This window comes from Oratosquilla oratoria, chromosome 32 (genome assembly GCF_046742065.1).
Source record: "Oratosquilla oratoria isolate Oo_2021 chromosome 32, ASM4674206v1, whole genome shotgun sequence".
Lineage (NCBI taxonomy): Eukaryota > Metazoa > Arthropoda > Malacostraca > Stomatopoda > Squillidae > Oratosquilla > Oratosquilla oratoria.
The window spans coordinates 48,628,253-48,687,636 of record NC_134808.1 but is presented as its reverse complement, the minus strand read 5'-3'; the positions used below and the strand labels follow the sequence as shown (position 1 = coordinate 48,687,636).

General features: G+C 40.0%; 2 protein-coding genes across 5 annotated transcripts; one reads left to right on the top strand and one right to left on the bottom strand.

The window, feature by feature from the left end:
- Nucleotides 1-15,556: 15,556 nt before the first annotated feature.
- Nucleotides 15,557-25,073, top strand: aln (divergent protein kinase domain 1C). Its single transcript, XM_076172238.1, has 3 exons — nt 15,557-15,808; nt 17,537-17,731; nt 22,855-25,073. Exons 1-3 carry the CDS (start codon nt 15,596-15,598, stop codon nt 23,671-23,673), a joined length of 1,227 nt encoding a protein of 408 aa, XP_076028353.1. The 5' UTR covers nt 15,557-15,595; the 3' UTR covers nt 23,674-25,073.
- Nucleotides 25,074-36,264: 11,191 nt separating this feature from the next.
- On the bottom strand, nt 36,265-46,412 carry LOC143017469 (uncharacterized). Of its 4 annotated transcripts, none has more exons than XM_076172235.1 (4): nt 46,288-46,412; nt 42,913-43,026; nt 41,947-42,036; nt 36,265-38,113 (listed from the first exon to the last, which is right to left on the bottom strand). In XM_076172235.1, exon 4 carries the CDS (start codon nt 37,984-37,986, stop codon nt 36,712-36,714), a length of 1,275 nt encoding a protein of 424 aa, XP_076028350.1. In that variant the 5' UTR covers nt 37,987-38,113; nt 41,947-42,036; nt 42,913-43,026; nt 46,288-46,412; the 3' UTR covers nt 36,265-36,711. The 4 variants fall into 4 exon arrangements, with proteins under 4 accessions (XP_076028350.1, XP_076028348.1, XP_076028349.1 ...); XM_076172233.1 differs by lacking the exon at nt 46,288-46,412 and adding an exon at nt 46,159-46,249; XM_076172234.1 differs by lacking the exon at nt 46,288-46,412 and adding an exon at nt 46,128-46,230.
- Nucleotides 46,413-59,384: the final 12,972 nt, after the last annotated feature.

The following is a 59,384-nucleotide window of genomic DNA, read 5'->3' as shown; positions in this document are numbered from 1 at the left end:
CTGTGAGTGTGTGTATGTGTGTGTGTGTGTCATGGTGTGTGTGTGTGTGTATGTGTGTGTGTTGTCTGTCATAAACATTATATATATATATATATACTATAACAATATATATATATAAATTCATGTACGTGTGGTACATATTTTATATATAATTATATAATTACATATATATATATACAATATATATATATGTGTATATAACATATATATATACATTTATGTGTGGAAATGTATAGTATGTACATATTTGTGTGTGTGTTGTATTATATGTGTAGTGTGTTGTGTATATACATAGTGTGTGTGTATAACATAGTTTTGTGTTTTGTGTGTGTGTGTTATATACATTACGTGTATATAATGTATGTGTTGTGTATGTGTGGGTGGTGTATTTGTGTGTTACATTGTGTGTGTGTGTGTGAGTATCTGTGTGTGTGTGTATTTGTGTGTGTGTGTGTGTGTGTGTGTGAGTTAATGTGAGAGTGTGTGTTGTGTATGTGTGTGTGTGTTGTGTGTGTATGTGTGTGTCTGTGTGTGTGTGTGTACATAGATAAATTGATAGATAATATATATATATATAGGGGAGTATTCATTAGTATATATATAGTAACATACTTATATATATATCATACATAATTTTATATATCATATATATATATATACATATATGTAGTATATATACTATATATTTATATATATACATAATATATATATATATATACATTATACAATATATATATATACATCATAATAATAATATATACATATACATATAATATATATACTATAATATATCTATACATTATAACTTATATATACATACTAATATATATACCTAAATATTATATATACATAATATTTATAACCTAATTAAGTTTACATATATATATAATATATAATTACATATATATACATTTGATATTTACATCTGATATACATTATATATATATAACATATTTATAATGATAGTATACAAATAGTATATATACATACATATATATATTACTATGTATATATACATGTAGATATATACTATATATATACATTCTAATATTATATATACATATATTTATAATATACTTTATATTAAATAATAATATATTCATACTTTTACACTTACATATACATATACATTTACATTATACTATATATATATATACATATATATATATACATATATATATATACATATTATATACATATATATATACATTTATATATGTATACATATATATATACATATATATTATATCATATATATATACATATATATATACATAGATATATAGTAATTAACAATATATATATATGACATATATATATATACATATATCTTTTATAATATATATATATACATATATAATATACTATATCATATATTACATATTATTTACACAATATATATAACACATATATGTGATACACATATATTTACACTCTATATATAACATATATATATACATATATATATTATACATATATATATATACACATATATAGACATATATATATATATACAGTATAATACATTATACATATATATCTATATCATATATATTATATACACCATATTATTACGTATAGATATATATTAACAGTATATAACATATTTATACATACACCTATATACATGTTTTACATACATACATACAGTACATATTTACACATAGTATTACATTTTATATATTATACATAAATATATTATGACACATAGTTATACATAAAATACATATATACATATGTATGCATACATACTATATCTGGGTAGGAAGTTCTCTCCCAAGCATACTTCATTGAAATGAATGGGAAATTTATGACAAAATAGTCTTGTCGTACTTCTCTCGTTCTTAGAGAATTTTTGTCATTATAAACAGTAATCCAAATGTTTCTCCGTACCTCAAGCTGTTGGGTAAGAGACAATTTTTTGTGGATAGGAGGTAAAGGGAACACGGGCTGAGGGAAATACTTTTATTCCTGACTAGTTTCGCCTGAGTGGCTTCTTCAGAGGAAGCCACTCAGGCGAAACCAGTCAGGAATAAAAATATTTCCCTCAGCCCGTGTTCCCTTTACCTCCTATCCACATTCGTCACAAAGTATACACAGACAATTTTTTGTAAACAAAACGAGTTTTCACACCTCTGTGTGTGTGTGTATTTTTACCTAGTTGTATCATACGGGAAGGGGAGCTACGCTCGTGGGGTCCCGTCTATGTATCTCACCATGTTCCTGTGACCCAAACCCTTCCACCACTGCCGTCTTGTTCGTTCCTTGGCATTTGCAGGAACCAATACGACCATTTGGTAAATCGGAGGACGTTTACCTAATATGACGTTTCCGTGAATCATCTCTCTCTTTCTCTCTCTCTCTCTCTCACACACACACACACACACACACACACACACACACACACGACTCGATGACGCGGTTGGTAGAGTTCCTAGCCGCCACTACGGGGGTCCGGGTTCGAATCCCGCCCAGGCCTGAAATAATTCTAGTATCGCTGCGCTGCAAGTTGTTACTCCAACTCTCGTGGGCTGCGAGTTGGGTGCGTGTAAGGTCACAGCATTAGCCTACTCATAGATCGGTCATATACGAGCTCTGAGCTCTCTTCCGGAAGGGAAACAGCTGTCGATCACGAGTCCAACGCGTGATCCAAGACCATGGTGAATCTCTCTCTCTCTCACACGCACGCACACACACACACACAACACACAACATTACACACACCAAACAAGTCTCTCTCTCTTCTTGTTATCTTTCGTCCCCACAGCCTCCAATGTGACGTCACAGGGACAGGGTGTGGCAAGAACTCTTCAGCCTAAGGCCTAAGAGGAGACGGGGTCCTTAAATAAGGACCCTGGAAATGACCCTGAAAGGATAACGCCATTTTGTAGTTGTTCTTTAGTCTTGTGTGTGTTTGTGTGTGTGTGTGTGTTTGTGTGTGTGTGTGTGTGTATGCTCGCGCGCGTGTGGTTCACCATGGTCTTGGATCACGTGTTGGGCTCGTGATCGACAGCTATTTCCCTCCCGGAAGAGAGCTCAGAGCTCGTATATGACCGATGTATGGGTAGTAGTGTGACCTTACACGTAAACACACAACTCCCCGCCCACGAAAGTCGGAGTAACGACTCGCAGCGCAGCGATACTGAAATTATTTCAGCCCTGGGCGGGATTCGAACCCGGACCGCCGTAGTGGCGGCCAGGAACTCTACCAACCGCGCCACCGAGTGTTGTGTGTGCATATGTGTGTGTGTGTGTGTGTGTGTGTGTGTGTATGTGTGCGCGTACGTGTACAGGTGTACTGTAAATGCATTTATGTACACACCTACTACCACATACATTTCAAACCTTTTGGGCTATGGAATATCGATTTGTCTCCTCGCCTGAATAAAATCGCCTTGAGGGAGGAGATGTACATGTCAGCGAACAGGCTGGACGATGAATTACGTCACAGCCACTTGTAACCCTCCCCTTGCCTTTCCCTCTCTCTCTCTCTTCCAACCTCTCTATCTCTCCCTCCCTTCGCCCCCTCTCTCTCTCTTCCCCTCTCTCCCTCCCCCTCTCTCTCTCCCTTCCCCCCATCTCTCTCTTTTTGTGTGTCTGTCTCTCCCTTCCTCACCTCTCTCTCTCCGTTCCCCCACCCTCCCTCCCCCTCTCTCTCTGTGTGTCTGTCTCTCCATCTCTCTCTTTTCCTTCCCCACCTCTCTCTCTTTCTCTTGGAAACCCTCCGAACTCGGATCACGTGACCTGTTATCTCGTATATCCCACCAGTTACTTTCCTCGTTTCATATCGTTCGTTTTGCCTTTTCCTTATTGAGCGCCTTCCTCTCCAAACACTCCTATCACTATTTATTCATATACGTGCATTAACGAATGAATAAATCAATCAATGATTCCATGCATGAATGAACGAGTTGATGCATGAATGAATCAATGATACAAAATGTTTATTTACTTGTTTAACTTTGGTTTTTCCAACTTTCTCTCTAGACCTTTAAATCATCCAAATATCCAACGTGTCACAACCTTGCCAAGCCGAACAGGGACATCGCCCGTGGTGAGATGCGAAAGCTGCCTGGTCGAACGGCGGTCCTGCAGTGGGCCACCAAGACTCTCAGCAGGTAAAGATGACCTCTATTCGCTCTGGAACTCCAAGCACAGGGGTCAAAGGTGATGATCTATCACTGAGAGTTGTCTCGCTTTGATTCCCGACAGATTCTTAGGATGTCCTCTTCCTCCTCCTCCCTCTTCGTCCTCCTCCTCCCTCTTCGTCCTCCTCCTCCTCCCTCTTTGTCCTCCTCTTCCTCCTCCTCCCTCTTCGTCCTCCTCCTCCTCCCTCTTTGTCCTCCTCTTCCTCCTCCTTTCTCGTCGTCCTCCTCCCTCTTGTCCTCTCTTCCTCCCTCCACCTCTGCTTTCGTCCTCCTCCTCCCTCTTCGTCCTCCTCTTCCTCCTCCCCCCTCTTCTTCCTCCTCCTCCTCCTCCCTCTTTGTCCTCCTCCTCCTCCCTCTTTGTCCTCCTCTTCCTCCTCCTCCTCCCTCTTTGTCCTCCTCTTCCTCCTCCTCCCTCTTCGTCCTCCTCTTCCTCCTCCTCCCTCTTCGTCCTCCTCTTCCTCCTCCTCCTCCCTCTTTGTCCTCCTCTTCCTCCTCCTCCTCCTCCCTCTTCCTCCTTCTCCTCCTCCTTCCTATTCACCCTCCCCTCCCACAGATAATTCCTTTTTCCTCCTTCCGTTCGTCTTCGGTTTCGTGTCGACTTTCCTCGTACGTCTTGTACCCTTGTGACCAAACATCTCTCAATTAATCTTCTTCTCTTCCTCTTACTGCATAGCACACGCGCGCGCAAAATCTTTCTTGGCGTATATGTATTCATGTAGTATAAAGGATACTAAACCAGACCTTGGGGAGTATGAGGAGTCATAATGTGGGGGACACAGGAGGGAACAATAACACAACCCCCCAAAAAAATAAATGAATGAATAAAAAAGAAGAAAAAAAAAAAAAATAATAATAATAATAATGATAATAATAAAAAAATAATAAATAAAATGAATAAATAAAAAAATAATAAATAAAATATATCAAATAAAGAATAAATGGAATAAAATAATAAATGAATAAATAAATAAACAAATAAATCAAATAAATAAATAAAGGGCGCCTCTCTGCGTCTCTTTCCTTGTGCATGTCATCGACCTTACATGACCTTTCTGCCTCCAGCGTCGGGTCTGACCGTCTCGCCGTCGTCAATTCTCGGCTCAAACGAAACGAACCCGAAATCCACATCTGAACACAACCCCGAACAGGTGATGTTCAAATCCATGCGACAACCTCTACACTCGTTTCCAACCCCAAAAATGTTTTTTAATACAAGAAGTCCATCACGGGGGGGGGGGGGGAGCATTCGGTGTAGAAACTCCACATCACCCCCGGGGAAACTGTACCCGGGGGTATAGAGAGATAGTCTGTTTTATGTCCCCATCCCCAAACCACCTTTACCCCGGTGTATTCTGGGGTACCCAGGTTTAAATCTGGATTAACCCAGGACATATTTGCCTTAGTCCCTAGTTCAGATTTTAATTCCTCTTTTGGGTTTATTTATTTCATTTTACTTTATTTTTCATTTTATTGCGATGCTAAGCTGTGTAGAAGAACAAATAATCGTTCGAATCAACTGCATATTGAGAGATTTTGACAAACAAGATCAATGGTCTCAAAAATGGCTAATGACCGTTAACACAAGTAATTGTAGTTAAGCACATAGGATATGCATGAATACAAGTTATTTAGACAAACATGAACGAAAAATGGAGAATGAAAAAGGCTCTTGTAATTATCAACAACCTTGGAACATCTTAGTATTGTACGAATATTTCTGCCTGAAACAAAACAAACAGGATACTGGGAATAGGAACACAATCTTTTGGCTTAAAAGAAAGAAAGAAAAAAAAACAGGTATCATATACTAATTATTTAAAGCACTGATTTGCTCACAACTGGAATACTGGGTCTCTGTATTGTCCCCAAATCTCATTAAAGACATCGATAGATGGCGAGTGGTGAGCCACAAGACTCTTACCAAATGAGAAACAAAGCATACGAAGACCGCTTAATGCATTCGAACCCATTCTTTATAAACATCTTGGTACAAGTCTTTCATCTATTAAAGGGAATTCAAAACATCGAAATTTGAAATATTTTCATACTAAATACACACCGGATGAGAAACAATATTCTCAAATTGTAAGGACGTCCATCTTATTAGTAGATAGAAATAATTTTGACAACCACTTCGTCAATGAATGGAAGAGCCTCTTGGCAAGGCACCAAATGCAATAAAAACTCAAGAAAAATGTTGCATTTTTTTCTTATGCATCCAACCTCTTTCTGGACCAAATGGTCTCCTTTCGGACAAATGCTTTATCATTACAAACCATTGTAAGTGCATTTCAATGTCCAGATTTTTTCCCCATCATGGTTTATACGTGTCGCGTTATATCACCAGAATATATCTCACCTATTCACTTATACCTCCTTGCATTATCACGCGTTTCCACCTCATTATGCGAAATTGTCCAATCAGATCTTTGAGTGGAATTTTCCATTTGTTAAGAAACTGAAGCTTTATCTGATGAAATTTTGCAGAAAGCGATATAAAACTCTGAGGAGAGGCTTAGAGTCGGTGTTCGGAAAGATGGACGTCATGCGACAGAAATTGTTTTCCAAACCTAATTAAATGTAAATTTAAAAAAATACATTAATATGCCTTTCATTTTATGTAAGTAAAATTGGCTTATTTCTATAATCCGCGGAGATATTCAGATGTGAATAACATGTGTTTTCCCTGTTCCACCATGTATTGTGTTTATTATACACACACACATACACACTAACACACACACACACTAACACTAACACGAAAGGATTCCGAGTGTGTAGGAGGTATGATTTGGTGAAGAGGGGTTAGGGTCTTGTATTCGCACAGTTGCGGGTACGAATCCCGCAATTCTCTCCGATTCCCAAACAGTGATTGTAACCTACTCAACAGTCTCGGCGAGTAAGCTTCTCACCTTTTTTCTTTTAATCATTTTAATCCTTTGGGGGGGAAAATATATTTTGGGTTCTTACACTGGCAGTGGACAGGATGCAGGGATGACCCGCCATCCAGGAGGTGCCAAGATAGGAGGGAGGGAGGAGGGTGGAGGGGAGTGGAATACATGGGAAATGAAATGGGTGGGAGTGATTTCTATGCCTTTTTCTTTTTGGCTACCCTTCGTGTAAGAGGGAAAAAGCCTTTGGTATATGTATGTATGTATGTATGTATGTACATTGTCTTGCTGTGGATGTGCTGTGTCTTGTGACACTGCTTCTGACCCAGGGTAGTGGGCGAGATGCAGGGATGACCCGTCATCCAGGAGGTGCCAAGATAAGAGGGAGGGAAGAGGGTAGAGGGGAGTGGAGTATGATAGGGATGGAATGGGTGGGAGTGGTTTTTATGCTTTTTTTTCTGGCTACCTCCCTTATATGGGTAGAAAAACCTTTGGTATATGTAAGTACATTGTCTTGGGAAGATTGTTATGCTGGTGGAAAGTGCGCGTGGTCTGTTCGGGCGTCGCGTCGGAACGGCTGCCTACGTGAGTTGATCCCATGGCAACTATCTCGACCTTGCACTGCACGAGGCACTGTACCGACAGTGAAATGGTACACTGCACCTGTGATGTCCCAACTCTGTCACACGTGACGCCGCTCGCTCTCGATCTTAGCCATAATCTCTTGCGAGGTTCAGGCTGACAAACTGCTCAGGGTTTGCATGCAATGTCACTATTGTCTGTCAAAACAGAAAGTAGCTGCCTCTTGAGTCCATCACGTGCGCATTCGTCTCTCTCCTCTCTCTCTCCCCTCTCCCACAGTCCCCACTTCCCCCCTCTCTCTCCCTCTTCCCCCCCTCTCTCCCACCCCACCCCCTCCCTCCCACCCACCCTCTCTCTCCCTCTCTCCCACCCCCTCTCTCACCCTCTCTCCCACCTCCCTCTCTCCCACCTCCCTCTCTCTCTCGCTCTCTCTCTCTCTCTCTCTTTCCCGTGATGGCGGCCGCGAACGCTACCACTGCGCCGTCGTGTGTGTGTGTGTGTGTGTGTGTGTATGCGTGTGTGTGTGTGTGTCTATGCGTGTGTGTGTGTGTGTGTGTATGCGCGTGTGTGTGTGTGTGTGTGCGTACGCGCGCGCGTGTGTGTGTGTGTGCGTGTTGCGTGTGTGTGTGCATGCATGTGTGCGTGTGTGTGTGTGCATGTGTGTGTGCATGTGTGTGTGCATGCGTGCGTGTGCGCGTGCATGCGTGTGTGTGTGTATGCGTGTGTGTGTGTATGCGTGTGTGTGTGCGCATGCGTGTGTGTGTACATGTGTGTGTGTATGTATGCATGTGTGTGTGTATGCATGTGTGTATATGCGTGTGTGTGTGTGTGTGTGTATGCGTGTGTGTATTGTGTGTGTGTGTGTGTGTGTGTGTATGCGTGTGTGTGTGTGTATGCGTGTGTGTGTGTGTATGCGCGTGTGTGTATGCGTGTGTGTGTGTGTTTTCCGTGGCACTGTAATGGTTTGGTAACGGTGAACAAGATTCAAGTTAACTCGTTCCTCTACGGCGTAGAACAAGTTTGTAGTATGCCTCACACGCTGACACACACACACACACACACACACACACACACACTCGGTGGCGCAGTTGGTAGAACGATGAACTACTAGCATGGTGGTGCGCGTAGTGCTTGGTTCAAATCCTGCCCAGGGCCGAAATTAATTTCGGTACAGCTGCGCTTCGGGTCGTTACTCTGACTCTCGTGGGCGGGGAGTTGGGGGTGTGTGTGTGTGAAAGGTCATAGCATTACCCATAGATCGGACCTACGAGCTCTGAGCTCTCTTCCAGGAGGGAAATAGCTGTCGATCACGAGTCGAACACGTGATCCAAAAGACCAAGTGAATACACACACAGACACAAACACACAAAGTAGTTCCTATAAAAATAGGAAATTTACCCGTGCGAAATAAAATACAGGGATATAGAGAGAGACGGGGTAGGGGGGAGTGGGAGAGACGGGGGGGAGTGGGAGAGACGGGGGGGAGTGGGAGAGACGGGGGGGAGTGGGAGAGACAGGGGGGAGTGGGAGAGACGGGGGGAGTGGGAGAGACGGGGGGAGTGGGAGAGACGGGGGGAGTGGGAGGAGAGACGGGGGGAGTGGGAGGAGAGACGGGGGGAGTGGGAGAGACGGGAGTAGTGGGAGAGACGGGAGTTGTGGGAGAGACGGGAGTTGTGGGAGAGACGGGAGTTGTGGGAGAGACGGGAGTTGTGGGAGAGACGGGAGTTGTGGGAGAGACGGGAGTTGTGGGAGAGACGGGAGTTGTGGGAGAGACGGGAGTAGTGGGAGAGACGGGAGTAGTGGGAGAGACGGGAGTAGTGGGAGAGACGGGGGGAGTGGGAGAGACGGGGGGGAGTGGGAGAGACGGGGGGAGTGGGAGAGACGGGGGGAGTGGGAGAGACGGGGGGAGTGGGAGAGACGGGGGGGAGTGGGAGAGACTGGAGGAGTGGGGGGGAGGGGGGGGGTGGGAGAGGGGGAGGGGGAGCGGGGGAGGGGGGAGTGGGAGCGGGGGAGGGGGGAGTGGGAGAGACGGGGGGAGTGGGAGGAGAGACGGGGGGAGTGGGAGAGACGGGGGTGGTGGGAGGAGAGACGGGGTGAGAAAGCGGGTGAGACAAGTCACGGGGTATGGAGAAAACGTGAGATTCGGGAAGGTGTTGGGAGTTGGGGAAGACGGGAGAGAATAAGAATGAAGGAGACTGCAAGAGACCATAAGGCCTACACTAAGCAGTTCCATGTCCATGACCACGGAGAGTGGAGGGGGGGGGGGAGCAAACGGGAAATGTAAACCACAATCACCCACAATCCACGCTACTTCATACCCACACGCACAAGTACACATAAACGGCTCACACGCACACGCTCATACATTGACACACGCAAACATACTACAATGCGATGGCGCAGTGGTAGCGATCGCGGCCGCCACTACAGTGGTCCGAGTTCGAATCCCGCCAAGTACCGCTGCGCTGAGAGTCGTTACTCCAACTCTCGTGGGCGGGGAGTTGGGTGCGAGTGCGTGTAAGGGCACAGCATTACCCATAGATCGGTTACATATGAGCTCTCTTCTGGAGGGAAATAGCTGTCGATCACGAGACCAGCACGTGATCCAAGACCACGATGAATTATGCATGCACGCATGTACACGTACACACACACACACACACACACACACACACACCGTACCCCTATTCGCACACGCTGAAAGTTTTGTACTCTGAATAATTTGTAATAGTTTAGTTTGATTCGTAATCTGAACTGCAGTGAATCAAATGTTTTGATGCTTAGCATTATACACATTTGGACATCTAGAAATATGAACAACTAAGAAAAAAGTCTCTAGAATGATGAATGTGTTCGTCTTCCTGTTCCTTCGCCACTAGTTAGCGTAAACCGCTATCTACAAAGGTTCTAGGGAACACTGCCCTTAATACCACATCACCCTGACAAAGGTGATTCAGTAGCCTTGGTTTCAAAACGTTGTACGGTGACTACGTGCGATAGCAGGTTCAGTTTATTAAATTTTCATTTATATCAAATATGATTCTTATCTACTTGTATACTTATTTACCTATTCATCTATTCGTTCATACATTCATCTATTCATTTCGATCAAATCTGTCAAAATGCGTGACGCTACCTTCTGTTTACCAAATTTTGCCAACAGGAATCCGATATTTTGCTTTCAAATCTACTCGAGTTAATGTTAACTGGACAATGGGGGTTAGTAAAAGACGGTTGAAAAGGCAGTACATCACCATATCCTGTACGGAGTGAAGCTCCCACGGCGTTTATCTGAAAGTGTCTCTGGGCTCAAACGCAATCAATATGGCTGTGCATCGTCTTCATCGACCTTCCAATACATCAAAAGGTCTTGGTCAATTGGCTAGATAGTGAATCAACTGAGTGGTAAAATTTCACTATAGGATTTGACTAGACAATTTTTAATCTTACGTGATGCATTTTATAACGTTAAATATTTAGACTTGTTCGACTGAATGAAATGGTATTTTGCACAGTCAATATCGATTACGCATGAACCACTCGCGTGCTGCTGCGTGTGATCTGTTTCAACTGTAGCGTACTTCGCTTTTGTAAATAAAGTACAAATTGAAAGTCACTGGTGGCTCCCCCCCCAAATTTTTTTTTTATAATAATAAACAAATATAAAAGTGAAGTATGCCATTGTATTGTGTCCAAGGGTCCATACCTGTCAAGTATTACGTTCTTTTGAGAAAATCTTACGTAATTTCTATGATTTTTTAATCTTACGGCGTAAATTGAAAATCTTACGCCTTTTCTCTGCATGCGATGTGTTTTTAATGCGTTTGTTTTAAAGAAATTGAAACAAATTCCCTTACAGTTCCGTCTTGGCTGTACTGTTGTACACAATGTAAACACATGACTGTATGCACTACGATGAAAACAGTCCTATTTACAAGAAGTAAACAGTACTGTGTCATGTGTTTACATTGTACTTTCATTCTGCATGTTTTGAAACAAATAACAATTAAACGACATAAAATATGATTTTCTTATGGTTTAATTACAGTTTTACACACAATCTTATAATCTCTAACCCAAAATCTTACGGCAAGACACCACAGTAGCTTGACAGGTATGGTCCCGGGGTGTGAAGCTGAGCTTAGCTGTTTTCTGTACTTACACAAATCGGCGAGATGCTCCATAAGAAGACGCCATACCTTGACGTGAAATTTACTTACAAAGCACTTCTTCCGATGTCTTGTATTTTCCAACACACTAAACACTATCAAATAACACACTAAATGCGTCCCACACACGTGCACAATTCTATAAACACTATCAGAAGAAAATAAATAAAAAATCTTGATAAAACCGGAGCGAATGGTTCATTTCTCGACTCCGCATCTGCTTATATCCAAAGTTTTCGTTGTGGGCGGCAGTTTGATCACCATCGCCAACAAAATACTCGAACATGATTGGCTGCCAGAGTTGTCATGTAATGTCTTTCAGCGAATCACGAGTGTTTAAAGTAGAACAAGTACCACTTGTTGATTTGACCGCCAACAAAGAAAATCTATATAAGCTTGTTGAGTACAAGTGAAACGACGTAATTGTGATAACATCGATTTTGGCATCTGCTGGTTTGAAAACAGGTGATCGCGTGAAGGTAACTCTCAAGAAGGAAATAGACAATTTAACAGAATATTATGAACCTTTTCGTCAGAGTGACGACAAACAATTTATTTAAATGAAGAAAGTCACTATGCTGTCAATGAAGACATTTTGGTCAATCTCTGAAACCGTGTCCAGACGATCGGACGTGTTCGTCGGGGAGCGCGGTTGGCGGGCAAATTCTGCCGGGCCTGCCCGTGAATATTGTCTACAGTCTACACCAGTGGTTCTCAAACTATGGGTCGCTAGATCAGTTTTGATGGGTCGTAGGGACACGGAAAATCCTCGCGTTTTCAGAGTATTTCAAATACTTGACAAATTAAAATTTTCTTTTAACCGCACATTACTTATGTAATGTCTGTTCATGGATTCTGTTAATTTAGTTTTGTTGAAGAAAAGCTGTACACATAATTTCACCCCCAAAGTAAAGGGTATATATCACTGTCCATTTTGTTTCTCTTTACTGTATCCTGGGTCGCGAAGGATTGAAGTGTTCCAAATAGGGTCGCTTACGAAAACGTTTGAGAACCACTTGTCTACACGACCGAGTTGATGAATAGCTAGGCGGGTGTGCCCGACGATGCCAGTAGCGTGTGGAATGCGGTACGACAAGCATGGCGCTTAGCATTGTCCAAAAGATATTGTGCGCCATGATAATTGCTTTGTGTCTAAAGAAAAAGAAATGTGGGAGGGAAGCCTGCTGTGGGTTCATGATATTAACTTGAGTCTGGCAGGGTCGAAGCTGCCAGACGCTACCGGGCACCGCATTGGTGATTTCGCTCGACGAGCACTCAGGCAATTTGACCGTTTGTCCGTCAAATGTGCCCGTTAACGTGCATGACCGCCGATCAAGTCACATCGTCATTATGATTATTTAATTGTCCAGTAAGTGATGCATTTTCCTACGTATAATTCAATGTACAGTTAGGGAATTTTCTTGAACATATACAACATATTTTGTTAGAAACAATTTGAATTTTGAATAGTAAAAATTTCTGGTTGGGGTAAATTTTTTTGCTCGTGACTGTTCTGCGTCCACGATCTAACTCGGACTTAATTTTCATTTGCTAATCAAGGTAACCTTAACTACGTACAGTATATTTCTGAGTATTGCCAATTAAATTCTTATGACTAACTAGAATAGAAATTCTAATATATAACAAGGGTGCTGACGATTTTTTTTTTTAAAGATTATTCTAAATCTTTGAGAGTGATGAGTTTACATACCAATTTATTAATCAATTTTATATATTCATTTATTAATTTATTAATAAATTTATCTGTCCATCCATCAATTTATTTATTCATTCACCTGTTTATTTACCTAGCTATTCATATATTTATTTATTGATTATTTATCTGAATTCATTCATCAGTTAGTCCTATTTGTCTATCAACTGTACTTATTATTATTTTGTAAATGTAAGGTGATTTTAGACAACCAAATTTTAGGCTCAAGATTCTGAATAAATTTGCTTTTCAATAGTAGAAAAGAAAATAGAAAATTTGAATCGAAGAGATATTAAGTAACAGATACCTTGAAATGAGTTTGGGGACAATGACAAACGTATAAAATCCTCGTGATCTTAAAGTCGACAACGGTTTGGATGGAGTCCGCAGCCTCTTCAGTAAGATGGCGCCTACGTAGGCGTCATGAGGGCCGGGTGGGCACACGAGGACCCCGATGTCGACGTCATGATTATACATGTATATATATGTGTATATATATATATATATATATATATATATATATATATATATATATATATATATACACACTGTATGGTCCCCAGTGCAGAGCTTAATCTTTTTTTTCAACCACATTAACTTTTTACTTTTAATTCCATGTCATCACGAACGAGAGTGACAATGCGCTCGTCGGAGACATATACGGAAACTTTGCTTCGCTGCGTATCAGTTTCCGTATATGTCTCCGACGAGCGCATTGTCAGTCTCGTTCGTGATGACATGGAATATATATATATATATATATATATATATATATATATATATATATATCACTGCGCTCCGAGTCGTTACTCCAACTCTCGTGGGCGGGGAGTTGGGTGTGTGTGTGTGTGTAAGGTTACAGCATTACCCATAGATCGGACATACGACCTCTGAGCTCTTTTCCGGAAGGGAAATAGCTGTCGTTCACGAGTCCAGCACGTGATCCAAAGACCACGGTGAATACACGACATCAAACTTGCCAACAGGATCAAAGTGTACAACACAATTGTTTTGCCAGCACTGCTGTACTCCACAGAAGCCATGACCCTCTACCGAAAGGATATTAAGAAACTTACTCAAACCCAACTCAGGCATCCACGACAGCTCCAGAGCATTAAATGGAAGGACAAAGTTCCTGATGTTGATATCAACCCATTCAACTTATGTCAGCCACTTGTGGTGTACATACGAAAAACCGGATATGGTAGGCCCTGCGCCGGCCCGTACATCCGAATATCATCTGATGCGGCTTGACCGCGCGAGGACTGACGTCATGTTTTTCTGGTGTTTGATAAAATATTTTGGTGTTTTATGATTTTTTGTTTTATTGGACCAAATGACAAGAATACTGTCATCGGAGTTTAAAGCGAGCCAACGGCATCAGTGTAAAAGCGATTATCACAGTCTCTCAACTCAGGTGTGCAGGGTTATCATCAAGAGGATGTCAGACTCACGCCTTCCCACGATGGATAGAAGCTTCGCTACAAGGATGTTCTGAAGCCCCACGTGAAGACTAGCCAGGCTGACAACAAAATGTGGGAGAAAGACGCCGATGACAGGAAAAAATAGCCACGATATTTTGTATACAGGACAGCTATGGAGCAGAAACGTTGAGAATTCTACCCTAAAAAAACACTGAACATGTCACACATTACCAAGAACGACATGGTTTTAGTGTAGCCTATGCGGACGTTTTTACTTCTCAAATGCAGGGTTAATAACCCACAGAACTTATTAATGAGAGGGCAAGTCCTTCACACCGCAGTCATAATCGAATTCGATGGACTGTCAACGATGATGACAATTAGGTAAATATAAATCGACTCGAAGTGCCAAGATAAACAACTGGGTTTACGAGTATATGGAGCTGAAAGACTGATGCTATTAGAACTAACAAAATCAGACATTACAATGATGAAATCGTATGTTTCTACAAAACCACTAATCGTTATATTGTGAACATAGATTACTGTTTACTAGTTTTAACTTTCTACTAGTACTAGTACTAGCATATACAAACACTCATTATTTTTCGTGTAGACTCGAAGGTTGTTTGTTTACCTTTGGGTAGATTACTATGGCTTGAGTATTATGAACCTGTCCTTCTATTTTCCATGTTGCCTAACAAGATTCTTTGCCAACTGGAATCGAAATTGGTCAAATAGACTTCGATGCAGGATGTGGGTATATCTAACTGGAGGCGTCGTGGCTCTGTTAGCCATTGCAGCAGTGAGAGATGTGTTATTGTCCAGTAGTTTGCTTTGCTCGGATCAGGAGACTATCGATACTCACGTCAAGAAAGTGGTGAGCCACCCAAAAGGTTAAACGGTTATTACAAATCCCCCTCTTTAGCTATAACTACATGAATACATATATCAATTGTGGTGACATGTAGATGATGGGTTATTCCATGTGACGTGGGCATCCCATTAGAAGAAATACTGATTTTTTTGTAAACTTGAATTATGGTGTAATATTGTACATGATTTGTATATGATGTAAATCTTGGCCACTGTTTAATTTAGGTGGGTCATCGGTATTCAGTTGCATTCATTTACCAATTTGACAGTTTTTTAATAGTTTTGTTCATTCTCTTTCCCATCCTTATTGTTTATTTATATGAATTATGGTCCATTATGTTATATTTTCAAATTGTGTATATCCTATAATTTGAGTATTGGGAAATATTTTAATAAGATTTACAATTAGGACCTATTCATGGGAACTTCTTTCAAGTGAAATTGAAGTGGATGCTTTTTTTGCATTTGATTTTGAATATATTGATTTTGGCTTAAACCAAATCATACGATAGTGGAACCTCAATATGTATTAACTAGGCAAATTTTTACATTCTTCCTTGCATAGCATGCAGTTACTTAAGATTATTTCAGAGACACAAATTGGTGAAACTGTGTGTTTAAGGATGCTTCATGTCCCAAAGACTGCAGTATTTTTTGCAAATTCTGTATGATAATGTGTTAAGTGTTAATTAATTGTCCTCTATTCCAGTGCTTCTACTGTAGCATTCATATAAGAATATTCACATATTGTCATAGGCATCTTTTTTAGAAGTGCACACATATCCAATATTAATATAGAAAAAAACAAATTATTTTGTAAATTTTAATCCATCAACATATGTTCTTCTTGGTGGAAATTAGTAACAAAAAACTTTGCTAAAAGCAAATGCAATACTAAACAGAACTGTAATGACAGGTTTAAGATGCCCTCTTTTTGTCTGTCCAGTCCCGTTGTGTACCAGGTGTTCTCCCACTCCAAGTGACATCACCCTGCTACATGTTTTTATAACAGTTCTACAGAGCTGAGCATCATGCTTTTCAAAATATAAGGTAGACAGGAAGGCACTATGGGAGGTTTTGCAGATATGAGGGGATACCCCCCAAAAAAAGAAAGAAAGAAAGGAATTCTATCATATAATTGCATTCAAATATTTTCACATGTCTATACTTTTACCACCTTCAAAGTATTCTCCATGTGAAGCAGGAATGGAAAAGGAGATGGCAGATAAGGCTGATGAAAGGTTATTTGGATGGTTTGGATACATGAAAAGGATGAGTGATGAAGGATTAGTAAAATAGGTGTGGAAGGCAGAGGTGGAGGGAGTGAACTTGAGGGGATGACCAAGGATGAGATGGATGGATGGGGTGAAAGGGGTGTTGAGTAAGTGGGGAATATCTGTTGGGTGAGGAAGGGAAAAGGGAGGAGATAGGAATGAGTGGAGAGTGACTGTGTATAGATGATATTGTTATGCTAGGGAGGGAGGGTGGTTATGCGTGAATGATATTTTGACGCCACCCGAAAGGGTTTCTCCCTGTCTTCTCTTTTTCTGTATGAGGGGGCAGAGAGGGGGGTTGCTGATTAAGTGAAGTGGCCTTTGCTGTGGATATACTGTGTCTTGTTACATTGCCTCTGACCCTGTATCTTGTGGTACCGATGGGGTCAGACTTATTTTTAGCATATTTTTATTTGAATTAGGATTATATGGGTAGTAATATGTGCTTATATTTCTAGTGCTCTGAAGCTAAACTTGTAAGTGATGTGCCAAGCTTGCTGTGCAACGAGTTGTGCAAGAAGAGTGTGGAAGAGCGAGTGCACTGCCATACCTTCCACCTGAACAAGCCAACTGTCTTTACTCTCGACTTGGCATCATCTCCCTTTCAAAAGGTCGTCGTCAAGTCAGTAGTGGATGAACACAAGGAAGATGAGGTTAGTTGCTATGCAGTAAAATGTTATAAGTTATAACTATTAGGTAAAAATCTAGCTGTGTGGTGTCAAAAATTCATGCCTTCAAGAGGCAATACCAAAATGAAGGACGAAGGATGGGCCCTTATCAGCCTCATCACCTCAGAAGATGTGGATTCCCAGGCAGCATTCAAAGTGGATCATGTGCTTCACCATCTACCCAAAGGTGCAACCTCAAGGGGCTAGTACTTGGTGCTCTAGAAGAGGTCCACAATTCACTTATTCTTTGTAAATACTTCAACATTCTCCTGTCCTTTGCTCTGATAATTTTTTCTTTAAAGTACATTAGTTACCTCCCCATATTTTGTGCAAGCTGGCAACATTGAGACAAACCAGGTTCTTTCAAAGCACAAAACCCCTCAATATGTGCACATATCTCTCCAATGCAAGAGCTCCCACTTTATTGATCCACTTAGATTGTACCACACACCGGCACTAAACAATATATCACAAATTAAATCTGCTCGCAGATAGCAAAACCCTTTGCCAAAAACATCCCAACACAAAACATGTGCACCTTAAACATGCTAAAATTAAATGTTTACCACTTCAGTATGAGTCAAATTCTCACGTGCAGCATCACACTACTTGCATTATGAAATATAAAGTCACTGCTGTATTTCTCATTTTCTTTTACTCTGAGTAATAATAAACACAGAAAACATGATCAAACCAGTTTACAGAATCCGGGGGTAACTCATGTACAACTACAAAAAAGATATATAATCAAGATGCCGATGCCGGCATCCTCCTGTACCTGCTCGTGCTTCATGACGCCTATGTAGGTGTCGTCATACCAAAGTGGTTAAGAGAATCATGAACACAGTATATATGTTTAACCACTTCCATACAGTGACGCCTACGTAGACGGCATGAGGAGCAAGTGGGTACTCTATGATGCCACATGCGCCATCTTGATTATATTTATTGTAGTCGTACCTATGTAACTTCCATTCTCTCTAAACTGGCTTCATCATATTTTCTATGGTTATCAAAATACACGGGTGAAAGAGAACGAACGATTGAGCACTGACTTTATTTTTTATAATGCGATTATTATGACGCAACATCGCACGTCGGGCAGCTAATGCTGCCAGACGTGCGACGTGCCCCGGAGTGAAGAGGTTAAATTATGCACTAATACAAGGAACTGAGAACCAAAGATAGTACAGTAAACCCTTGCTATACCGGATATCGGATATAACAGACAAAAAAATTAACAGGACAAACCCTCGCTATAATGGATGAAAATCCGTTATAGTGAGGGATCCTCAGTTATAATGGATCTTCAGATATAATGACAGACCCCTCCCCATATCATCCGTTATATTGAGGATTTATTGTAATTTCTAGTCCTACTAATTTCTAAAACCGGACAAACTGGGATACAATGGATCTGTCCAGTATTTCCATCTGATATAACAGATCCTCAGTTATAATGGATCTTTGGATATAATGACAGACCCGTCCCCATATCGTTTGTTATATCGAGGGTTTACTGTATGAGGTGGTCCTACGAGATGGACATCGGAGTCATCCCCCTGCAACCCATCTTCAAAACACAACCTCCTTACCTCTATCTGGAAGTGCAGTCCTGAGGAACTGATACTCATTCTCTAGACCAAGCCCAAGCTGTTGTATCAAATGCAACTGTATTTTTCCATTGGTTCATGTAAGGAAAACCAACAGCTAGTCATTGCTCCCCTCCTTCTACTACAGGAAGTTGGTGACACAGAAATACTCTTACACAAAGACAACACAGACAGCAGTCCAGAATTGCTTTCTAGAGAGATCTGGGGGGAAGGCCCACAGAACTGTTGCTTGTCATTGTGGGGCTTTAAGTTTTCAGTCGTTGAAACTTGAAGCAATTATCATGATCATTATTGCAAGTATTATTGTTATGATTATTTATCAACATTTTGTTATGTATATACTAAAATGCTCTTTCATCCATATAAAGGGGGTGACCTGGTAAAGGGATTCACCCAACCTTTACCTGTTCCATACCCATCTAAGACCCATTTGTTGTTCCTTCTATCTGAGCTCTATTTACTCACTCACTCCACTGTATCTTGAACCTCAGGTAGATTCTGGTCTGCCAACAGTAATCCTCTCCATGCCCTTCGGTCCTGTGCTACTTCCATCCAGGTTGCTTTATCTATTCCTCCTTTGTCCATCTCCGCATCCACACCATCCATCCATCTCATTCGAGGTCTCCCTCTGGGTCTTCTTGCAGGCATTCTACCTATCGTAATTCGTTTTGGAATTCTATGGTCCTCCATACGTGCCACATGCCCAAGAATGAAATGTGTTTAAGGTGTATGTTTGAGATACTGTGTGGGCCTTAATTTTGGGAGTTGAGTTTTTGAACTTCTCTTCGGCCCCCCTCCACATCTTTACTTATAAAATGGTGGTGGTAGTACTGTCTGGTTTTATTCCCAACACCACCACCCTGTCCCCTGCCCCTCCCTTCCTTGCATCAAAGTATCTATATACAGCCCTTCTCTACTCACCCCTATCCCCTTACAAAGGATTACAAAGGTGGAGCATGCTGACAGACCTTTTGGTCCATATCTAGGTCGGATGCAAAAAAAAAAATCATAATAATAATAATAAATAAAAGCTATAATAATGTAAATAACAAATAAAATACATAAATAAATGCTCAGGTATAGTTAAATAATAAACAAACAGGTAAATAGTAAATAATAATAAATTGACATATAACTAATGATAAATGAGAATCAAACAGACAAATGATAACAAAACAAAAACAAATAATATAAAATAAATTATAATCATTACATCATCTTGCTTAGGTGTTTATCTAATGATTCTTAAAACTTCGAACTGAACTACATTGCACTACCTGTGCAGGAAGTTTATTCCATTCATTAACTACACGGTTGGCAAAGTTGTTTCTACCCACTTCCAAATTGAATCTATTTCCGGACAGTTTGAGACCATTGTTTCTTGTCTGATTCTCATTCAATGTGAAAATTTTGTCACTTTTGATGTTGTCAATTCCCTTTAGAATTTTAAAGACCTGTATCAAGTCACCTCTGAGTCTACGCTTTTTTAGATAAAACAGATTAATATGTTTTAGTCTATTTTCGTATGATTTATTTTTTATATTTGGAATCAGTTTGTGGCTTGCTGTTGTACTTTTTCCAGTCTGTCAATGTCTTTAATGAGATTTGGTGACCATACGAAACAGCATATTCCAAATGTGGATGAACTAACGATTTATATAGCTTGTTAATGAGTGATGGACTTTTGTCAACAGACATTTCCCTCTTGCTTAGTGCCCCTTTCACCCCATCCATCCATCTCATCCTCAGTTGTCCCCTCAAGTTCACTCCATCCACCTCTGCCTTCTACTCCTATTTTGCTAATCTTTCTTCACTTATTTCTTCCATGTGTCCAAATGTCACAATACTCTTTCATCAGCCCTATCTGCTATCTCCTTTTTCATGTCCACTTTCCTACTCACTTTGTTTCTCACTCTATCTAACCTTGTAATTTCGACTATACTTCTCAGAGATTTCATCTCAAACACATTTAAACTTCTCTTGTTTGCCTCTCATCCCAAGTCTCCACCCCATACAGTGTAGTTGGCACAATCACATCTTCATACAATCTCCTCTTTGCATCCATTCCCAGATGTCTATTTCTCATAACACTTTTTAATTCCTCAAGGCATTTACTTGCTTCTCGAAGCTACAATTTACTTCCTCCCTTTCCTGCCTCATGCAACTCCAAATACATTGTTAAGTTACAGAACCCAAATAACATTGCTCACTCCAGACAACCATACATACATATACAAGGGAGGTAGTGAAAAAAAAATGCTCAACAATGAAATTCAACAGCCAAACCCTTCCATTGGAAAAAAAATAATATAAAATTGTTGGCCCCACTTTGAATAGTTAAATGACCTTCAGCCTAAACATAAAATATGTGAGGATAAAAATCAACAAGAAAATAAATATACTAATGAGTTGCAAGCAGAGGCTTGGACAATAGAAAGAAACTAATCTCAGTCTGCAAATAATTCATAAATACATACATACATATGCCAAGGCTTCTTCCCCCCCACAAGGGAGGTAGCCAAAAAGGAAAAGGCTTTCCCACCCATTCCATCCCTGAATACACTCCACACCCCTCCACCCAAGGAAACAAGCGTAGGTGCCCTACAATCTCTACAAAATAGAATATTGAGATGATATCATGATGCACTAAAACTACCTCAATAGAACACCTACACTCAGAAACCAAAATCCTCCCCATAGCATATTATGTGGAAACAGTAGGATCAAAATCTTGAACCCTACCTACCCATCTTAATGATGATGATGATATGGTTTAATGTCACAAACTCCCCCCTATCAGGAGGCTAGGACAGTGCCTCTCACAGAGGACTTTGTAGCGTGGAATTTAATGAACCATGCCCTTGGTTCAACTTCGCCGGTGGCAGGTTTTGAACCGCCATCCCCTCAATCTTTGTCGTAAGTAACGACGCCCTAACCTGCTTAGCCAGCGAGCTTCCTCCATCTTGATACATCACATAAATACAACTTAAAAAAAACAGCAGTATACTACTCAATTATACACAGTAGCCTACCACCCATACCATACAATAAATCCATGCAAAAGACATTCACATCCAGATCACAAAATAAGCAGTTCAAGACAGACCACCAAACTCAGCACTCCACCAGGCCTCCTCCCAAACAAGCAAGAACTACATTAGCATAGTTGCATTCTGGACATTGCATGCAGTATTAAGACTGTACTGTACCAGCACAGAAGAGACCAGGCCACAGGATCAAACTGCCCTAGATGCAACTATAACATAGAAGACGCTTAACACGTCCTCTGCTACCTCACTGTAGACAACAACAAATATTTCTTCCTTGAATGGTCCATAGGCCCATCTGGTGGGCAGTTACCTGAGAGCTATGGGTCTCCTGCAAGAGGGACTTGAGGTAGTGGATTGATTGATTGATTGGGTGAAAGATGGGTGCAATTTTTTATGTATGTGTGTATGCCTATATTATTATTATTATTATTTTTTTTTTTTACAGATTTATTGGAACACAGATGACAATACATTTCCAACTAAAGAAGATTTTAAAGCAATGGTATCATCTTATATTGAAAGCTTCCTTTCTGTTCAAAATGGAGAGCCATATATGGAAAAAGTTCTAAATACAAGTGTTGTGTACCACAGGGACGAGGAATCTACAGCAATACATAAAAATTTCTGGACTCTCTTGTATGATAGTGAGTTTCTCTTTACAGTCCTCTTCCAGGAATACAAAGTGTTCCCTCGCTTGTACGATACCTGTGCCAATTACTATGGTGTTGAGTTTGCCAAGCCTCTCACAGGTAATGCAATGCTTCCCCTGTCAATGTCCTGGGAAGAAAGGTTGTACAAAGCACTGGATATCCTTCATTATGTTAATAAGCTTGAAATGATTTGGCCAGAGCCCATTCATCTATGTGACGTAAAACACGATCATTTTGGCTGGACGAGTGACGGAAATGTGGTATTTTTGGACCTGGATGCTGTTCTGACAGAAGAATCCCTCCGGAAGTCGATCGAAAGTACAGGATCCTGCTCCGAGGATGAGGACTGTTCCTTCTTCGACTGCTGGGGACGCTGCTCTCAGAAGACGGCGCGGTGTTTGCAAGGCCGATCCAACACAAATCTTCAGGTAGTGTGTGATAAGGTGTTTTTGGGTAACACAGATGGTATTATAAACTTGTATGGCTTACTTGTAGACCCAGAGGCCAGTGAGGATTTGGTCGATGCATTAGAATTATGTAAAACAAATCGGGGTATGACAGTTGATGCCATGGTGGACATTATTCAAAGTGAATTAGGGATCAATTCCAATTAGGGTAATTTATTTGGAGCATTTATAGATACATACATACATACATATACCAAGGCTTTTTTCCCCCTTACCAGGGGGGTAGCCAAAAAGGACAAGGCACAAAAACATTCCCACCCATTTCATCCCCGAAAACACTCCACACCCCTCCACCCTCCCTCCCATCTTAGCATTTATAGATACCAAAGAAATTCAATTGTAGTAGTGGATTAGTAATATTCATTTGCTCTGACATACTGTAATCAGATTTTTCTATATGTACTGTAGAAGTTGACTAATGTAACATTCCATTTTTTTTCTTCTTTTTCCAGTACCTAGAACTCAAAATTCTTTTGTTACAAAATCATGTCAGAAGTCCATTTTGTGTTAGAAATATGATACAAGGTATAAAAATGCCCCCAAACAATGATGAATTCATCATTATACCCAGAGAATAAATTTTTCTGGAAATTGATGAATTATATATTCCTGTATGATCATTCCAGTAATATTTACTGTGACCAATAGGTACATGTTATTTCTAAGGTTCTTGTACACTTGTCGAGTAATGGGGAACCAGGAGTTGTGATCACATACAGGAGATAGTAGGACCATAGGTCCTCTAATCAGAACAATAATTAAAAGTGCTAAATTCATTCAAGTAACTATTCAATTTTTAATCAGGGTATCTAAACTGAGATAATTAACTTTTTGTATCGGAGGTTTCTGCAATCTGAGAGGAATTATATGGCATCATGCAGAACAAAATTCTTCAAAATGTGGCGTTCACCCCCAATAGTCCATAATGGGTTAACAATTGTGCAATATGAATGTTCTTTATGAATAACTGGTATATTCATATAGCAAATTTAGTATGCTATATTGAATTTTGTGTATCAGTATGAACAGTGCAAAGGTGCATGTAAGCTTTAGATTTATTGTGTGCTAAAGTATTTTACTATACAGTAGCAGCAGATTTGCTTCTTTAAACTCATTGCCAAGACTGATGTCATGAGACTCATAACCTTGATGTTCAGTTTTTGCTACCTTTTTTTACAGTAATGATGATTTCAGGTGATTTGTAGAGCATAATGTTACGTGCTTAAATGCAACACTCGGAGTATCAGGTTTGTAGACTGCCGAAAGGAATACTGCATTACTAATCTTTAAACAAGACTATTTCAGGTAATTGCTCTTTTTAGTAATGAACTCTTATTTGATACTAGTCATTGTAATGTAGAAATATAATGAGCCATTGCATAGAGTAGGAAGATTGTCAGTAAGTAATAATTACAGTTCATTTATTAAAGAAATGTGTACATATTTTTGCATTGTATTATTTAGTTAAAAAAAAATGGATCACTAGTATTTTAGCAACAATTTAGCCAAGCAAGTGTACTTTTAAAAATGGGAACAATTGTTTTGAAATGTCTATGTAGATACATATGTATATATAATATATATGTATATATATATATATGACATAATATATACAGTATATATATATATATATATATATATATATATATATATATATATATATATACATGTTTGTATATATAAACCATAACTGTGAATATATATTTCAGAATGTTATATAATCTTAAGCGAGTTGTCAATTGTTTTGTGAGAATTGTAGTATAGCATATTTTCATTCAGTTTTTTAATTTGTGAATTTTTTCTTTCATTTTTTATTCTTTAATGTCTGGCATTTACTTAAAAGAAGTCCTGCTGCATGATGGTGTTTTAGAAAATGGATAACTGAGTTCCTTTATTGTTGCATAGATGAATAATCCCGTCACCACAGGGAATGACCAGGACAGATTTTGTTTCAATCCGTGCTAGATGTGGAGACGGTTTAGATCATCACAGATAAGCCCAGCGTTTCAGGGATGCTGTATGCAAAATTCGTTATGGCTGGTGCCAGTCAGTTTTAGTCAGCTGATGGAGTATTATCACAGTGAAGGGGTGGGTTAGGTTGCCTCAAGACTGTTTCTGGAATACTAACATATTGCTGAGTATTTCATGGGCTGTCTTAGAAAGATCTGGATTAAGAGAACATCTTCATTGCTCATATATTTACCTAATTATAGTATACAAGAAAGGAGCTATGCATATGGGGTTCCATCTCTTTTACCATGTAGAGTACCATGCATGAGTACAAGAATAGAGAGAAGCAAGTAAATGTCTTGAGAGATTGAAAAGAGTCTTGAAAAATAGGCACTTGGGAATGAATGCAAATAGAAGCTAGTATGAAAGGATGATTGCCCTTGTGACACTGTATAGGGCAGAGAATTTAAGAGAGGCAGAAAGGATAAGTTTAAACGTGTTTTAGATGAAGTGTCTGAGAAGTATGGTAAGGGTTACAAGGCTGAATAGATTGAGAGATGAGGAGTTTGGCATTGGAATGGGAGCTGGTAGATAGGACTGATAAAAGATTATTAGGCTGGTTTGGACACATGGAATACATATATACATACATATACCAAAGGCTTTTTTTCCCCTTATAAAGGAGGTAGCCAAAAAACAAAGGCATGAAAACCACTCCCACCCATTCGATTCCTATCACACTCCACTCCCCTCCCTCTTATCTTGGTACCTCCAGAATAGATAACATTTGCATATACAAATATATATGTATGTGGGGAAACAAATGTGGAGTACAGTTAAAACCATTAGAAATTGAAAAATTAATGTGCCCCCTTCCCATGAAGAAATTACAGCAACTCAAAGAAAAATCTCATAAAAACAGCAGTGCAAAATTATGAACCAGTATTTCTCCAAATTACACTTTGATGTGGGAGGAGGGTTGAGGGGAGTGGAATATATAGGAAATGGAATGGGTGGGAGTGGTTTCTATGCCTTTTTCTTTTTGGCTACCCCCCATGTAGGGGGAAAAAGCCTTTGGTATATGTACATATGATGTATGTATTTCTCCAAATTAAGTTTCAAACCACAACTCCCTAAAACAGGAAGATAACCAAAAATATACATAAGATAGAACCAGACACAAATGCCAACCTTTCCATTTCCAAAACATACATACATATACCAAGGCTTTTTCCCCCTTACAAGGGAGGTAGCCAAAAAGGAAAAGGCATAAAATCATTCCCACCCATTCCATCCCTGAATACACTCCACACCCCTCCACCCTCCCTCTTATCTTAGCACCTCCTGGATGACGGGTCATCCCTGCACCTTGTCCACTGCCCTGGGTCAGAAGCAGTATCGCAAGACACTGCTTTTCCAAAACAGATGTAGAAAATATGGTGAATTGAAAAATTCCCATGCAGAAGGTCCAGACAACTGCCGGAAGGGATGTTTTCATCTGTTCCAAAAATCATCTTGAGTAAATGAAGATGGGTTTGCCAAATAATAAAGCAGTGGGGGTAAATCAGTAGCATCTGTCAGCCCCTGCTTTGGAAACAGTTGCTGTGTTGACTTTGACATAAATGGTGAGATTGGGGACAGGAATGACCACAGAGGTCCATGAGGTGCTAAGACAGGAGGGTTGATGAATGAGTATTGGACAGGTGTGAGAAGGATGTAGGATTGATGTATGCATGGAGTTCCCTACCCTCCCTTCTTGTAAAGGGGAAAAGGCCTTTTGGTATGTAGTTCTGTGGCTTTGTTTTTCATATTTTTAAAAAACAATAGCATTTGGTAATCATAATTTCCTTGGTAAATCCATGGTTGTGATGATTTTTTTTTTTTTTTAATATCCAGTGGAATAATATATGTATATGTAAGACTTATCGACCCACTGGTCCTCTTCAGCAGAAAAGGACCACAGATAGTGGTTGAAATATACAGATTTTCTGTCCATCTTATCTCATTCTCCGACAGTGGGTCAATAAGTCTTATTTTACAAATGTGCTACTACATTATATATATACACACACACAAACACATATATATATATATATACATACATACATACATATACCAAAGGCTTTTTCCCCCTTACACGGGGTGTAGCCAAAAAGAAAAAGGCATAGAAATCACTCCCACCCATTTCATTTCCCATATATTCCACTCCCCTCCTCCCTCCCTCGTATCTTGACACCTCCTGGACGACGGGCCATCCCTACATCCCGTCCACTGTCCTGGGTCAGAGGCAGTGTTGCAAGACACAGCAGATCCACAGCAAGGCCGCTTCATAAATTCGGCAACCCCCCCCTCTCCGTCCCCTCATGCAGGAAAGGAGAAGACGGGGAGAAATCCCTTCGGGCTGCATCAAATTTTTTCTCATACATACTCCCTCACCCCCCATCCCCCACCCACTCCCCCTCATGTATCACAGCCTCATCTATACACAATCCTTCTCCATTCACCCCTATCTTCTGTCCTCTCCCATCCTTCCTCTACAGACATTTCTCGCTTTTGTAAAGCCTCTTTCACCCCATCTATCCATCTCATCCTAGGACACCCCCTCATATTCACTCTTTCCACACTTCTTTTACTAATCTTTCTTCACTCATTCTTTCCATGTGTCCAAACCATCCTAATACTCTTTCATCAACCCTATCTCCCAGCTCCTTTTCCACCCCTGTTCTCCTCCTCACCTTCTCATTTCTCACTCTATCTAGCCTAGTAACCCCTATCATACTTCTCAGACATTTCATCTCAAACACATTCTAACTCCTTCTCTCTTCCTCTCTCATGTTCCATGTTTCTGCCCCTTACATTGCTGTTGGCACAATCACTCCTTCATATAACCTTCTCTTAGCATCCATTCCCAGATGTCTATTTCTCATTACACTTTTTAATCTACCAAGGCATTTACTCGCTTCTCTCAATCTACATTCTACCTCCAGCCCTACTCCTCCCTTTCCTGTCACATTCGCACCCAAGTATCTGAAACTATCCATTTCCTCCAGTTTCTCACCCTTAATGCTCACTTCCAGCCTACTGTCACTCTCTCCCCTTGTACATCTCATCACCTTACTTTTGCCCACATTTATCTTCAGTTTCCTTCTTTCACACACCTTCTCAAACTCTGTCACTAACTTCCTCAATCCCTCCTCTGATCCTGCTACAAGCGCAGTGTCGTCGGCAAACAACTGGCTCACCTCCCACTTTTCTCCATTTTCTTTAATCATCTCCAACCCCTGACCCACTACCCTTGCATTCACCTCTCGCACCACCCCATCCATGTAAAGATTGAACAGCCAGGGCGACATAACACACATAAGAATAAATGAGACTGCAAGAGACCATAAGGCCTACACTAGGCAGCTCCGTATCCATCACCACCTATCATCCCTATCCATAAAGTTGTCTAATAATTTTTTAAAACAACTGATAGTTTCAGCGCTTACTACATGGTTACAAAGTTTATTCCATTCATTGACCACCCTATTAGTAAACCAATTCTTGCCTATTTCCTTCTTAAATCTAAATTTGTCCAGTTTATACCTATTACTATATATATATATATATATATATATATATATATATATATATATATATATATATATATATATATATATTATATATATATATACATATATATATATATATATACATATATATATATATATTCTTTTTTTTATTGCCTGTTCTATGTCAGTATTGTTTTAGGCTGTTAGCCTGAATGCAGTCAAGCTAGTAGTTTATGCTTGTTATGGAAGGGGTGTCTCTGTACGGCTGTGTGGCGAAGTTTGGTGAAGTTGAGAATCTGGTGTGTTTGTTTTGTGATATTAGGGTGCATATGTTTCTGTATGGTTGTGTTGTATAGAACAGGTGGTAGGTTGTTACATATATTTGAATAGTATGCTACTGGTATTTTTTTCAGTGGTTGTGCTTGTGTTTTATAATGGGATAGATGGGTAGGGTTGAGGACTCTTGCATAGAAATGTGTGCTTATCATTTTCATTTGTTGTCCTATGGGAGGGATTGTGGTGTCTGCATGTAGATGGTTATATGAGTGGGATAATTCATGGAGATACCGAGATGAGACTTCCATGAGCATAGCTCCAATCTTGTATTTTACAATTAGTTAAATAAAGCAAATAGAGACGTACAATACTCGCGCGTGCAAAAAAAAAAATTACCAATAGTACTGTATATGTTTTTCATGGTTTGTTTTAGCATAAAAGTGGGCTCAATGTATTTTTCAATATTATCTGACATGCTGTCTCAGTCATGTAGTATACATTCCATAGAAAAGAGTTTTGATTGTGTAAGAAATAAAAAAATATATTCTTTTAATAATCTCTTGCTCCTGAAATACAAGGTAAATCTCATGTTCTTAAAATACAATAGCATTTATCTAAAATTGAAACTTAGTTTTCCTTATATATTTGCACATATTTGAGAGTCCTTTTTAAAATAAATCAGAGATGAGTGACAAGCCTGTAAAACTCTTGTGATCCTTTTTCATAATGTCAGAATACCTTCCACTGTTATGATATCCTCAATAAATTTTACTTGGGCTAATTTTAGAAAGTTTTTTCTCATCTGAGGAGGTAGAGGTGGACAAAATGAATAATTTTTACTCGGGTTATTATTATTATTATTATTATTTCTTTTTTCTCCTCTCTCTCTCCATCTGAGGAGGTAGAGGGGGACAAAATGAATACTTTTTACGCGGGTTAATTTTAGATTTATTTTTCTTTTTTCTTCCATCTGAGGTAGAGGTGGACAAAATAAATAATTTTTACTCGGGTTAATTTTAGAAATTTGTTCTCATCTGATGAGGTAGAGGTGGACAAAATGAATAATTTTTACTCGGGTTAATTTTTTTTTTTTTCTCTCATCTGAGGAGGTAGAGGTGGACAAAATGGGGTCATGATCGATGAAGACTCCATTTCATACTGAACTTGCCCTCTCCGTGAAATAATTAAATTATGTACCAATACATACACATAGAAGAGACCTTTGCGAACCGACAAGAATGGAGGAAAATCGTTCATCAGGACTCAGTGGCTGACAGGCACTAGCCTACCAGGCGTTTGGTGAGAAGGTGAGACATACACATACCAAGGTTTTTCCCCCCATACTAGGGAGGTAGCCAAAGTCAAAAGGCATAATTCCATTCCCACCCATTTCATCCCCACATACTCCACTCCCATTCACCATCCCTCCCTCCCTTTCCTCTTATCTTGGCTCCTCCTGGATGATGGGTCATCCCTACATCTCACCCACTGCCCTGTGTCAGAAGCAATACAGCAAGACACATCATTGCTGCTGACCCTGTCAATAGCTGTAATAAAATCTATTGAGGTTATCATCGTAACAAAGGTGGTGAGGTATTGTCTAGCAAGAAAATAAACCTGGCGAGTTAATTCCTTTTTACAATGCCAGAACTCATATTCAAGATATTATCTAGCAGTCCTGCAGAGCTCAGTTTAGCGTAATTTTCCAACTGGGGCTATATAGTTAAACTCTCCAGGTTAAAGGGTGCACTATGCCAAAGTGCATATATACATACATATACCAAGGCATTTCCCCCTTACAGGGGAGATAGCCAAAAAGGAAAAGGCACAAAATCATTCCCACCCATTCCATCCCTGAATACACTCCACACCCCTTCACCCTCCCTCTTATCTTAGCACCTCCTGGATGACGGGTCATCCCTGCACGTTGTCCACTGCCCTGGGTCAGAAGCAGTGTCGCAAGACACAGCACATCCACAGCAAGGCCGCTTCATTAAATCGGCAACCCCCCTCTCCATCTCCCCATGCAAAAGGAGAAGACGTACTAAAAGGCATTTTTTCCTTGATAAGGTGGGTGGCCAAATCAAAGTTTACACCCTTCCTGTACCATCGCACACTCATACAAAAGCCCATTTGTTGTACCTCCCACCATAGCACCACACTGCTCAGGTCAAAAGCAATGCAGCATGACACTGCACTTCCACAGCAGGGCCTGACAGCCAGATCAGGTTTACTCCAATTGTTTCATTACATGGTGACCAAACCCCCCCCACCACCACTTTCCAAGTCCATTAAATTTATATGGAGACAAGAAGATTACCCCTTGTGACTCCATTTCCTCATCCATTTACAAACACTTCATTCACTCCTGTCATTTACCGGTACATTTTTTTTTTCCTTTGTTCAAGAGACATTCCTTAAATATCCAGTGCCCCCTTCACCTCATCCATCTCGATCTTGGTCTTGCCCTGAAATTCCATCCACCCAATTCTGTTTTTCACTTGTTTTTGCTACTCTTGCTTGATGCATTCCTTTTAATTCCTTTTATATGCACAACTTACTCAGGAATCATTGATGTACCCTATCTACTAGCTCTCTTTCCAACTCTTGCTTTTTGCCTCACCACCATATCCTCGTAACCCCCCTCCATACTTCTCAAGCATTTAACCTACATACATACGTATACCAAGGCTTTTTCCCCCTTACAAGGGAGGGAGCCAAAAAGAAAAAGGCATAAAACCATTCCATCTGTAAATACACTCCACCCTCCCTCTTATCTTAACACCTGGATGATGGGTCATCCCTGCACCTTGTCCACTACCCTGGGTTGTCACAAGACACAATAATTTAATTTAAACATCTAGGCTCTTCCTTTCATCTGCCTTTGAACTCTCAAGTCTCTGTTCTGTACAGTGTCATGAGCACAATCATTCCCTTGTACAGGTTTCTCTTTGCATTCATCGTAAATTACCTATTTCTCATGGTACTTTTAACCCAGATATTTATTTGCTTCCTTTAATCTAATTCACCTCTGCTTCCACACCTCCAATCCCTGCTGCATGTAACCTTAAATACTTAATGCTCTCCATTTTCTCCAGCCTCTTACAGTTTAAATTCTTCTCCATCCCACCATCATCATCCCTTGTACATCTCATCACATTACTTTTCCCCCACAAAGTTGATCCCAACATTTGCAAACCTAACATACGAACAAAGACTGGCCGAACTGGAATTACCAACCCTGGAACAAAGAAGAGATCGCGGGGACCTAATAGCCATCTACAGAATTATGAAAGGAAAAGAATGCCTTGATAGAGAGGACCTATTAAAACGGGACAGAGGAAAAACAAGAGGACATGCAATGAAACTCAAAAAGGAACCTGAAAAAGAACAGCTTCCCACATAGAGTGATAGATGTATGGCACAAATTAGATGAAGAAATAGTGTGTGCAAACACAATACAACAATTTAAGAACAAACTTGATCTTGCGAGATACAAAAACGGGTCGCCACGAGCATAGCTCCCCTTCCTGTATAATACAACTAGGTAAATACATACTTTCATCTCTCTCCTCACATATACCCTCCTAAACTCTGCCACTAGCTGCTTCAGTCTGTCCTCCAACTCAGCTACAAGCACAGTATCATCTGCAAACAACAACTGGCTCACCTCTACTTTCACTCACTAACTTCGAACCTCCATCTATCACCCTCATATTTTTCTCCCCCCATTACTCCTATCCATTTACAATTGAACAAACAAGTTGACATTACACAACCCCAATCCCTTAAATCCACTCATTTCCATTCTCTACCCTCATACAAGTTCTACTCGTATAAAAATATTTGACTGCCTTCCACATACTTCCCCCAATCCCAGATATGTGCAATTTCTCCCATAACTCCTGTATGTCAATCATATCATACAGCTATATATCCATGAAAGCCCAAGACATCTTTACCCTTTGTCACAAACTTCTTGTATATCTGTATTACTAAACATTTTCTTTCTTTTGTAAACCCGCAATGCTTTTCCCAATTATTACCTCTCTATTCTCCTATTCCTCTCACTTAACAGTCTCCCAGACACCATACTGACTATACTGAATAGACCAATTCTTCTAAAACTGTTATATTCATATTTGTCCCCCTTTCCCTTGTATTGTAGGACTAAACATGCATTTTACCAGTCTACACCAGTTCACTTTCCTCCTTTAGGCACTTATTAAATGATCTCACCAGTCATTTCACTGTGACTACTACTTTCATCATACAATCCACATGACAACCATCTAACCCAGGTGCCTTACCAACTTTCATCTCTTTCAATGCTTTTTCGTACCTCCCTTTTCCTGTAACCTTATAATTTTCCTTCCCCATTACAATCATATTCACAGCATCTCCCACTATCAGTCAAAGCCTTCCAATCCTCCTCTACATTCAACAACTCCCCCACAATATTCTACCCATCTACCATCGTGCCACAGTATAGGTCTAAATAATTTAAATTATGTAATGAACAGCCAGAGTGTAAGCCAAGTATCATTACTGTATTTGTTTACCTTGCTGAAGTGCTCCTAGGTATTTGATATATGTTGAATAGTTTAATATGAATATGTAGGCCAGGAGAAGTCTAGGAAAATGGCCCTAATCATTGAAACTCGTATAATATGAAGTCTCCTAAGATACAACTGGGGAAATCAGAATGTGTATCAGGATTCTCTTAAAGGTGCTTTATGTATTACGTAATGTTGTGCACAACATTGCCTGTGCACAATTGGTGCCTGTGCACAAGTGAGCCAACAAAATTAATCTTAATGATTATCTGTGAACATTTAGTCCACAAGAAAATTTAGTTGAACATTACTAATGGGTATTTGTTTTGTATGCACATATTTCTTGTATACTTTTGTGTATGTACAGTATTTTAGAATTTATTTTCTTAATGTTACATGTATTTTGTTGGAACACTAGTTACAATTTGTAGGTTACCAGTATTTTTGTTATTGTGTAGTACAAAATGTATATAGAAAGAAAATAAAGATTAGCTTTGCCAAGAAATTATCATTGTTTTAGTTTATATCCTTATAAGATTTATTGGTGGCTTTATAACTCTCATGGAAGGTCAGTATGAAAAATGTAGTTAAATTGAAAGATGATTGGCCAGTATCTTGTTTCTTAATCAGGCCCAGAAACTCAATTCTCACTTTTACTCCTTACCAATCTATCTCATTCTATCATTTCTGTTTTTTCACATGAAATAGACCGAAAGTTTGAATAAGAAAAAGAAACCTGGCACAGAAAGCAGAAATTCTTAAACTATTGACATACGAACAAAGATTGTCCAAATTGGAACTGCCAACTCTAGAACAAAGAGAAAGAGGAGATCTACTGACTATTTATAGAATTCTGAAAGGAATGGAAATCCTAGATAGAGATGATTTATTAAAGTGGGACAACAGAAAAACAAAGAATAGCTTCACACACAGAGTGGTGGATACTTGGAATAAATTAGATAAGGAAACTGTGTGTGCAAACACTATTCAAGAATTTAAGAACAAACTTGATGCTGAAAGATACAAAGACAACACTATGAGCATAGCTCCCTTCCTGTGTAATACAACTAGGTAAATATAAAAGGAAAAAGAGATTTTGACAAATGACACTATTAGTGTTCTTTGGGGCTTGTCTGGTCTCAGGAAGAACCTTTGGATAGGATAAGCTCTGTCTGCCTGCTCCTGATTAATTCTAAAATGTTGAGACGACTCTTCCCACATTCTTGTGCACACTCCACTGGGTTAAGAGTTTGTCTCCATATATTTTTGTTTCACACTGAAATGCAATTACTGTATTTTTATAGTGTTCCTGAATGCATGATAAAGGAGGTTGCAATTGTACAGAAAAAAAAATGAAGGTAGATTTTATTTTGAATGAATTCTGGACAAGGGATTAGACATTCAAATTGGTATGTTACAGCAAATATCAGCTCAGTGACAATATCAATATTACCGGGTCTTCAGTCACACAGGATCTCATAAAAAATAAATATAAATAAATAAATAAAAAATACAATGTGGAAACATAACATCCATCTTACTTGCTTTTCATGCAACTTAGAGAACTGATGTGTTCTTAATAGACAACTGTCTTTCAACTTTAAGACTGACCTAGCAGTTGATACTTCCTCACAATCTACTTAAAAGAAAAATTACACACAAACATCTACATTTTCAAATGGGCTTTGTTAAAATGGGCTTGTGAAAATAAGGAGTGAAATGTATGAAATTGGCAATGGGAATGATTGGAATTATCTTTACGTTGGCTTCCAGTAAAAAGTAGGTCTGAACTACTATGAATAACATTCAATTCACATACAGATTGACCTCTCATTAACGGACTAAAAGGGGGGTAACGGTGTCCATTGATGCGAATAATCCGTTGATTTGGAGTGGTTTTTGGGTGGCATAGTGATTGCACAGCACTAAACATCTAATTAACGTCCGTTAATGAGAGGCCAATCTGTATAACAGATATTACCTGTTCTTTCTGATGTCATAACATGCTAAATTTGGAATCAGATCTAGCCACATAGGTGTAACTAATTCAACAGTTTGTTTTGATTGATGACTAAACATGAGTCACAACTCCAACCATATACATATATATTTGAAGTGATCAAACACTAAGTTATAGAGCCAAATTCTTGGTGTAGCTAACTTTGTTGTCTCTGCTTGCAATCTCAAGAATTTTCAGTTAACTTGAATGACAATCAATTCTGGTACATTTGTCATTGAAATAGAATGAAATTGTTGTTGGCAATTGATTGAAGTATCAGTACATTTTATTTTTTAATAATTGATGTTTAGGACAAGAACCATTATCTCATGGTCATTCTAGGGGAGGTCTAGCCACGATTCTATCATCTCCAGCCTTAATTTCATTTATTGAAAAGATCAAATAAGAGTCAATTATTTTATTTGTCTCTACATAGACTATCAATATTTTCCCCTCATTTTCATCTGCATTTCCATACACGACAAAATGCATCACATGAGATTACCCGTGTATGAGGTTGCAGCACATTGGAACAAACTGGGTGAAACAATAGTGTGTGCAAATGGAACAAACTGGATGAAATAATAGTATGTGCAAAAACTATACACAAATTTAAGAGCAAACTCGACACTGAGATACAAAGATGGGACACCATGAGCATAGTTCCCCTTCCTGTAAGATACAACTAGGTAAATATAGGAAAGGTTTTCTCCTGTGTGGGTTCTCGCATGGCATTTGAGTACTTTTGTGTAAGAAAGCTGCTTCTATCCTTTGTGATTCCTCAAATGTCTTTTGAGAGTATCCTTATGTGAGAAGGCTACACTGCATAGGTTACATGTGAAATGGCTGCTTAAGAGTGTGTCATCATGTGTTTATCTAAACTATCCTTACGTGAAAAAGCTGCAACACACAAGTCACACTGGAAACTCTTCTCTCCTGTGTGGGTACTCATATGCCTTTTGAGACTATACTTTTGGGAAAATACTGCATTGCATATGTCACACCGGAAATGCTTCTCTCCTGTGTGGGCCATCACATGATTTTTGAGAGTATCATTCCGGGAGAAAACTGCATTACATATGTCACACTGGAAAGGCTTCTCTCCCATGTGGGCCATCATATGAATTTTGAGAGTACTCTTCTTTACAAAAACTGCACTGCAATGGTCACACTGGAAAGGATTCTCTCCTGTGTGGGTCATTCCATGGATTTTGAGAGTACTCTTTTTTGAAAAAGCTGCATCACACAGGTCACACCGGAACTGCTTCGCTCTTGTGTGGGTAATCATGTGACTTCTGAGGCTACCCTTCCTGGAGAAACTTGCAACACATAGGTCACACTGGAATGGCTTTTCTCCTGTGTGGGTTCTTATGTGGATCGTGAGAGTACCCTTCTGTGAGAAAGCTGCATTGCAAAAGTTACACTGGAAAGGCTTCTCTCCTGTGTGGGTCATCACATGACCTATGAGATGCTTCTTAAGGAAAAAAGCTGCACTGCACAGGTCACATTGGAAAGGCTTCTTTCCTGTGTGGGTCATCACATGGATAGTGAGATTACCCTTCTGTGAGAAAGCTGCATCGCATTGGTCACACCGGAAAGGCTTTTCTCCTGTGTGGGTCATCACGTGGCTTTTGAGAGTAGACTGTTGTGAGAAAGCTGTACCACAAAAGTTGCACTGATACGGCTTCTCTCCTGTATGTGTCATCTTATGTCTTTTAAGATGACCCTTTGTTGAGAAGGCTCCATTACACAGGTCACACTGGAATGGCTTCTCTCCTATGTGGTTTTTTATGTGGCTTGAGAGAGTACCTTTCTGTGTGAAAGTTGCATCACAAAGGCCACATTGGAAAGGCCTCTCTCCGGTGTGGGTCATCACATGTCTTGTGAGATGACTCTTAAATGAAAAAGCTGTATCACATAGGTCACACTGGAAAGGCTTTTCTCCTGTGTGGGTCATCATATGGCTTTTGAGAATACACTTCTCTGTGAAAGATACACTGCAAAAGTTGCACTGAAATGATTTCTCTCCTGTGTGGGTCATTTTATGCCTTTTGAGACTACTCTGTTTTGAGAAAGATGCATTGCACAAGTCACACTGGAAAGGCTTCTCTCCTCCTTGGGACATTTTATATCTTCTGAGATTAACTTTTTGAGAGATACCTGCATCTGCCTTCTATCGGGGCTATTCTATGGCGTGTTTATGGAATCAATGGATATCCCCATCCAATCAAAGTCTGATGGCAATACAAGTCCTGGAAAAGAAGTAAGGAATGTGATTTTTGTGGTACATAGTAACTGGGGTGTGGATATTCCATATACAACTGCAGAACTGTAATACTGGATTTCATCAAAGTTCAATTACTGTCCCAAGACTCTAGTTTCATCTGAGACTGTTTATCATACTGTATGGTGAGCACATTTCAAAACATGGTTACAGTTCAGAATTCCATTTAAGGGAAAGAAATCCTATTCAATTGTATCCAAAATTGTCTGATAATGAAATGGTTCACAATTCTTATCCTTTGTGATTCATTGACATCATGTACTACAGAGGAAAATACTAACTGCAGGAAATGAAAACTGCCTATAAAGACAAAGAAATCTACAGTTGCACTAGATTATTAAAAAAGTTTATTGGCTCATAAATTGTTAGCACTGACCAAGTTCAACATTCAATTGAAAGGAAATTTATATTTCTGCATTCACAAACCTTAAAAGGAGTGTGAACCCATGCAAAATGTTTATGAAAAAAAAAATAATAATAAAGATGGACAAAGAGAACATGATGGGAAATACAAATGAAATCCAGCATCACACTTTTCTCCATCCCCTCCAAAGTCACAGAATACCTCATATTACAACTCACACCACATATCCCCCTTGTCAAATCACAACATGGTATTAGACCACTACACTCCACACTCTTCTGATTACCCTTATGCAACGAGTTTTTGATGGCATTAATTCAAATGAGTCTACACACAGAACATTTCCTATAACACCAGACATTAGTAAAGTTTTTATGCCATTCCAACACAATCTCACAAATAAAATATATGACAGACATGCACAATAATACCAAAAGATGGCTGGCCAATTTTTAGACAAGCAGAAATGCTGATGTGTCATAAATGCATAAATGGTCAATCATTGCACACCACAAACTTTAGGAATGGAGTACCTCAGGGTTCTGTCCTATCCCCCCACACTCTTTAATCTATACATGCACAATATGCCCAAAACCAACACCATAGAAATACAAATTTCTTCTCACACAGATGACATAACAATTATATGCACACATCATAATGCAGACAGAGCCACAGAATACTACAACCATACCTTGACATGCTCAGCACCTGGTTCACTACAAACTGACTCAAAATAGTCCCAACTAAATCCACAGCAACACTTCTTGCCAACTGGTCAGCAGAACACAAATACATACCATGCCTCTTCATCAACAACACCCTCATACCATACACATGCACACACACCCAAAAATCTTGGCATAACATGTGATACAACCATGTCAAACAACACATCACAAACATTATAACATTATAACATTGGACATTAGTAAAGCTTTTGATGCTATCCCCCGCCACAACCTAACAAATAAAATATATAACACAGACATGCACAATAACACCAAAAGATGGCTGGCCAATTATCTGGCAGGCAGGAATGCTCATGTGTCATATAATGGCCAATCATCGCACATCAGAAACATTAAGAACGGAGTACCACAGGGCTCAGTTCTATCCCCCACATTATTTAATCTATACATGCATGACTTACCCACACCAGACACCTCAGAAATACAAATCTCTTCCTACGCAGACGACATAACAATCACATGCACACATCGTAACACAGACAAAGCTGCAGAAATAATCCAGCCTTACCTTGACACACTCAACACATGGTTCATCACTAACAGACTCAAAATAGCTCCAACCAAATCTACAGCAACACTTCTCACCAACTGGACAAAAGAACACAAATACATACCTCATCTCTACATCAACAACACTCTAATACCACACACAAACACACCGAAAATTCTTGGTGTAACATACGATACATCCATGTCTTTCAAACAACACCTCACAAACATAAACAAATGCACACCTAGACTTAATGCACTTAAGTCAATCACTGGAACAACATTTGGACAAAACAAAGAAACTAATATAACAATATACAAACAATGCATACGCTCAGTGATGAATTATGCGAGTCCTGCATGGGCTCCTAATCTCAGTGAGACACACCACAACACCCTTCAAATCATACAAAACAAAGCCCTAAAAACAATTACAGGCTGCACAAATACATCACCTACAGACCATTTACACCATGAAACAAAAGTCCTCAAAGTCAAGGACCACCTCGACATGAGAGGCACACAAACACTTGCTGCAGCCACCACAAACACATCACACCCGCTACACTACATAGCAGAACACCCACACACACCAAGAAACATTAAAACTACACCCAAAGACCTTTATTACGCACAGATACTCTCTTCTCTTCCTCCACAACCACCAAATACCAGCCTCCGGAAACATATTCATAATCATATCACTCACCGCTCCATTAACACACTGAAAGACAACACACTGCTGCATGCCAGACCCCCTGATATCCACCCTTCTGAATCCTCTCTCCCACGAAAGGACAGAGTCCACTTGGCCAGACTGCGATGCGGTCACCACCCAGCACTTCTAAGCTACCAGAAGAGGCTGGACTACCGTATTGTGAACAGCTGCCCAGGATGTAACACTTCACCCCATACCATACAACACATAATGGAAGACTGCATTATACACAATCATGCACGCAAACAACACAACATACACTCTATAAAGGATCTGTGGGAAAACCCAGTTTCGGCTGTGGCCTTCCTTGGGGAGACGGGACTGCTCGGACAGACAGTCTAGGGAACGACAACAACAACAACAACACATCACAAACATAATGACAAAATGCGTATCTAGACTCCACACATGCTTAAATCACTTGTGGATATAACATTCAGACACAACAAGGAAACTACCATTACAGTACACAATATGTATGATCAACATTGAATTATGTAAGCCTGCATAGGTCTCTAATCTCAATGAGACACACCACAACACCCTGCAGACTATATGAAAAAAAAGAAAAAAAGAAAAAAAAAAAGTTGAGACATTGTGACAAGTTGAAAAAGGTGGAAAAAGAGAGTCACGGGTCTCGTTCCGATTTTATTCCTGACTGGTTTTGCTTTTAGCTTCTTCAGAGCAAGCGAAACCGGTCAGGAATAAACTCGGAATGAGACCCGTTATTCTCTTATTCCACCTTTTTCAATAAAATAAAGATAATTAGAGGCTGCACAAATACAACAACTACAGACCATCTACACCATGAAAAAAGTCCTCAAAGTCAAGGGTTGCCTTGACATGAGAGGCACACAAACAGCCTACCACTACATCAAATGGCAGAACAACCACGCATACCAAGAATCATCAAAACAACACCCAAATAACTATATTTCACAGAAATACTCTCTTCTCTTCCTCCACAACCACCACTTGCCTCCAGATGCATACCCCATACTATTCAACACATTATGGAAGACTGCATTGTATACAATTATGCATGCCAACAACACAACATATACTCCATAATGGATTTATGCGAAAACTCCATTCCAGCCATAGCATTCCTCAAGGAGATGAGAGTACTCAGCCAGACAGCCTAGGGGACATCATCATTCTGATTCAGAAGTCACTGATCCGCATCTCTGAGTGGTCATCAGTGGCTTTATCTTTAAAGTTTACAAACTTGTGCTTGGGCTGGGATACTGCAAAGGGGCCAGCTTGAGGGATGCTGGTTTAAGAACAGAACATCTGATGAACTTGTCCAATATCATTTGCTTATTATTTTATTTTTTATATATATATATATATATATTTTTTTTTTTTCCCTTTATCAGTTCCTCTTTTGGGTGTTTTAGGTGGTGGTAATAGAGTTGGATCCTGGTGTTGTCTGAGCATGATATGTACTGTATGACTGTATCTTTAGCATCACATACCTCATCACTCACAAGTTTCTTGATTAACTCAACTTCTGTCCTACTGCCAGGTTGATCCTCTTCGCCTTCTGAGCACCAAACATCTCATCACTGAAAACAAGACACTGAGCTGCAATGCTTAAATCACATATTTCATTGGTTATAGCCTCACTGTATTAACATTTTCTTACCTTCTTAAACTCAAACACTGGCCAACATGTACATAGCACACTGCCTGACTGGCTAGTGAACAAAGAAGTGGAATCTGCAAGCCTCTGTCCACAAATGCGGTGGATGTAGGATTTGTATACCGTACATACATATACATATACCAAGGCTTTTTCCCCCTTACAAGGGAGGTAGCCAAAAAGGGAAAGGCATAAAATCATTTCCACCCATTCCATCCCTGAATACACTCCACACCCCTCCACCCTCCCTCTTATCTGAGCACCTCCAGGAGGTGCCAGGAGGTATACCGTACCAAGACTTATTGGAGCCTACCACCCAGAGCATATATCCAAAACATGATATACTGAGTTACAATATATCAAGGGTCATCATCACATGAATTAGGTAGTTTGATTCCAGGGGGAGAGACCAATTGTTTATGGCAGTGGAAAATTAAGTGTATTTTTCAAACTTAGTAGCCTTGGATGTTAAGAACATGACCTCAGTTAAAGTTTCGGAAAAAATTGTTTATGGCAGTGGAAAATGAAGTGTATTTTTCAAACTTAGTAGCCTTGGATCACAGCAGATATCAAGCAAAAAACTAAGGTAAATATAAAGATGTTTTCTAGTCGCAGATGCAATTCTTAACTATATCATCAGATAGCTCTTATTATTCTGAGTATTTTGAGCCATATGTGGCGATTTAAAAAATTTAGTGTTTTTTTGGCGGGGCTGCAGTGCAGAGTAGCACATCCACACCTAACTTAACTTGGTAATTATAAAGATATTTCCTAACTTAGTTGGGATAAAACACCTTACCTACTACATCACTTTTCATTCATTTCCAGCGTCCTTGTTGCTTGAAATGTTGAGGGGAGGTACTACAGGTGGCTGATGATACTGGTCACCTTGCGGAGGATGGGGCTGTGCCACCTGGGTGAAGAAAGTGCGGATGAGTTTCCTCTTTGAGGGCAGTGATGAATAAATATAATTATGAATATAATAAATAGACATGATAAATTACAACAAATATAATATAAATTATAACATATGATATAATTAATCATTCATAAATATAACATACATATACCAATGGCCTTTCCCCAAAGGTAGCCAAAGTCAAAGGCATGAATCCATTCCCATCCACTTCATCCCCACATACTCCACTCCCATTCACCACCCCTCCCTCCCTCTTTTCTTGGCTCCTCCTGGATAATGGGTCATCTCTGCATTTTGCCCACTGCCCTAGGTTATAACATATATAAGATAATGAATATAAATATCAAATGTAATATAAATATGACAAATTTGATATAATATAATTAAAACATACATAATTACAATGAAAATTATATCAAAATAGTATAAATAAAACATCTTTAATTATCTACCACTTTTGTCTCTCAAGAGTTGCTAAATGCACAAAAGAATGCACTCCATCTCACAAAAAAAATCAGTTGCTATCAATTACTAAGATATAAGGAAAAAAAAAAGACATCAAATTATTTTTTGTATTATTCATTTTTCAATGGATTTCCATAAAAGACAGTACAGATAATTTTTACACTGTCTACCAATTACAGAAAAATGATCAGTCTAGCTTAATTATTTTGATATGCACATATTGACATTTTTAATAAAGTGTTTGTCATAGAAGATGATAGGGGACAACCATGAGGAAGGAATAGATTTTGTAAGTCAGGAAGAAGTGCAGGCCAGGCTAAAGGCTCTAAAATTTGATAAAGCACCGGGACTAGATGGTGTGCCCCAGTAATACTGCAGGCTTGTGCACGAATGCTTACCTTCACCCTGACAATAATATTCAGATCATCACCCGAGACAAGTGGTGTCCCAGAGGATTGCAGGAATGTGAATTGATGCTCAATTTTATTTTGCTATTACAAATATTGATGTTGTGACTGCTATTACAAATATTGATGTTGTGACTGCATGAGGAGGAATAGGCGGGGGGGTGGGGGGGTGGGGTAGTATGTGTGAGTAAATTTTGACGCAGCCCGAAGGGATTTCTCCCCGTCCTCTCCTTATATGCAAAGGGGGACGGAGAGGGGGGGTCGCCGATTAAATGAAGCGGCCTTGCTGTGGATGTACTGTGTCTTGCGACACTGCTTCTGACCCAGGGCGGTGGGCAGGGTTCAGGGATGACCCGTCATCCAGGAGGTGCTCAGATGAGAGGAAGGGTGGGAGGGGTGTGGAGTGTATTTAGGGATGAAATGGGTGGGAGTGTTTTTATGCCTTTCCTTTTGTGGCTACCTCCCTTGGAAGGGGGAAAAAGCCTTGGTATAAAAAAAAAAAAAAAAAAAAAAAAAAAAAAAAAAAAAAAAATATTGAAGAAACATTTGAAATGATTAATAATGTTTTTCAGTATATAAAGGGGTGGATGGATAAAAAGCTTTTAAAACTGTATTTTGGGCCTGATACTATTTTGTAGTACACAATGGGTTTATCAGAGCTATTTACAGCAGCAGGTAGTTTAAGTTATTTGCTGATGATACCCAGTTTTATTTTGCTATTACTAACATTGATGAAACATTTGAAAAGAATAATGTTTTTCAGCATGTAAAGGGGTGGATGGATAAAAAGCACTTAAAATAGAATGAGTATAAAACTGAGTATAAGGTGATGAGTATGAAAAATAAACTAAGTAATACTGGTTGAGCAAGGGAGAAGGTTGGAGATAGGGGTGAGTGGAGAATGGCTGTGTATATATGACAGTGATGCAAGGAAGGGAGGGGGTGGGAGGATGGGAGGTAGGAAGTGGTTATGTATGAAGGGTATTTAGATGCAACTCAGAAAGATTTCTCCATTTTTTTTTCATGAGGGGATGGAGTGGGGGGCTCGCTGATACAGGGAAGCAGCCTTATTGTGGATGTGCTGTGTCTTGCTATATTGCTTCTGACCCTGGGCAGTGGGCGGGATACAGGTGACCTGTCATCCATGAGGAACTAAGTTGAGAGGGAGGAAAGGGTGGTGGAGGGGAGTAGAATGGGTGGGAGTTCGTACTTGCCGACTTGGCTATCTTCCTTGTAAGGGGAAAAAGCCCTTGGTATATAAATAGAGCATTGGTATTGAAAATATATATGTATTCATGGTAATTTAATCCATATATCTGAGAGCATGCATGACTTAGGAATAATCACTTAATTGTAATCTGAACTTTAACTGTCAGATTAACAATACTGTTAAGATATGTGGATTAAACCTTACAAATATTGCTTTAGTTAAAAAGTATCTTGAGGATTCTATGAAGTTGATTATACATAGTCATTATGAGAATGGATTATTGTAACTCAATATACTACAGGCTGCCTCATAAGTGTCAGCTTAAGAAATTGCAAAACAATATTAATAGAGCTGCAAGGTTGATTAAAGGTGTCCCCAGGTGGAAAAGAATTACTCCTATTCTGATTGATTCTGGTTTATAAGGGTGAGAATACTATCAAAACCCTGAGTGTTAACTCAGCAGACTTTAATAACTGATTGTCCACAATATTTGAGGGATATGTTACAAGTGTTGCAACCAGTTGAAATTTTAGATATTAGTCAAACTGTGTAACATGGTCAGAATCAATATGCTCTTTGAATGTTGAGTTTTGTGCCTTTTAAGTTTAAATTTGCTGTTCCTAGGGTATATAACAGCTTGCCATTGCACTTAGTACTTACGAAAGATTGGTATTATTATTATAATAAAAGCTCCTAGTCACTGTTAGATAATATTTTTTCTCTTTTATTCTCGAAGTACTATGATCTCTTGGTTTAACTATCAATATAGAATATCAATATGCACTGTGGTTTGTTGTAATATGTCTTTATTGTAATTTTCTTTTCTTCGGTAGGGTGGTTTTTGTACTAATCTTATTTTTACAGTCAATTGTGGCTGGGTGTACTTCTAGCATCAGCTTCTAACAAAATTTGTCTGTCCTACAGAGCTCTCTTGCGGAGTAAGACCAGCTTAACAAGAAGAAGAATAAACTATAAACCGGTACTACTGGAATCATGTTAATCTTTGAACTGACCGTTGGCAATTTGAGCTTTAGGTTCTCCTACCTCTAGCCTGTTGCCGTTCTCCGAGATCTCTATTTGTAAACACAATTGATCTCGCGAATCACTCATTCAAATCGAACTACTTCTATCCTTAAATTAGTTACCGAATCATTGTTTCCATTGACGCGTTACCTTGGTATTTATTTTCATCTTAGCATTTTGTATATGTCGGTGGTTCGGAGTGGTATGTGTACTGCTCATATCATGTATTGCTTGTATGAACACTGGTTTGAGTAGACATGTACCTACCCGACATAAAAACAAACTCCATTGACCAGCCAGTGTTGTCAGATGTCACCAGTTAAATCAACTAACAAAAGTATCATATTTCGCTATATATCCTAAAATTCCGATAGATTTTCGAAATGGAACTTTGTATGATATACTTAACAATTTAGCCCACGTGTTGTAGCTGAAAAATATTGTTACCTAGATTTAAAAATATTCTCGTCGTCGCTGTCTGGAGCGGCAGTCACATTTTTTTTTCTTTTTTGCTGAAGTTAGTGATGGACGATACTAATTCATTTTTCTTATCGATTATATCAATTACTTTTGCGATCAGTGACACTTGTCAACAAAGAATTTGTCCCAAGAGAGAGGGCTCATTTTTTCCAGGTATTTTCGTATTCCAAATCCAAAAACATTAAATAAATTGTATTACCCATATTTTTACGTGTTCCAGTATACGTCTTTAATTTTCCTATTGTGAAAAACAATGTGTTTCCATTTTTTGGAATGTTTTTGAATTTAAAATGCGAAAATACCAGGGAAAGAGGTGCCCACTGCCCTCTCTCTTGGATCAAATTATTTGTTGCCCAGTGTAGTTTTTTTTTTTTTTTTTGTGTTACAGTACAGTTTAATTTTTCCATTGTGATCATCATTGTGTTTACAAGAAAATGTCCTCACTTGAAGATGGTCTGCTATTCTGCAATGATGTCCTGTCTTTATAAAATACCTTAATCGTGAGTATAACACATATGAATTACATTTGTTTATTGACTCTTCCAAAGTAAGTTTGGAGGCAGTCCTGCTAATGGAAACACGTTTCCCTCTATTTCTCTGTTCCATGCAGCTAACATGAAGGAAATATATGAGAGTATGAAGCTTTGGTTGCATAGATAGTTAAATAGATGAATAATGTATGAGGAATTCAAATGGAATATCTGTGTTGACCAAAAGTAATGACACTTTAACTGAGTGTAGACGGTCACGGTGACACTAAGTTTTGTTGTTTTATTTGTGAGTAGGGCAGTTAAAAAAAAATAGATTACCAGATAAAGAAAGTGTGGTCAAAGTGATAATTGGTTCTATGAGAGAAGAATGTCGTTGGTACTCCATTTGTTGATCCCGAGAAAATTTATCAGCCTTTGTATATCAAGCTAAGGTTAATGAAGAAGTTTGTCAAATGTATGGATAAAGCTGGCGAGGGATTCAGATATTTGAGAAATATATTCCCCACAGTAAGTGACGCCAAAATCAAAGAAGGTACTTTTGTAGGACTATATTAGGGACTTGATGCGAGATCAAAAGTTCGATGAAGTGCTTACTATGTTGAAAAAACTACATAGCTTATATCGTTCAAGAAAGTTTGTATAGACTTTGTACAAAAAATCTGGGATACAGTATGATCTTATAAATGCACTTACTGTCGCTTAGTGAAGTCAATTGACGACTATGGCGAGAGGTTTCGCTAGGGCATTTTGAATATGGAGAACTCGGTACTAAAGAAAATGGAGCCCTTCTTTGCTAGCTGATTACTGTTGAACATTTAAAAGAGACTTTCTAGAAGCCAAATATAGCCGGAAAGCTAATATCGTTACATTTAAAAGATCAGTGCATTAGTAATATCACCCTGATATATTAATTAATTAAAGACATACATTTGTTACAAGATTACTATATCACAAAAACCAAGCTTGATAGACAATTTCTGAAAACGTATTTGAATTTCACATGGTAAACACCATTAAATTCACCTGTTTTAGTTTTTGGGAGAAAAAATCTTTAGTTGTCTAGTTTAATTAATTAATTATTTTACCCGGAAATATATTATGCAATGGTATAGTTGTAAAGTATACATTTATGGTTTCAGTGCAGTCTCTCTCTCTCTCTCTCTCTCTCTCTCTCTCTCTCTCTCTCTCTCTCTCTCTCTCTCTCTTTCCTCGCAAAAAAAAAAAAAAAATCTTGGGAAAATTGATGAAAATTTTTGATAGCGATCCACACAGTTCCTAGACATAGAAACAAATATTGCTATGACGTCACATGTTATTCTGGCAGACAAACAAATGAACGCCTCGGTATATTATGAATTTTCTAGTGAAAATATCCACATTTATCGGCTATTTGACGGTATCTGATTTAATCTAAATTATCAAAATGCCACTCAATAATCACTTCTGGGATAAACTGTAGAGACCCCCCCCTCACCACACACACATCTCGTGGCGCTGTGGTTAGAGTTCTCGCCTGCCACTACGGCGGTCCGGGTTCGACTCCCACCCAGGGCTGAAATAATTTCAATATCGCTTCGCTGCGAGGTGCTTCTCCAACTCTCGTGGGCGGGAAGTTGTGTGTGTGTGTGTAAGGTCACAATATTATCCATAGATCGGTCATACGAGCTCTGAGCTCTTATCCGGGAGGTTGATAACTGTCGATCACGAGTCCAACAAATGATCCAAGACCATGGTGAATCACAGAGTGGTGCGGAAAAAACATACACGAATTTAAAAGCAAACCTGACACTGCGAGATACAAAGACGGGACACCACGAGCATAGCTCCCTTTCCCGTAAGATACAACTAGGTAAATAGGGTAACACACACAAACACACACACACACACACAATTAAGTACAAAAGGAGAAAGGGAGAGAGAATAGTGGGAAGAAAGATTAAGAAAGACAGAGAAAACGTGGAAAGTAGGAAGGAGCAAAAAAAAAAAAAAAAAAAAAAGAGCAAAATGGTGGAAAGAGAGAGCGAGAGATATTGTTGTTCTTATGGGGTGTAGCTTACCAGCGCTTCTATCCTTTCGGACGAAAACACGATGCGCCGCTGTCGTATGAAAGAGGGAACGAGAAAGATTCTAATAGTTGTCGATCACGAGTCCAGCACGTTGTCCAAGGCCATGGTGAGTCATTGCCACGGTTCCTGTGGATCCTGATGGGGAAGACGAGGTGTCGGCCATTGCCCACAAATCTGAGATTTCAAAAACGTTTCAATTTGTCGCTCATTTTTCGCCGGCCAGGCTTCAACCGTTGGGACATTTTAAAATGATCGTAACGGTTTTCTTCGCAGTTTACTCCTACTTGGCCTGTCTCTTCCGCGTCGCTCTTCGAGACCTAGCGACTTTGGAACTTCCTCCAGCTCTTTGCATCGTCGTCGTGGTTCCAGCCATCGCCTTTGGTATCAGGAGACTTTTCGTGACTTCGAAATGGAACCGAAGAAGAGCTCGGTCTTCAGAAACTACTAAAGAAGAAGAAGAAGCTGAACAAGAGAAGTTCGAGGAGATCTTCTTCTTTGAGTCAGACTATATCTTTGGAGAAACACTGGATGACCAGCAGGATGATGTGTTGATGGATGAAGAACTCTGTGATGAAATTGACTGTTCTTACTTTGAATCCATCGTCTTTGAAGACACTCAATACACAACCGATGAGAACAACGAGGCAAGAGCATTGGATGACCTTCTAGATCTATACGATCGATATTTCTTCCAGTCCTTATACCTCGAAACTTACTACAGTTTCACCGAAGCTCTGGAAGATATTGAGGAAGATGGTCTGATTGACAATGCGCTGTTGGAAGCAATCGACCAATCCTATTTCAATGAGGACTACACAGAATCTTTTGCCTTCGAAGCTGACTTTATCTTTGGCGAAAGTCTGGAAGACCAAAAGGATGATGTCTTGACAGACGTGGAGGTGCTGGAGGACATCGACTGGAGTTACTTCGAGGATCTCTTCTGCGGTGATGAAGTCGTCGTGTGTCACAATGAGGAACTGACCCATGAGACTGTCACTGAATTTGTTGAAGTTTATGATCGATATTTCTCGCAGTCTCTTTCCCTGGAAACACACAATAATTCTCCAGGTTTGGAAGATGAACTGGACGATGTTTTGGAAGACAGAGAGCTTCTGGAAGAAATTGATTGGTGCTACTTCGAGGCTCTCTTCTGTGGCGAGTTCGTTGGTCATGATGACAGAGACAATAATGAAGACGTCTCTGATCTCATTGAGGTTTATGATAGATACTTTTCTCAGTCTCTCCTCCTTGAGACCTATTACAGCTTTTCCGAAGGCTTGGAAGATCAAACCGAAGATGTTTTGATTGGAATGGAATCCCTTGAAGCATATTGATTTATGCTATTTTGAGTCAGTCTTATCTTGGTGTGAGATTTTTCCTTTGAGAGGCAGGTCCTTGTTTCGACAGAATCTCTTTGGAATCCAAATCATTATGAAGACGTTTGAGACAAATATGACGAGAAATATAAAAAGATAATTAAATAAATAGAAGTAAAAATAAAGCCTGACTGTTGGCTTGGGGTGTCAATAAGAAGACATTTTCCCCCTTCGCAAAATCTAGATTGGATTTCTTAGCTCTGCTAAGTCCTTTTAACAGAGGACGCCCCTCAGCTGAATAAAAGAGTCCTGCTTTGACTGAAATAACCTTATTGTAAGCTTGCAATTAACTCCTAAGGTTACGTTCAGTCTATCGAAGAAAAACTGAAGTAACTTTCTAAAACTCAAGACATGAAGGTCTTTATCGATGTTCTTTTCATTTCCTGTATAAGTAGGAATATCAATTTCTAAGAACCCCTATTAGATTGAAGAACGTATAGTCACCAGAGCATCTTGACTCTCAATTTGTTTGTATTACCTTATGTGGCTCTTCCTTGTGTGTGTGTGTGTGTGTATGCATGTGGTTCATCATAGTCTTGGATCACGTGTTGGAGTTGTGATCAACAGCCATTACATTCCCAGATGACAGCTCAGAGCTCATGTAGGACTGATCTTTCTTTACATTAATTTATTGTGGCTTTCCATTGTGCATGTGTGTGTGTGTGTGTTAGTGTTAGTGTGTGTGTATTTACCTAGTTGTCTTTTACGGGAAAGGGAGCTACGCTCGTGGTGTCCCATCCTTTATATCTCGCAGTGTCTAGTTTGTTCTTAAATTCATGAATGGTTTTTGCACACATCACTGTTTCATCAGGTTTGTTCCAAGTGTCCACCACTCTGTGTGGAAAACTGTTCTTCTTCAGATCTCTTCTATAATTATCCTTTTTGAGTTTCTTTCCATGTCCTCTTGTGTTTCTCTTGTCCCAATTTAGCAAATCCTCTCTAACGATTATTTCTGTCCCCTTTATGATTCTATAGATGGTCAGTAGGTCGCCTGTCTCTCTTCTTTGCTCTAAACTCGGTAACTACAATTTCGCCAGTCTCTCTTCATATAACAAGTATGAAAATGCAGGAGCCATTTTTGTGGTTCCTCTCTCGATTCTTTCAATTGTCTTTATACTCTTTTTGGTACTGGTTGACCACAATGTCGCCGCATATTCTAGTTTAGGCCTTATCAGTGTGACTAATTTTTTTTTTAAGAATTTCTTCGTCCAAATATATAAATGTCATTTTTATTTATCTTAGCAAGTTATAGGATTCTCCGATAATTTTGTTTATTTGTTAATCAGAGGGCAAGTCGTTTGAGATAAATATTCCCAGATCTTTTTCAGTTCCACTTTTATTTCCTCCTTAGTTCCAATTTTATATTGTCCTGATATTCTTTTTTATTCTTTTCCGAACTCCATTATGCTACACTTAATGTTGAAGTCCACTTTCCATTTCTGGCTCCACATCCAAAACTTATTCAGGTCTTCCTGGAGTGATTCGCAATCCGTTTCGGTTTTTACTTTCCTCAACAATTTAGTTTAATCTGCAAAGAAGCTCATGTAACATTCCACATCATCATCCATGTCATTCACATAAATAGCGAACATTATTGGAGCCAATACAGATTCTTGCGGATCTGTATGTGTGTGTGTGTGTGTGTGTGTGTGTGTGTGTGTGTGTGTGTGTGTGTGTGTGTGTGTGTGTGTGTGTGTGTGTGTGTGTGTGTGAATGTGTGTGTGTAAAGTCATAGTGTCACCCATAGATCGGTCATATATGACCACTGAGATCTCATCCGGTAGGGCAATAGCCTTCGATCACGAGTCCAACACGTGATCCAAGACCATTGTGAATCACACCTACACCCACACCCACACCCACGCCCACAACGAGAACCACAACCACACCCATACACACACACACACACACACACACACACACACACACACACACACACACACACACACACACACACACACACACACACACACACACAATGGAAAGCCACAATAAATTAATGTAAAGAAAGATCAATCATATATCAGCTCTGGGCTCTCATCCGTAGGGTAATAGCTGTCCATCACGAGTCCAACACGTGATCCAAGACCATGGTGAATCACACCTATACACCCACCCACCCAAGGGAGAGCCACCAAAGGTAATGCAAACAAATTGAAAGAGCCAAGGTGCTCTAGTGACTGCAAGTTCTCCAATCTATTCGGGGTTGTTAGAAAATTATGCTCTTACTTATACAGGAAATGAAAAGAATATCGATAAAGACCATCGTGTTTTCATTCTCAGAAAGTTACCTCAGTTTGTCTTCGATAGATTGAACGTAGCATTATAAATTAATCATAAGCTTACAATAAGGTTGTTCCAATCAAAGCAAGACTCTTTTATTCAGCTGAGGGGTGTCCTCTGTCAAAAGGACTTAGCAGAGCTAAGAAACCCGATCTGTATTTTGCGAAGGGGAAAATGTCTTATTGACACCCCAAGCCAACAGTCAGGCTTTATTTTTACTTTTATATATTTATTTCTCTTTTTATATTTCTCGTCATATTCATCTTAGACGTCTTCATAATGATTTGTGTTCCAAAGAGATTCTGTAGAAATAAGGACCTGCCTTTCAAAGGAAAAAGTCTCACACCAACACAAGACTGACTCAAAGTAGCATAAATCAACATGCTTCAAGGGTATCTACTCCAATCAAAATGTCTTCGGACTGATCTTCCAAGCCTTCGGAGAAACTATAATATGTCTCAAGGAGGAGAGACTGAGAAAAGTATCTATCATAAACTTCAATGAGACTGAAGATGTCTTCATTATTATCTCTGTCATCATTAAGGCCAACGAACTCGCCACAGAAGAGTTCCTCAAAGTAGGACCAATCAATATCTTCTAGAAGTTCTGTATCTTCCAAGACATCGTCCCCTTCTTCCTCCAAACCGCCTGAAGAACTGTCGTGAATTTCCAGGGAAAGAGACTGGAAGAAGTATCGATCATAAACTTCAAGAAATTCAGCGACAGTCTCATTGGTCGGCTCCACATCGTGAGACTCGACGACTTCATCACCGCAGAAGAGATCCTCGAAATAACTCCAGTCGATGTCCTCGAGCACCTCCACCTCTGTCAAGACATCATCCTTTTGGTCTTCCAGACTTTCGCCAAAGATAAAGTCAACTTCGAAGGCAAAAGATTCTGTGTAGTCCTCATTGAAATACGATTGGTCGATTGCTTGCAACAGTGCATTGTCAATCAGACCATCCTCCTCAATATCTTCCAGAGCTTCGGTGAAACTGTAATAGGTTTCGAGGTACAAGGACTGGAAGAAATATCGATCGTATAGATCTAGCAGGTCATCCAAATTTCTTGCATCGTCGTCCTCATCGGTTGTGCATTGAATGTCTTCAAAGACGATGGATTCAAAGAAAGAACAATCAATTTCATCGATAAGTTCTTCATCCATCAACACATCTTCTTGTTGGTCGTCAAGTGTCTCTCCAAAGACGTAGTCAGACTCGAACAAGAAGATCTCTTCGAACATCTCATGGTCAGTTTCTTCTTCTACTTTAGTAGTTCTTGAAGACCGAATTCTTCTTCGGTTCCATTTCGAAGTTGCGAAAAGTTTTCTGTTAGCAAAGACGAAGGCCGCAACTACAAGGACGATGCAGAGGGCTGGAGGAAAAAGTTCCAAGGTCGCTAGGTCTCGAAGAGCGACGTTGAGAATGCAGGCCAAGCAAGAGAAAACTGCGAAGAAAACGGTAACGATCATTTCAAAATGTCCCAACGGTTGAAGACTGGCCGGCGAAAAATGTGCGACAAATTGAAACGTTTTTGAAATCTCAGATTTGGGGGCAATGACCGACACCTCGTCTTCCCCATCAGGATCTACAGGAACCCTGACAATGACTCACCATGGCCTTGGACAACGTGCTGGACTCGTGATCGACAACTATTAAAATCTTTCTCGCTCCCTCTCTCATACGACAGTGGTGCGTCTTTTCGTCCACAAGGAGAGAAGCGCTGGTAAGCTACATTCCATAATAACAAACTCTCTCTCTCTCTCTCTCTCTCTCTCTCTCTCTCTCTCTCTCTCTCTCTCTCTCTCTCTCTCTCTCTCTCTCTCTCTCTCTCTCTCTCTCTCTCTCTCTCTCTCTCTCTCTCTCTCTCTCTCTCTCTCTCTCTCTCTCTCTCTCTCTCTCTACCTTTTTATTGCTCCTTCCTACTTTCCACATTTTTTCTTAACCTTTCTTGCCACTATTCTCTCTTTCTTTCTCCTTTTGTACTTCTTTGTGTGTGTGTGTGTGTGTGTGTATTCACTTTGGTCTTTGGATCACGTGTTGGACTCGTGATCGACAGCTATTTTCCTCCCGGAAGAGAGCTCAGAGCTCGTAGGTCCGATCTATGGGTAATACTATGACCTTACACCCCCCCCAACTCCCCGCCCACGAGAGTCAGAGTAACGACCCGAAGCGCAGCGGTATCGAAATAATTTCGGCCCTGGGCAGGATTCGAACCAAATGCTACGGGCACCACCATGCTAGCAGTTCAGCGCTCTAACAACTGCGCCACCGAGTCGGTGTATGCGTGTGTACATTTGGTTTTTGGTCTTTGGATCACGTGTTGGACTCGTGATCGACAGCTATTTCCCTCCTGGAAGAGAGCTCAGAGCTCGTAGGTCCGATCTATGGGTAATGCTATGACCTTGCACACACACACACACCCAACTCCCCGCCCACGAGAGTCAGAGTAACGACCCGAGGCACAGCGATACCGAAATAATTTCGGCCCTGGGCAGGATTCGAACTGGGTACTGGGAGCACTTCTACTTCCCAGTTCAGCGCTCTACCAACTGTACCACCGAGTCGCTCTACCAACTGTACCACCGAGTCGTGTGTGTGTGTGTGTGTGTGTGTGTGTGTGTGTGTGTGTGTGTGTGTGTGTGTGATTCACCTTGGTCTCTTGGAACACGTGTTGGACTCGTGATCGACAGCTATTTCCTCCCGGAAGAGAGCTCAGAGCTCGTATGACCGATCTATGGGTAATGCTTTGACCTTACACGCACACACACACTCAACTCTCCACCCACGAGAGGTGGAGTAACGACTTGAAGCGTAGGGATACTGAAATTATTTTCAGTTCTGGGTATGATTCAAACCTGGACCGCAGAAGTGACAGTCTGGGACTCTACCGACCGCGCCACCGAGAGAGAGAGAGAGAGAGAGAGAGAGAGAGAGAGAGAGAGAGAGAGAGAGTGTGTGTGTGTGTGTGTGTCTGAGTAAATTCATGGTTAGACTTTTGGCCACAGCACCAATTCATTGATTAGGTTAACAATAGGAATAAGATAATGATCTAGATTCGCCTTAGGCTTAGCCTATCCCTAGACATACCAGTCTGAATTTCCTATTCTTTCTGCCCTGTATCATCCCTGGTTTCCCTCTTCCTGATCCTGTTCCTCCCCGCTTTCCTAACTACTATGAGAAAGGTGGAAGGGGGAAACGCGGGTCTTGATCCGATTATTGAGTTTATTCCTCCTGACCGGTTTTGCTTTACAGTAGCTTCTTCAGAGCGAAACCGGTGAGGAATAAATTCAGTTATCGGATCAAGACCCGTGTTTCCCCCTTCCACCTTTCTCGTAATTGTCCTAGTGTTTCAACAACTTTACTACTATGATCGGAGTTTCTATTTTCATCATCATCGTCAAGAAGGTCAACCTCGGCATGTTCAGTCAATTCCCGATCATCTTTTGACGTTTTGCGTCGTATTATGGGCTTATATGGCTGGACGGATAATTAACGAACTCCACTGTCTAACTCATTTTCTTTAGATTCAGTTAGATTTTGCGACATTTTCAATAGAAACCGCGATAGTGTGCGCAATAATCAATTGTAAGGCGCTACTACCCTGATGCAATGTTTGACTACTATGACGTTCCGGCGATGCGTGAAGAATCGTTGCGCGTCTCGGAAATCTTCAGAAATCCGCTCTCATAAACAAACACGTATTCGAATCAGAATATGACTATCACGAAGGTGGAATTGAGTGGGATGATACAAAACCATTTCTAAAAGAGAGTGAGAGTTTAGAAAGGTTACTTCATCTATTGGATTCTCACCTTTAAAGTGGCGTTTCACTACGTCGATGAAGAGATGATGAAAAAACTCATCAAAACACTGATCCGTCCAAGACGTGGATATGCGTCAGTGGTATGGTCCCCCACACAGAGTGAAGGATATAAGCAAGACCGAGAGAATACAAAGGGCAAGCAGCAACTCAACTGGCCCCCAGCCTGGCAGACAAACCATGTGAAGAAAGACTGGGTATGTCCACGTTGAAAGATCGAAGAGAAAGAGGTGATATGATTACAGTATTCAGGTCACTAAAGGGGATAGATTGTATTGACAGGAAATCTCCATATTAAAGATGGGAGGGCTCTAAGGCCCGTTTCACACTAGGCAACTAGTGACCGTCACTAGTTGCCTACCATTATTTCAAATTGAGCCTTTCACACTACGTCACTGCGGTTGCCCGGTTGCGCAACAGACTATGGCTGTTGCCCGCTCCGGTAACAAGTGACCGTCACTGGTAGTTGCCGTCACCGACCGTCTCTTTTTCTTGACCAGCAAAGCCAACAGAAGAAGCACCTCCTCCATTGATGACATTCTTTCGACTAATGAGATGATGAGAAAGGATTCCACAACTCGGTGATAGTCACTGCCCGAGACTTTCACACTAGGCAACTAGTGACCGCCACTAATGACGGTCACCAGTTGCCTAGTGTGAAAGGGGCCTAAAAGGTCATGGGAATAAACTAAGACAGACCACACGTCTAAAGCATGTGGAGAAATATAGTTTCCTAAATAGATGAATAAATGCATGCAATAGCTTAGAAGGTGACTTAGCCTAAGCTCAAACAATACGTGAATGTAAATCTAAATATATGATAACTGGAAATAAAGGATACATATTAAGTTGGAACTGTACATGAATTTGAGGCGAAGTATGATAAAAAAAAATAGAGAATTACAGACGGGACCCCACGAGTGTTGCTTCTTTGCCGTATACTGGAATTAGGTAAATACAATCAGATAAATAGTCACACGTACATACATAAACATGTGAACACACACACACATACGCAGATGCGCTCGCACACACACACACACACACACACACACACACACACACACACACACACACACACACACACACACACACACACACACACACACACAAAGAAATGCAAAAGGAGAAAGGAAGAGAGAATAGTGGGAAGAAAGATTAAGAAAAAGAGAGAAAAAAAGGTGGAAAGTAGGACGGTGCAAGAAAAAGGGACAAAAAGGTGGAGAGAGAGAGAGAGAGAGAGAGAGAGAGAGAGAGAGAGAGAGAGAGAGAGAGAGAGAGAGAGAGAGAATGTTGTTATTATGGAATGCAGCTTACCAGCGCTTCTATCCTTGCGGACGAAAACACGACGCGCCGCTGTCGTATGGAAGAGGGAACGAGAAAGATTCTAAAAGTTGTCGATCACGAGCCCAGCACGTTGTCCAAGGCCATGGTGAGTCATTGTCACGGTTCCTGTGTATCCTGATGGGGAAGACGAGGTGTCGGCCATTGCCCACAAATCTGAGATTTCAAAAACGTTTCAATTTGTCGCTCATTTTTCGCCGGCCAGGCTTCAACCGTTGGGACATTTTGAAATGATCGTAACGGTTTTCTTCGTAGTTTACTCCTACCTGGCCTGCATCCTCAGCGTCGCTCTTCGACATCCAGCGACTTCGGAAATTCTTACTCCAGCTCTTTGTATCGTCCTCGTGGTTACTGCCTCTGCCCTTGCTATCAGGAGACTTTTCGTTACTTCAAAATGGAACCAAAGAAGGGTTGTGTCTTCAGGAACTACTGAAGAAGAAGAAGAAACTGACTATGAGGAATTCGATGAGACCTTCTTCTTCGAGTCGGACTACGTCTTCGGAGAAACTCTCGATGACCAGCGGGATGACATATTGATGGATGAAGAACTTGTCGATGAAATTGACTGTTCTTACTTTGAATCCATCGTCTTTGAAGACATTCAGTGCACATCTAATGAGGACAACGAGGCAAGACATTTGGATGAACTGCTAGATCTATATGATAGATGTTTCTTCCAGTATTTGTACCTCGAAACTTATTATGGTTTTACTGAAGCTCTTGAAGACGTTAAGGAGGATGGTCTGATTGACAATGAGCTGTTGCAAGCAATCGACCAATCGTATTTCAATGAGGACTACGAAGAATCTTTTGCCTTCGAAGTAGACTTTATCTTTGGCGAAAGTCTGGAAGACCAACAGGATGATGTCTTGACAGACATGGAGGTGCTGGAAGACATCGACTGGAGTTATTTCGAGGACCTCTTCTGCGGTGATGAAGTCGTCGAGTCTCACGATGTGGAACCGACCAATGAGACTGTCGCTGAATTTCTTGAAGTTTATGATCAATACTTCTTCCAGTCTCTTTCCCTGGAAATTCACGACAGTTCTTCAGGCGGTTTGGAGGAAGAAGGGGACGATGTCTTGGAAGACACAGAGCTTCTGGAAGATATTGATTGGTCCTACTTCGAGGCACTCTTCTGTGGCGAGTTCGTTGGCCATGATAATAGAGACAATAATGAAGACATCTCCAGTCTCATTGAGGTTTACGATAGATACTTTTCTCAGTCTCTCCTCCTTGAGACTTATTACAGCTTCTCTGAAGGCTTGGAGGATCAGTCCGAGGACATTTTGATGGGAATGGATGCCTTTGAATCATACTGATTTCTTCTATTTTGAGTCAGTCTTGTATTGTTGTAAGGCTTTTTCCTTTGAAAGGCAAGTCCT

Coding starts and splice junctions, on each gene's coding strand:
- aln (XM_076172238.1), top strand. CDS start 15,596: ATGAACCTGTCCTTCTATTTTCCATGTTGCCTAACAAGATTCTTTGCC. Junction 15,809..17,536: donor ATACTCACGTCAAGAAAGTG/GTGAGCCACCCA, acceptor TTATATTTCTAG/TGCTCTGAAGCTAAACTTGT. Junction 17,732..22,854: donor ATGAACACAAGGAAGATGAG/GTTAGTTGCTAT, acceptor TTTTTTTTACAG/ATTTATTGGAACACAGATGA.
- LOC143017469 (XM_076172235.1), bottom strand. CDS start 37,986: ATGTCCCAAGGAGGAGAGAAGCCTTTCCAGTGTGACTTGTGCAATGCA.